Source organism: Schistocerca americana, chromosome 1, assembly GCF_021461395.2.
Source record: "Schistocerca americana isolate TAMUIC-IGC-003095 chromosome 1, iqSchAmer2.1, whole genome shotgun sequence".
Lineage (NCBI taxonomy): Eukaryota > Metazoa > Arthropoda > Insecta > Orthoptera > Acrididae > Schistocerca > Schistocerca americana.
Window position 1 is genome coordinate 349,136,069 of NC_060119.1, and position 72,089 is coordinate 349,208,157.

The following is a 72,089-nucleotide window of genomic DNA, read 5'->3' on the forward strand; positions in this document are numbered from 1 at the left end:
ACATTTCATCTGTTCATAGGAAGTATAGTATTCTCAATAGTAGTTACATATAATAACAACTAGCAATTTGTGCGATACCATACAAAGATATTTTATTATTCTACAAGGTACTAAGCATGTTGCCACATACATCGATCAGAGTGAACAAACTGCAGGTCCAGAGAGGTTAGTTGAGATACCTCAGGGCAGTGATATTGTTCTGGGCGACTCAATAGGGTTACCTCCCCCCCAGAGGTTCCCTCCCCCCCCCCCTCCCACCAGTGCAGAGCACATGGGAGAAAGCTGTGTGCACTGGTGGGATGTCAGTGTGGTGGAGGCATTAACTGCTGAAAAGTTGTAATCAGTGAGGTCTGCCAGCGGGCACAGTGCACAACCAAAGTGCGAAGTGGGAGGAGACACCAGAGGCCGAGTAGGGGGGGATGGCGGTGTGGTGTAGGTGGTCCACAACCGACTAGGCAGCGGGAGGCGTGACTTCATCACTGGCGACGGAGGAGTGGTCAGCGTACCTGGTGTGATGATTAGAGGCTGGCGAACAGCACTCATATATATTTCATCAATTATACATCGATAGTTTCATACACTGCCAGGTTATATCATGAAAAGTTAATGCAACTTCATTGCTTAAATTTTGTAAACTCGATCCAACTGTACACCATTCACTTGCAGGCCTCTGCCTGCACTGATTCATTTAAGTTTCGAATGTGTAGTATGGAGGAATCGCTGCCCTACCCTTATTTTCACTCCACAATTAGACTGAACGCTGCTTGGCATACTGTATAAAAATACTTTATTCTGTATTACTTTACAAAGTGCACTAGGTGATTTTTGGTCATACTTTAAAAGGTGATCCCGAGCTTTGGCCCATGGCAGGTCGAGACATACGTCTGCTCACTGCAGTGTCTCCAGGCTGTCCGAGGCATCCACTCTTAATCGCTGTTCGCCAGTTCGTTCATGAACAAAGGAACTAGAAAGTCCAGTTCCACATAGGCAAAGTTACAATTTTTCCCTACAGGGAGCAGATTACACAGGACAGGCTGACCTGTCCAGTTTGCAAAATGTCATGATGTTGCAAGTGAGTTACAGAACTGAACACTCATGTTATCGAAAATAAATGCCACTAAATTATTTATTAATTTGCCAGTAGATATTACGTGAAATTAATGGCATGGCTTAAGATACGTAATGTTAGAAATATTCAATTTATTTTGACACATTTGTGCATCTCTTTCATTTTTATTATAACTTCAGAGAATTTGTATCTTAAAATTACAACTACTAATTTGGAACTATGTTAAATCTTAAAGAAATGGAAGTTTATAAAGTACTAATCTGAGTCATCAATTGTCCCAAAAGCTTCTACGACAAATCGTTATTGATGTGTCTTGCAGTTTTGGCGCCAGGTGACTTTACTGCATCACTACTTCACTTAGTCACTTGTATTCCGACAGTTGTGATGAACAGTGAATGAAGCTCTTTGCTAGATATCAATGAACAACTATGCATTAAGTCTTGTAAAAATTTCATGAAATTTACTGGATGTAAACAGTGCTTGTGACTTTGTGCTTACTAAAAAACAAGCAGTGGAAATAAACGGCAGATTTGTGAAAAGACAGCAAAATACTTCAGCCTATTCTGTCAAAAATTCCAGTATCTAGAGTTTCCTTTACAAGGTTACGCAGAGATCGAAACACCTGGATGCTGACACCAAGTACAAGTTTCGTAAAAACTTTCACATCGTCATAGTGTTATCTCCTTAATCATTGACTAAACATACTGCATAAACAGTTTTATAACTAACAAGCAATAAATTTTGGAGCTAATATAAACATAAGGAGGAAATTTGTAGCTCGTAATTCACGATTAACTTTTCAGTAAGACGTTTTTTCGATGGAGCAGCACTAACGCCCTTTATTATTATTATCATTATTATTATTAGTGGCAACTATTATTTTCATTATATTTGTAAATTATCATTAATAGTGTCAATTATTATTATTATTATATTCCTTTCTCAGACGCTATGTCTGGTTAAAAATGGAAAGTGATGCGGACCTTGATCAAGCGTGACTTCCTTTTAACTGAGTGGTATATGTTACATTGCATTTAGGAACTTTCGGGTAATTGAACATGTATCAATAATTACAGATTTCTGTAGTTGTATATATATGTTTGGATGTAGCTGTATTGCATTGATGTACTGGTGGATATTGTGTGGTATGACTCCTGTAGTTAATAGTATAATTGGTACAATGTCAACTTTATCCTGACGTCACATGTCCTCGACTTCCTCAGCCAGTTGGATGTATTTTTCAATTTTTTCTCCTGTCTCTTTTGTATATTTGTTGTATTGGGTATGGATATTTCGATTAGTTGTGTTAATTTCTTCTTTTTATTGGTGAGTATGATGTCAGGTTTGTTATGTGGTGTTGTTTTATCTGTTATAATGGTTCTGTTCCAGTATAATTTGTATTCATCATTCTCCAGTACATTTTGTGGTGCATACTTGTATGTGGGAACGTGTTGTTTTATTACTTTATGTTGTATGGCAAGTTGTTGATGTATTATTTTTGCTACATTGTCGTGTCTTCTGGGGTATTCTGTATTTGCTAGTATTGTACATCCGCTTGTGATGTGATCTACTGTTTCTATTTGTTGTTTGCAAAATCTGCATTTATCTGTTGTGGTATTGGGATTATTATTATTATTATTACTAATCCTATGAATGTTTTTATAATATCTTTGATGGTCATATGTATGAGAGAGCCTTAAGGCCCTAATCTGGTCAGGATAAATAAACAATAAATAAAATAAATAAATAAGTCGACAACCAGGAATTCTGCAGTCGTAGAAGAAGTGGTGAAAGAAAGAACGCTCTTAGCTTTATTGAGCGAAACAGTGCAATACAACACAGGCTAATCAGAAGGACTTTGACCATCACTGCATTAATTGAATCTTTGATACCATTCATATGTAATGAAAAGAATTATAAAATGGAAAATTAAGATGAACAGTCAAAAAAGGCCAGATAAACAACTTCCCTTACTGCACAAGTTCACATCACACCAGTAGACTTACGTAGATGACAGTCTGACAGATTTTTGATGGAAAAATCTGAACACAGTGTTGAATTTTTCTTTCAAGAGCCACATCAGAGGTTAAAGTAGAAGCAAAAAATACAAAATTTTTGGATCTTGAGCCCTTGCTACGATTACTTGAGTTTGCTGCTGTCGTGGATAGTTCCAACAAATTTTTGATTGTTATTTCTTCAGAAAGGAGGCACTGCAAGATTTTTAAATTCACGGAATGACCTAGAAAAAAGGAACTTGTGTTAGCAAGGATACTCTAAATTCACTGTTGTCCAAAATTAAAGTAACAAACGGAAATTTTGCAAGGTTGTGTTTCTCTTGCTGCAAAACAGTAGGAAAATGTAAAGAATAGGCAAACTACACAACTGCAATATGTATGACGGTAGAGAAAACTGTTAGTCTTTTTTTCCATCTTAATGGATTTGCACACACATTCCGGCAACTTGTTAATAATAATAATGAGTGTATGGCATTGGTGGCTGGGAGACCCCTCGCGGGGCGGTTCGGCCGCCGCTCCACAATTTCTTTAACGCCACTACGGCGACTTGCGAGTGAACGACGATGAAATGACAATGAAACACACACAACACCCAGTCATCTCGAGGGAGAGAAAATCCCTGACCCCGCCGGGAATCGAACCCGGAACCCCGTGCGCGGCTAGCGTGAACGTTACCTCAAGACCACGAGCCGCGGACGACCACTTTTTAATGTGTTCAGTATGGGGTGTGATCACCTCTGTCAGCAATAAAGTCCTGACAACGATGGGGCATGCTGTGAATGACATAATCAATTTCATGTTGACGCAATAACGTCCATTCTTCGTGAAGAGCTACTCGAAAGTCTTGGAGAGCGGTTGGTGGATGTCGAAGTGATGCAACCCATCTTCACAGTGCACCCTAGACATGCTCTATGGGATTCAAATCGGGAGAGCAGGCACGCCACGCCATACGTGCAATATCTTCCGTTCCAAAGAAAACATCAACCGCTCTTGCTCTGTGAGGTTTATCATTGTCGTCCATTAATACAAAGGCGGCACCACCTCGCAAGAGCCGGACATGAGGTCCTAAGACTCGTCACGATACCTGACAGCAGTTAAACCTTGCCAGTTCACCCATACAATTTCGTGAAGAGGTATTCATGCGGTCAACATAATCCCCGCCCACAACATTAGGGATCCTTCTCGATATAGGCGCCTTTTCATAATGTTTGGCTCCCAAAATCGTGTTCCATGTTCCCTCCAGTTGCGAATGCGTCGAGAATCACTCTCCAGACCGAATTGGGACTCATCTGTGAAAAGAAGATTGCCCCACTGTTCGACTGTACTTCTGTAAAATATCTGGGAGTATGCGTGCGGAACGATTTGAAGTGGAATGATCATATAAAATTAATTGTTGGTAAGGCGGGTACCAGGTTGAGATTCATTGGGAGAGTTCTTAGAAAATGTAGTCCATCAACAAAGGAGGTGGCATACAAAACACTCGTTCGACCTATACTTGAGTATTGTTCATCAGTGTGGGATCCATAGCAGGTGGGTTGACGGAGGAGATAGAGAAGATCCAAAGAAGAACGGCGCGTTTCGTCACAGGGTTATTTGGTAAGCGTGATAGCGTTACGGAGATGTTTAGGAAACTCAAGTGGCAGACTCTGCAAGAGAGGCGCTCTGCATCGTGGTGTAGCTTGCTGTCCAGGTTTCGAGAAGGTGCATTTCTGGATGAGGTATCGAATATATTGCTTCCCCCTACTTATACCTCCCGAGGAGATGACGAATGTAAAATTAGAGAGATTCGATCGCGCACGGAGGCTTTCCGGCAGTCGTTCTTCCCGCGAACCATACGCGACTGGAACAGGAAATGGAGGTAATGACAGTGGCACGTAAAGTGCCGCCTCCGCCACTACCGTTGGGTGGCTTGCGGTGTATGAATGTAGATGTAGACTGTTCCACTTTAGACATTCTCTTCTGTGAAGACGCATCAGATGTACATATACAGCAGGTCTTCAACAATAACGGACACTCTGCCAAAGCTTTGTGTATAACGCTTGTCTCAATATAACCCGTCCAATGGATGCTGCGATGTCAGACGCCAGTTGCCATGCAGTGATAAGGCCATAGCATCGTGCCCTTACATCCAAATAACGTTTCTGCCTTTCTGATATCACACGCTTTCCACTCAGCCCTTGTCTTTGGGTTACTGTTTCGGTCTCTATAAATGGTTGCCACATCCGAGAAACAACAGAACGATTCGGGCCTCATCTGTTTGCGACTGTCCTACTTCCATTCTTCTTATTGCTCTCCACCGCAGAGAGTCTGGTGGGTGTCTCCTTTGTGCCATACTGCACCGTCGGTGACTGTATACACAACGATTGTGGATGTGGGACTACTCAGCAAACACTACCGCGTTTGATAGTTGCCCTGACGTTGTCGTTGACGTGGTCATCCGTTGACTGGAATGGCTTTTTCCGTGTAGAAGATGATCTTACGGACATCTGTTGACAGTTTTTATGATTATACGGTGAATTAGACACAAGACGGGGAAACAACGGTTCGTTGCTTTAATTTTGGACACCAGAGTATATGCGTACAATGATGCCGAATGTGCGTTGATATGAAACTTCCTGGCAGATTAAAACTGTGTGCCGGACCGAGACTCGAACTCGGGATCTTTGCCTTGCGCGGGCAAGTGCTCTACTGCAGAGTGAAAATCTCATTCTGGAAACATCCCCCAGGCTGTGGCTAAGCCATGTCTCCGCAATATCCTTTCATTCAGGAGTGCTAGTTCTGCAAGGTTCGCAGGGGAGCTTCTGTAAAGTTTGGAAGGTAGGAGACGAGGTACTAGCAGAAGTAAAGCTGAGAGGACGGAGCTTGAATCGGGCTTGGATAGCTCAGTTGGTACAGCACTTGCCCGAGGAAGGAAAAGGTCCCGAGTGCGAGTCTCGGTCCCGCACGCAGTTTTAATCTGCCAGGAAGTTTCATATCAGCGCACACTCCGCTGCAGAGTGAAAATCTCGTTCTGGAAATTTTTTGCTGCCTAATCTTGGTTTCGCTGTCAACGAACCACTTTCTAAAGATGCTCAAGTCAATAGCATGCCAACAGCCGACCAGCTTCACTGTTTCCGAGATAGTCGTTCCTAGGCGGCAGGCAATAACAACGTGCTCGTCAAAGTTGCCGGTGTGCTGAGCAAAGGGTGCTGAGCAAAGTAATGAGGGAAGTGAGACATCCGACATGGTCCGACAGCCTCGTTAAGAAGCTGCTCCGAAAGCAAAGAGAGTTTCACTGCAGACTTAAATGCAAATGAAGCCTCACTTATAAAAAAAAATTCAGTGGCAGACGCTGCAAGAGAGGCATTATGCTTAACAGGATGGTTTAATATCGTTCCCAGAAGAGTCAACCACAAAAGGTAAAATTAGAGAGGTTTGAGCTCAACTGGAAGTTTACCAGCAGTAGTTCTCGCGCAGACACTTCGTAACTGGTACAGAAAAGGGGGGAAGTAACAATGATAAACGAAGAACCCTCCGCCAAATTCCGTAATTTGGTTTACAAAATACAGATGTAGACGTAGTTGTAGTCTACGACTCACGACAGACATGGTATGCCCACGTTTGTTTCGGAGCTAGAGTAAGCGATGAACTTCCTCCGTACGTTGGCCCACCAACCTCAATCGGCGCACATCCTGCCACAGTGCTCACTCTGTATCGATTGCTGGTAGGGCTCCAGTTAGGAGACAGTGCGACCTTTCCCCACAGTGATACTGAGTTACTACTCACCAAACTAGACAATACACACTCATGCTCATAAATTAAGGATAATGCTGATAGATGGTGAAACAACGCTCTGGTGGGCGGTTTACGAGTTTAAATCACCTCGGGGTATGACCATGCGGTGCATTTGACCTGCGGTCGTCGCACGGTGGCGCTGGCAGCACTCCACATATGCAGAGGTGCGTTGGTGCATGTCAGCGTATGGTGCAGCGAGTAAGTGTGCAGACGTTTTCAGACGTGCTAATGGTGACCGTGTGTTGAAAATGGCTCAAACTACACATACTCCTGACGTTATGAGGGGTAGAATACTAGGGCGACTGGAGGCTGGTCAAACACAGCAGGTCGTAACACAGGCCCTCCGTGTGCCAAAAACTGTGTTCTCAAGATTATGGCAACGATTCCAGCAGAGAGGAAACGTGTCCAGGCGCTCCAGTACGGGACGTCCACAGTGTACAGCACCACAAGAAGACCGATATCTCACCATCAGTGGCCGCAGACGGCCACGGAGTACGGCAGATAGCCTTGCTCGGGACCTTACCGCAGCCACTGGAACAGTTGTCTCCAGACACACGGTCTACAGACGACTCTACAGACATGGTTTATTTGCCCGGAGACCTGCGAGGTGCATTCCACTTACCTCTGGTCACAGGAGAGCCAGTAAAGTCTGGTGTCAAGAACAGAGTACATGGTCATTGGATCAGTGGTCCCAGGTTATATTCATGGACGAGTCCAGGTATAGTCTGAACAGTGATTCTCCCCGGGTTTTCATCTGGCGTGAACCAGGAACCAGATGCCAACCCCTTAACGCCCTTGAAAGGGACCTGTATGGAGGTCATGGTTTGATGGTGTAGTTTGGGATTATGATTGGTGCATGTACACCTCTGCATGTCTTTGGCCGAGGAACTGTTAACAGGTCAAGTGTATCTGGACGTCATATTGCACCAGTATGTCCGCCTTTTCAGGGGTGCAGTGGGTCCCACCTTCCTGCGGATGGATGATAATGCACGGCCCCACCGAGCTGCCATCGTGGAGGAGTACCTTGAAACCTAAGATATTAGGCGAATGGAGTGGCCTGCCTGTTCTCCAGACCTAAACACTATCTAGCACGTCTGGGATACTCTCGGTCGACGTATCGCTGCACGTCTTCAAACCCCTAGGACACTTCATGAGCTGCGACAGGCACTGGTGCAATAATGGGAGGCTATACCCCAGCAGCTGCTCGACCACCTGATCCAGAATATGCTAACCCATTGTGCGGTCTTTGTACGTGTGCATGGTGATCATATCCCATATTGCTGTCGGGGTACATGCGCAGGAAACAGTGGCGTTTTGTTGCACATGTGTTTCGGGACGATTTTCTCAATTTATCACCAATACCGTGGACTTACAGATCTGTGTCGTGTGTGTTCCGTATGTGTCTATGTTATTAAAAATGGTTCAAATGGCTCTGAGCACTATGGGACTTAACATCTGAGGTCATCAGTCCCCTAGAACTTAGAACTACTTAAACCTAACTAACCTAAGGACATCACACTCATCCATGCCCGAGGCAGGTTTCGAATATACGACCGTAGCAGTCGCGCGGTTCCGGACTAAAGCGCCTAGAACTGCTCGGCCACCGCGGGCGGCTCTATGCTGTTAGCGCCAGTTTTGTATAATGCCATGTTGTGTGGCACGACATTCTGCAATTATCCTTACTTTATGAGCATGGGTCTATATGGTGCTTGTTTTAACTTGGAACAACTAAATATCTCGACAAACACACATCGCATGGAAGAAATGTTTGAGGTGAAAAGTTAATGTTTTCGAAGGGGATATTTGTCTGTGCTAAAACTGTCCATCTCATGCGGTGCTCAACTTTTTATTTTCAAATGCAAACACCCTTTTAATCGCAGATTCGGATCCTACGTCAAAAAAGATCAAGCGTTTATCATTTACTGGCGAGAGCTTTACAATCATTCTGTCTTCTTCCCGGTACTGCCTAGCAGGCTGTTTGCTGAGTGCAGGCTTTTTGAAACCACGAGGTTGGATGAAAGTGCCTAGCAAGGAACTTGCTGAGCGCAGGTTATAGCATTGCCTGTGGTTGGTGCCGTTCCCCCTAGGAGGGTGCGGCGGCCATGTATCTTAAAAGCCTAGCATGGCTGTGGACGTCTGTGGGAACCTCAGCACTTTCAGTTAATTGAGCTGCACCTGGACTTGATCCCAGAATACTGCAGACACCCATAGTCAGTTGTCGAGACGGCATTAAGGCGGAAGACTTGTAAGGTGTCAGGCAAATCCAACACCTTCCATGAAAACCCTCACATGATAGCAAATCCGGCAGTATGTCACACAGCTCCGAATAAATCCTGACATTAAATTAACCAAAGTAAAACGATCAACGAGTGAGCAAATGGAATACCACAGACTAACACAAGAACGCCTAAATGCATGTCGTACCTTCCCACCATGAAACAGACGCAGTTCCGAAGGGGGAAACGAGAACAGAAGCCGAGAGCAGAGCTGTGTAGGCTAGAAGGCTCTACGATAAAGGACGGACACCCACATCGCCGGCCGATCACCAAGAGCAGCCCCCAGCCCATGTTAAAAGATAGAGCCCTCCAGAAGAACAGTATAGATCTTACGATAACACCAGCTGCAAGTTTTAGCTTGAGACTATACGCGTCTATGTTACGAAGCAAACATTAAAAACATTGCTCCACCACGAAAAGTATAACGTTTCTCACTGGATAGACAGAATTTTTGTAGGCGGAGCTTAGGGTTAACATTGAGACCCTGATTGGTCAGTTGAAAACACACCCAGATAGCTTTTTTTAAACCAACTTCGGTAAATTGTAGTAAGGAGAAGCGAGGAGAGAGTTGCTTCCGAGATGGCGAGCTGTGTGGAGCTGTGCCGACCGCCGCCCCCTGACGCTGCCTAAACACCGTCAAGGTAATGAACGCATGCGATGCCGCATAAGAGCGCATAAGGCTTCACTCAGAACTGCAAAAGTGTCATCTGTTACATCCCCTTTTTACGTAATACTAGTGTCGATCGTCAATTAAACTTCGTGGTATTCACATTTGCTACTTGAAGTTAAAATCTGAAACGCGATGATTTTTCTGTTATATAATTATTGAGAAGTCACATCAGCCACTGTAATTTATGAGAAGTTAAATAAGTAATTAAAGATAATTGAGGTTCACTGTAGACCAGTTTGATAGTTTTCTCTTTTATGAAACTTAACTTAAACCTAGATTATAGATGTGATATGGCATATGTCATCCTTCGATCCATTATTCAACTTGGAAACCCATTCAGGGAATGCGAGTTCACATTTTTGTTGAACGCAGATGGTTTTTATCATCATGTATTAAAATATTTCCTTTCATCAATAGCGCAATTTATAAACAATGTTTTGTGAGTAGAATAAAAATTCCAATGGTAAACTTAACTGCTTTTTCGACGTTATTTTACCAGCTAACTAAAAATAGGAAAGCCTTGTACCCCTTCCACTAATTTTAGTTAGTATTAAGATTCCTTTACAGGGAGTGCAGTGGAGCTGACGCTGAAATCATTAAGTATTTGGTTATATCATCGCTAGTCTCACTGAACTCTTCTGAACTCTACATGTCATGTGTGGTCTGGCGTCTCCTTACCAGCAACAGGTCCCAGGTCCAAACTAGTCAATTCCCTAAAAAACACGCTCAGAGCGTCGTTGCGCGAAAGTGGTAGGGAGACACGACTTAGAACAAACAGACACCACGCAGAATGTTAGAGACTCGACAGCAACATGAAGGACAGCTCGAGTGGTGGTCCCAGCATACAGCCAGTAAGGTGATACTTGTACTGCCCCAGTAATGGTGACACAGGTGCCCAGCCTCTAACACTGAACAGCCTGCAGATGGGCAGATCGGTTCTTCATCCACAGAAGATCGGCGCGGCCCCCATTCTCAGCCAGTCACATTGCGCCTGGCAGGACTACAGCTTGCAGATCAAAAATCCCTTCCACAGCCGGATGTCTATGAACTTGTACCCAAGTTGGCGGCAGCTTGTAAACACTCGTTGAATTCACCAGAGCATCCTGCAACTTAATAGAGCTGCTGCAGGTGGAATAGCCTCACCCTGAGAAAGATCTTGAGGAGGGCAGAGGTCTTATAGCTGATAATGAAGTGATCAATCCCACACTGGTGACCAAATGTCCTTTCGTTTCTTGAGCCTCTCAGCACTCTCGGCTGCTCTAGCGTTTAACTTCAGGATTTCAGAGTGTTCCTTAATACGAATTTTGCGTTCTGAAAACCATTCTTATAATATCTATTGGTGAAGTTACTACATTTACCTCATAACAGTGAAGCATTCTGTCTGCTGCGCACTGTTGTCAAAGTGCTAAATCACTTGTTCTAGGCTTTCCTCTTGCATAGTCTGATGAAACGAGCTCCTAACTTGTTTGTACTTTGGGTCTGCTATGTTGACATTTGGTTAGAATCTCATTGGGTTGCAGTCAGACACGGCCCATTTAGTGGCATCTGCACTTACTTACTGCTCTAATGTGCAACATTTTATTCAGTGTAAAAAAGATCGTGTTAGGAAAATGCATCCAGTGTCTGTCAGGAAGTTAATACACTTGGGTCATCCCGAAACTAAAGACACCATTATTAATATTACATCTGCTTAGTAAAAACAGAATCAAAATGGAAGTAAAGGACGCACGCAAGCAAACATTTAATAGAGATTTATGTGTAAAGCACAATTTAACGGCATTCATACCTAGTCACATGGAGCTTAAGTAAGGTGTTATTATTGGAGTAACATTTAGAATGTGACGATCAGGAAATACTTTGTGAATCCGAATCAGCTGTTAAAGTGATTGGCGTGAAGAGTTTCCCCAATAAAATTGTTCGTGAATGGAAGCCGACTATCGTTCAATACCAACCATGTTGTCTAACTTTCGATTCGTAGATTCTTCCCAAGTACATTCATGTGCATGGGATTAGATGTGATGCGCATCGATATTTTCTCCCTTTCCGTCACCGTTATAAATATCTCACGTTGGGACATACAAGCTGTCAGCAGCGTAGTATCGGGCAGTGTAGGATACCTGTCAACTGATTCCATATATTCTAATTTACAGTGCTTACATTATGGAGAGGGTCACTTCGCTACGGACAGGAACGGTCTCATTTTCCTCGGGTAGCATAAAGTGGCCGAGTTTTCTGAACGCATTAACATATCGTTCAAAGACAGCGAAGTCAGAAGGAGTGAAAATATCTATGAAACACCTTCATAGATATTTTCACTCCTTCTGACTTCGCTGTCTTGAGCGATATGTTAATGAGTTCAGGAAACTCGGTCACTTTATGCTACCCGAGGAAAATGAGACCGTTCTTTCTGATTGCCAATAACTGTAGTCATTTTTTGTGCTCAGTCTCAGGTCGATATTTTTGATATACAGGATTACATCTAATTCCCTTCTCTTCATCATCTTCTTTTCAGCAAGGAGTTTTCTTTTCTCCAATTGGTATCTCAAGACCTTCCCCACAGGTTCACGCACAGCAAATGTTCGCCAGCCCAGTCAACTTCCGAAACCGACTAACATGGGTAATACCGCATGTACTTCAGTTTATAGAGACAACAATCTCCAACATTTTATTCGTAACCTAGTAAATCGGCAGCTTAGCAGACTTTATAGATTCCAGTCTGATGAAGTGCGAGTATTGTCCTTCGACCTGGAAGGATGAACGGGATGTTCTATGAAGCTGAAACCCTATCGTACTTAAGGGTTAACCTCAGACATTGTAACAAATGGCAGCAGCAGTTAACAAAAGCTGCAGTCTAATTTTATGGTTGTGGGACGATTCACTACAACAGCAGAGTTAGGTATCACAAATTTAAGGAACAGGTAATATAATTACGAATCATGGTTTTCAGGATCCTAGAAGGGAAGAAGGAAACAAATTGAAACTTCATGGTATGTCATGTTATTTCGGTGATTACGAAGTTGAGACAAGTTTACAAAGAACTTGACAGCATCAGCCCACTTATTAGTGTGGCATTGCGCCCTCTCTGACCTGGATGCACGTACTAATTTGGTTGGGAAGGTTGTTGCAAGGCCGTTGTATCCTCTCCTGAGGTAAGTAGGCCCACAATTGCTGTAACAACTTCATGATATCCTGGATAATGGCACTGGGATGGAGTTGATGTCCAAGCTGGTCTCACACATGTTCTGTTGGGGACACATCAGGGAATCTTTCTGGCCACAGGAGTACCTTAACATCAAGCTGACAGTTCATGTAGACACGTGCCATGTGTCTACGAGCATTGTCCTCTTGAGATATGCCACCAAGGGTGCTGGATGTCTATGACGCACTGTTGTGCCATGTTCCCTCAATCATTACCATCCGTGACCTTAGGTCGTATCTCATTGCTCCCCACGCCAGGCATTAGGAGTAATACCTCTCTGCCTCTCCAAAACATTAGAATAATGGGACCTCTCACCAGGTTGCTGCCACACTCGCCTACGATGGTCATCCACCTACTCTGGTAGTGCAGAATTGTGACTCATTGCTGAACTCGATGTGACACCATTCATCAGCAGCCCATGATACCAGTCATGGCACCACTCCAAATGCCACAGTTTTAGTTATAGTGGTAATGGGAGCCTACACATGGGGTGATAATTTCTGGTCTGGCTGCTACTGGTCTTCGACCGACGGGATGACGCAGATGTTGCAGGGAGTCCATTATTTGTTTTTGGGAGGCAGCCGCAGATGTGCAGGGGTACAATGTGCTTGGTACACAATAAGACGATTTTGCCTTGTAGTGGCCGGACATAATCGACTAGGATCCTGACGACGAGTAAGCCTGCCCTCACGTTCTCACAGAGTTCAACAATGGGCTACTGTCACATCTGAATGGTCCAAAAATCTGGATACTGCGCGATTCGACCAGCCTGCCAAATAGAAACCCATAATGAGGCCCTGTCAAGTGTTTATAACACTGTCCAACACGAGTATGCAGCATCTCCATGTTCTTTACTGTGGTAACCCAACGTCTGACGCTATTCATGCACCTTACATATCTTACCAGACCCGGTAACAACACTAAACAAGAAAAACACTGTTGCAGTCTGTTGGCTGGTCTTCCTGTTACAGAGAATCGCAACTACAATAATTTACATATGCACCGATAGAGTGTATGTGTATGAAGTTACATTGACGTCCGACCATGTCTTCTGGGAACTTCCCTTTTTCTATCAGGAAATACGAGGGTAATCCCAAAAGTAAGGTCTCCTATTCTTTTATAAGTACAGAACTCTGTTTGTGTGGCTGTTGGTCACACTGTTATGAAGAGTGCTTCAGGCGCTGTGTGTAAACATGCGCACGCCACGCTGAGGCGCTCAGTCGTGGCTTGGCAGCTGTTGAGAATGGAGCTCCCGTTGGATGTTACCGCCAAGTACGAATTGCGCGCAGTTATTCGGATTTTGAACGCAAAGGGCACTGCGCCGATTGAAATCCATCACCGATTGACGGAAGTGTATGGTGAGTCGTGCATGGATGTCAAAAATGTTCGTAAGTGGTGTAGAGAGTTTGCAGCTGGTCGGACCGAAATTCACGACGAACAAAGGAGCGGGAGACCGTCAGTTTCTGAGGACCACAATTAACGCTGACAGGTACTGTGAGACTCTGAAAAAAATTCAAACGGGCAATTCAGAACCGGAGAAGAGGAATGTTGAGCAAGGGCGTACACATTCTCCATGACAACGCTCGCCCACACATCGCTCGGCAAACCATTGCTCTCCTGCAACAGTTTCAGTGGAACAGAATCACCCACCCACCCTATAGTCCTGACTTGGCTCCCAGTGACCATCACCTGTTCCCTAGGTTAAAAGAACATTTGGCCGGAAAGTGATTCAGCTCCGACGACGAGGTGAAGGAAGAGGTTCATAACTTTCTGAACAGCATGGCGGCGAGCTGGTATGACATGGGCATACAAAAATTGCCACAGCGTCTACAAAAGTGCATCGACAGAAATGGTGATTATGTCGAAAAATAGCTAAATGTTCAAGCTGTAAACTGATGTAAACCATTGTAGAAATAAACAGGTCATTGTACTTATAAAAAAAGTAGGAGACCTTACTTTTGAGATTACCCTCGTACATATATCCATAACGTTCCCCACATCTTCCATAATATTCCTTCCAAATTTGATGTCATTTTGAGCAATTGTTCTTTTTTTTTTTTACAGCATTTTGAAACTGAAACTTCAATCATAATCACCCTATACGGATTCACACACACACACACACACACACACACACACACACACACACACACACACACACACACACACACACACACACGCACGCACGCACACACACTTAAAGTTTCAGTTTCAAAATGCTGTAAAAAAAGAACCACAGTTCAAAATGACATCAAATTTATAGGAAATATTATCGAAGATCTGAGGAACGCTATGGAAAAAAATAACTAAAATTTTACCACTAGATGGCGCTGCAAGTGGCAGAATATGTAAAATAAATGACGTGAAGTACACTACTGTTCCTCAGTTTGTGTCTGAGATGAGGATTGACTGTCTTAGCGCTGGATCGAACGCTGCCGGCAAGACTCTTTTACGAGAATGATGACCGTGTGTCAGTAACTCTGCAGAAGTCCCGGATACTCAAGGCTATGAGAAAAGGCGTTGAATCGATGTCTGCCAAGGGTCTGGAGAAACTGATTACGAAATTCTAAAACACAGGTTCTTTTGTAGTGCAATGTGGTAGAGAGCAAAACAATTGATCCGACGTCAGTAAAAGACGTGGCCACAGCATTGCATGAGGTGGTTCAGCGGTAGTGTGCAAACATGCAGTGCGCGTGGAATTGTCTGAACGTTCGACATACCTGTGAGCATGGTGTATAAAATTCTACGAAACATCCTGAATTTACTATCCATACAGAATTACCCATGTTCAGGAACTTCCTCATGATGATCTACCAGTAAGACAAACGTTTGCTCTAGAATTTCTTGTTCGCGTGGAAGTGGACAATGCTTGGCGATGGAACATTGTGCGGACAGACGAAGTCCATTTGCATCTCCAAGGAAACTTCAATGTGCAGAAACGCAGATACAGGCAATATGGGCGCCGAAAAATAAGTTCGCACATCACCCAGTACCACTTCAATTTCCAAAGATAACTGTGTGATGCGGGTTGACGGCATCATTGTGGTAGGGCCATATTTTTGTCGAGCAGATGGCTTCTGTTGGTCCTGTTAACCTTTACCGTCACTGACAAATGCTATAAGAGTCTTTTGCACACCAACGTCATTCCATCCCACCAACAGCGTGGATGTGTGTGTACGATCATTTTATGCAAGACTGCGCTCCTCCGTACATTGTACAGCCAGTGAAGCAGCTGCTGCAGAGGCATTTTGCAAATGCTAGAATTATCATCCGTCGTTTCCCTATAGCCTGGCTGTTCAGATCACCTATCTGTAATATGTAATACGTGTGACTTCTGGCTGTGGGGTTATCTGAAAGATGTTGCGTTCAGTTCTCTGATTACAAACTCAGCTGAACTGAAGGCAAGCATTGTGCAACGCATTCTGAACGTAACTCCTGAGAGACTCCGATCTGTCGTGAAACATACTGATTCTCGATTCCAAAGTGTGCCTTGCGTCAGTCTCACAACAGTCAAAACCGCGTTCCATTGTTGCTTTTTATGCGATTTTTAGCCATAGGTGAATTAAAAACCGAGTTTTCCCAACCGATGTGATACGACCTTGCTGTCGTCGATGGGCTTATCAAACTAATGTTGCCACAATATCTGAATGCAGACTACTACGATATAAGAGAAAATCTAAAATGACCACAGAAGTAGAACAGTAGCTGATGGTTTCATCACCGGCACAAAATATAGGTTTACCTTGCTACCTCAGTTAAGAGACGAAGAGGCTCAAGTAGACATAAATGTGATTAATATCCAACAGACTTTCATAAAGAAACCAACCGTTTCAGAAAAACTAGAAAGTGGGGGCAGGGGAGGGGGGGGGGGAGGGGAGAATGTCCTGTTGCTAGGAAACAGCCATGGAAAAGGCGTGTGCCAGATTTTGCTGGAAAAATAGGTAACAGGTACTAGATCACAAACTCTTGCAAACGTAGTGCGCGTCTTTCCCAAATGGTACAGGATGTTGGATCCTTGTGCAAGGGCTTTGCAAAGCAGGGTCATGTTTTGGTAGTGAGGGAGCAGGAAACAGGATTGATAGGGACCAGGGCTATAACATTGAGTGTGACCTGCTAAAAGTACCTTCTGTAACGACCTTAGTTGAACAGTTCTGTAAGGAGGGTCAATACGGATTTGTATCGGCTGCTTCAGGTGGCTACTGAGTCAAGATATGGGTTTGGTTCCGGTTAATGTTATTTGTAGGAGGGATTTCACTAGGCATGACATGCATCTCAGTAGGATATGGAAGGGTAAATTTGCTGGGCTGATAGCAAAATCCTTAAGGGGGAAGGAGCACTGCAACTCATGAAAGCACCTATTTTTCAGGCTAAGATCCATGTTTAGTGATTCAATATTGAAAAGAATTAAGCTTAATGAGACGTTCAGACAGGCAGGTACTACATATTTTAAAAAGTACAGTGAAAAATAGTGTTAGTATACTGCATCAGAATATCAGGGATTAAAATGCAAACTAGATGAGCTTCTTGTTTATTTGGAAGATTTATAAACTGAGGATGTAACAGATGTACTATACCTGTCTGAACATTATGTAGTCACAGATATGGAAAAGGCAGATGTAAGTCGATATAAGGTTTCAGTACATGTAACTAGATACAATATCGAAAAAGGAGAAGTTGCGATATACGAGTATCTTAAAAGTTATTCTGCAGTACAATACTGTGGAACAGTCTTCCAAATTGGTGCATTAAATTAACGATTTAACTATTGCAAATTTTAGGGACGTTTGCAGCAGTTATATTGGGATGAGATGTACCTGGAACCTGATGTTAATTTGAAATATAACTTATTTCATGATACGTTTGTGAGCATATTTGAAGACAGTTTCCCTAAGAAAGCAGTGAAATGTAATTGTAAGAAATCATGTAAGAAACCATGGCCTACTAAGGTGATTAATATATCTTGTAACTGGAAAAGGTAAATGTATCTAATAACGACCCAGAAACAGGCAAATATTATAAAAACTACTGTGCTGTATTAAGGAAAGCTATTGAAAAGTCCAAAACTACGTGTATTATGTCTGAGATTAACACCATCTGAAAATGAAATGAAAACAGTTTGGAGTATTGTTGAAAGGGAAACGGAGACACTAAGAGCACAGGAAGACTGTCGGCTACTACCATCAAACTGAATGAAAATTCTGTTAATAAAAAAAATCAGAAGTGGGCAATATTTTAATAATCATTTTTATATGTTGTGGAGAAAATAGGATCCATATGTTCATTAGAAAAAACAAGGCTATATATGGAAGAGGCAATATCTATCAGTTTGATGAAACTGAAATTATAGCCCACCTCTCTCTCTGAAATTAGGAAAAATGATAAACTCACTCAAAAATAAAAGTCTCATGGAACTGACAACATTTCTAAGAGAATACTAGAATCAGGTTCCCAACAGATAACTAGGATGCTCAGCAACGTATGGAACTAGAATGAAAAATGCTCCTATCATAGCACAAAAAACGTATGTCCTGGGCAGAGTTAGGAATGTAAAAGAAGGGAACTAGTTTTCCAACTATCTTGCAGCTTCAAAGACATTTAAATCAAAGCATCTTGACATATTCGCGCATTTTTACGTGTTCGTATTAATATACATGTAGTATAACAAGATACGTCGTGTCAAGTGAAGTAACGTTGTACATGTTGCCGTCCCCCCTGGAACAAATCCACTTCTAGGAATTTTACCCCAATAAAAACTTTTTTCAGATATTACATGCACGTTCTTCAGCCATATGACATTATGTATTGTTTACTATGGCTGAGGAATCTTCTGGATTTTGGGCACAGTGTTAGAGACTTCAGCCTATAAATTTGCCAACACCTTGCAGCTAAGAGAGCTGGCGGAGTAGGGTTAACTCGTAAAAAAGCACGGATATACCAAGATGTTTTGATTTAAATGTCTTTGAAGCTGCAAGGTAAGTCCAAAAGTTATTTCCCTTCTTTTATATCTCTGGCTCTGTCCAGGAGATTTTAGTCTTTTTTTTGTTGTGTGATAGGAGCATTTTTCACTCTGGTTCTCTACTTCTATTCTAGCATAATTTTGAAATTAGATCGCCACAGCTTAGCAACCATTGCAGATTTTTGTTGAGTCGGGCGACGACCGATGTGGTATAGGTTTTTCATTGTATTTAGAACCATGTTGCTTATATCGTGGCAAAGCATAAAGCTTTCAAAAAAACAACAGGACGAACATTAATTACATGTTTTTGTCTATCTTCTTGTAAATATTGAACCGATTCGCACAAGTCTGAAACATAGCAGTGGTGTGCGTAAAAAACTCACAACAAAACGTGTTTTTTTACACGTAAAATCAGAATGAAGTTAGATTTTTGAAAGAAAGTTTTCAATTTTACCGTCAGAATGCGTTTTTTTATTTATTTGAATCACTTTAAACCGTTTCCGCACTTTCAGTTCACGTAAGAATGACTTTTACGTGCTACTTTTACCTCCATTTTAAACCATCGTGCCCGGACAATGGATAAAGATTAATGGATAAAAAATTTCGTTTCAGATTTATCTATTTATCCACCTTAGCTCAAAGTTTGAACCGATTCTACAAGTTTAAATTACAGAAATGGCATGCTTAAAAAACCTCCCAGAAAAACATGTTTTTCGTACGTACTTGAACCTGAAATACAAACGGTGCACATACAAAAGTTGCCATTAGCTGAGCATTAATTTCAGCTCAATTAAAATATTTTTCAAAATGAATTAATCAATTCGCACAGTTTGCCTGGGCGCCGTCTCAGGTTCGTCGTTCAAACCTTGCTTAATATATTGAAACATAGTTTAAGTAAGACAGACGTATGATGGCATACTGATGGCCGCTGCTTCGGGCTAAACCAGACTTTGTACCCCATATTCCTAGCTCAAGTAGGAACCGAGCACCAAGTCCACCAAACAGCAACTCTGCTCGCGGTCTTCTTAAATATACACTCCTGGAAATGGAAAAAAGAACACATTGACACCGGTGTGTCAGACCCACCATACTTGCTCCGGAGACTGCGAGAGGGCTGTACAAACAATGATCACACGCACGGCACAGCGGACACACCAGGAACCGTGGTGTTGGCCGTCGAATGGCGCTAGCTGCGCAGAATTTGTGCACCGCCGCCGTCAGTGTCAGCCAGTTTGCCGTGGCATACGGAGCTCCATCGCAGTCTTTAACACTGGTAGCATGCCGCGACAGCGTGGACGTGAACCGTATGTGCAGTTGACGGACTTTGAGCGAGGGCGTATAGTGGGCATGCGGGAGGCCGGGTGGACGTACCGCCGAATTGCTCAACACGTGGGGCGTGAGGTCTCCACAGTACATCGATGTTGTCGCCAGTGGTCGGCGGAAGGTGTACGTGCCCGTCGACCTGGGACCGGACCGCAGCGACGCACGGATGCACGTCAAGACCGTAGGATCCTACGCAGTGCCGTAGGGGACCGCACCGCCACTTCCCAGCAAATTAGGGACACTGTTGCACCTGGGGTATCGGCGAGGACCATTCGCAACCGTCTCCATGAAGCTGGGCTACGGTCCCGCACACCGTTAGGCCGTCTTCCGCTCACGCCCCAACATCGTGCAGCCCGCCTCCAGTGGTGTCGCGACAGGCGTGAATGGAGGGACGAATGGAGACGTGTCGTCTTCAGCGATGAGAGTCGCTTCTGCCTTGGTGCCAATAATGGTCGTATGCGTGTTTGGCGCCGTGCAGGTGAGCGCCACAATCAGGACTGCATACGACCGAGGCACACAGGGCCAACACCGGGCATCATGGTGTGGGGAGCGATCTCCTACGCTGGCCGTACACCACTGGTGATCGTCGAGGGGACACTGAATAGTGCACGGTACATCCAAACCGTCATCGAACCCATCGTTCTACCATTCCTAGACCGGCAAGGGAACTTGCTGTTCCAACAGGACAATGCACGTCCGCATGTATCCCGTGCCACCCAACGTGCTCTAGAAGGTGTAAGTCAACTACCCTGGCCAGTAAGATCTCCAGATCTGTCCCCCATTGAGCATGTTTGGGACTGGATGAAGCGTCGTCTCACGCGGTCTGCACGTCCAGCACGAACGCTGGTCCAACTGAGGCGCCAGGTGGAAATGGCATGGCAAGCCGTTCCACAGGACTACATCCAGCATCTCTACGATCGTCTCCATGGGAGAATAGCAGCCTGCATTGCTGCGAAAGGTGGATATACACTGTACTAGTGCCGACATTGTGCATGCTCTGTTGCCTGTGTCTATGTGCCTGTGGTTCTGTCAGTGTGATCATGTGATGTATCTGACCCCAGGAATGTGTCAATAAAGTTTCCCCTTCCTGGGACAATGAATTCACGGTGTTCTTATTTCAATTTCCAGGAGTGTATTTGTTACAGCGGTCTTGCACTGCTGTAACGATAGTACTTACAAGCAGACACGCTGTTGGTGAGAGGTAAGAGGACACACCTCAAACAAACATTTTCTGCGATTAAGGGACACGTCTGGTTTCCTTTTTTCGATCCAATGAATTTTTCGCGAGATGATACCGTTTTGGAACTCAACTGTGTTATTGGTCAACTATAGCGCTATCTATCACGCAGCGACAAAAGATTTACATACAAAAATCCATATTCTTATAAAAATAGGATGTTCACGTTTACGAGTAACATTACTGACAAACTGCCTACTTGCTTGTGTCACCGGTTTTACAGACGACGTTGTTTGACTATTTTTCTGAGTTTTCTACATCACGAGTGGTTGGCTTGTCAAAGCTTCACCCTCCATTGCTGGTGGTGGACAGCAATGACGGACAACAACCGTCAAACAAAAGTCGGCCGAAGAACCCGAGACAGAAGCCGACAGGCAATCTGTCTTCAAGTTGCCACGAAAACTTTAACAACTTTATAGTATTACTGTTGTCGAATCACACAATTACCTTGACACTAATTTCAGCGTTCTGTCTGGCCGCCATGTTCGGATAATAAAGCTGTATGGTAGATCAGCAGGCTCTACAAAAAAAATTATTAGTTAACGGGCGAGAAAAGTTTACATAGTGACGTTACACTTAACTTGGATTTATTCTCCTTTGTTTCAAAAAATTGCCAGCCACACAGCCAATATCCGTTTTTAACATATCTACAGAACGTCTTATTTCCGATTAAGACTGTAATAATATTCCCAAATAAAGCGCGGTTCCAAAAATTATCCGTGAATCTATAGAAACTTCGCCATACCTGATCGCCTGTGTGACACGTAACGTACGTTAGAACACACGGTGTTAATTGTCCGTCAGCTCTATTTGACTATTTCATCAAATCATGGCCACTGCCGTTTCCTCATCACCTGCCACGATAACATCGGAGGGATCACAGCAGTCGCAAGCTCTGACTCACACGGCGTTTAATCCGATCCTCTGGCTGGCCGTGAACTGCCCAAGCAAGTGACCACTGCTTTTGATCGAGCTGAGTTCCCGGGCTCGCCGCTTCCTATGGCAATACCGGGCCATCTCTGCTGCATGTAACAGACAGAGCATTCCCACTGGGAGGCTACAGGACAAGGGAAAGGAGCAGAAGGTGGGATCTCACCTGATCTCGTCGCAATTACCATCGGCGTCCCTCTGCTCCCCTGGTGGACAGGGGAAGAGCTCCTCGGGCCAATCCTCTTCTCTCAGCTTTTTTATGGAGGGCGCCATGGACGTCAGGGGCGACTCCTCTGGTACCTGCGTCGTTGCCTGGGGCGATTCCTCTGCAATCTGCACCACTGTCTGGGGCGACTGCTCTGCCACCTGTATCGCTATCTGGGGCGACTCTTCTGCCACCTGCATCGCTGGCTGGGGCGACTCTTCTGCCATCTTCATCACTTCCTCCAGCAACTCACCCGACTTCATCTCTGCCTCTTGTGACTCATCTGTATCCAATGCACCCGCCAGTTCTGGCGAATCTGGCATGACTTCTGTAAAATACCCCCTGGTCAACACTGGTTGCTCCTCTTTAAGTTTCTTGAGCCGTTTCTGCTTCTGTCGCTGTGCCAGTGATTTTTCAAACAGCTCCATAACTTTCTTTCCCTCTGCATTATCCTGCGGCTCTATCTCAAGTGTCTCTGTTTCAGGTGACTCTGGCTCAATTAATGCCACCTGGTCATGTTTATGTTGCTCTCGCTGTGATTGCTCTTTGGGTATCTGGTCATTTTTCTGTTGCTGTGATAGTCGCATCTGCAGGGAACAAAAATGATACACTGTATATTTCAGATTTTGCAAACTGGTCTGAGAACTATTTACAGTAGCATCATGACTATTGTATGGTCAGAAATGCGCAAGCCCCTTCATCTCTACATGACTACTGCAACCTATACCATTCATCAGGCATCACATCTACCCGTCTAATTTTCAGGATTCTCCTGTAACTCTACATTCCAAAAGATTCTGTTATCTTCTGGTGTGAAATGTTTATCAACTACGTTTGACATTCCTACAAGCTACACTCCAGACAAATACCTTGATAAAAGACATCCTAACATATTAATTTATTTTCGTTGTTAATGTGTTTCTCTTTTCCAGGATTGTTTTTGTTGCTACTGCCAGTATGCATTTCGTATCCCTGTACTTCGCACATGGTCAGTTACCTTGCTTCCCAAACAGCAAAACACACCTACTACTTTTGGTGTCTCATTTCTTACTGTTATTCCTTCAGCATCTCCAGATTTAACTAAACTACATTACATTATCATTATTTTACTTTTATTTATGTTCATCTTATAACTTTTTTGAAGACAGTGTCAGTTCCGTTGGTGTCTCTAATATAACTACTCTGAGGTGACAAAATCATTGGATAATGTTATGGCGGTAGTATCGAGCACACAACGTATACAAGGGCAGCGCATCGGAAGAGCTATCATTTGTACTCAGGTGATTCACGTGAAAAGGTTTCCGACGTGATAACGGTCGCATGACGGGAATTAAAAGACTTTGAACGTGGAGCTAGATGCATGGAATATTTCATTTCGGAAATCGTTAGGGAATTCAATGTTACCAGATCTACAGTGTCAAGAGTGTGCCGAGAATACCAAATTTCAGGCGTTACCTCTGGCCACAGACAAAGTAGTGGAAGATGGTCTTCACTTAACGACCGAGAGCAGCGACGTTTCCTTAGAGTTATCAGTGTTAACAGACAAGTAACACTGCGTGAAATAATGGCAGAAATCAATGTGGACTTACTACAAAGTATCCATTAGTACACTGTTTTGGCATTAATGGGCTATGGCAGCAGAAGACTGACTTGGGTGCCCTTCGTAACAGCACAACATCGCATGCCGCACCTCTCCTGGGCTTTTGCCTATATCGGTTGGACCATAGACGACTGGAAAACCGTGGCCTGGTCGGCTGAGTCCCGATTTCAGTTGGTAACACCTGATGGTAGTGTTCGAGTGTGACACAGATCCCAAGAAATCATGTACCGAGGTTGTCAATAAAGCACTGTGCAAGCTGATGGTGGCTGATGGTGGGCTATGTTTACATGGAACGGACTGGGTCCTTTGGTCCAGTCGAACCGATCATTGGCTGGAAATGGTTAGTTGGGCTACTTGTAGACCAAGTGCAGCCATTCATGGATTTTGTGTTCCCAAACAACAATGTCTTTTTTTTTTGTATGGATGAGAATGCGCCGTTTCACCATGCCACAATTTTTCGCGTTTGGTTTGAAGAACATTCTGGACAATTCGAGCGAATGTTTTGGCCAACTAGATCGCTCGACATGAATTCCGTAGAACATTTATTGGACATAATCGTGAGGTCATTTTCTGCACAAAATCCCGCAATTGTAACAGTTTTGCAATTATGAGTGGCTATAGAGGTAGCATGGGTCAATATTTCTACAGGGGACTTCCAACGACTTGTTTAGTCCATGACACGTCGGGTTTCTGCGCTACGCCGGGCAAAAATAGGTCCGAACCATGTTAGAAGATATCCAACAACTTTTGTCACCTCAGTGTTACAATGTCATTAGCAAACATCAAAGTGTTTATTTCTTCATCCTCAACTTAAATTCCCCTCCCAAATTTCTCCTTGGTTTCTTTTAAAGACTTCTCAACGTACCGCCTGAATAATAGTGGGGATAGCGTGAACTCCTCTCTCACTCCCTTCTCCACTACTGCATTTATTTCATGTCCTTCCGCTCTTACTAGTATAACTGCAGCTTGATTTCGGTACAAGTTATAGGTAACCTACAGCTACTTGTATCTTACCCCTGCTGCCTTCAGCATTTCAAGTGACGTATTAAACTCAACACTGTCAATAGCTGTCTCGAAACCTACGAATCGTGTAATCATAGTCTGTCATTCGTTAATATATCTTCTAAGACGAAACGTAGAGTTAATATTGCCTTACATTTCTATGCAATGGAAACCGATCTTCCTCGAGGACTGCTTCTATCAGTTTTTCCGTTTTGTGATCATTCATGTCAATATTTTGCAATCATGACATAATAAAGGGATGAGTCGATAATTTTCACATCCACCAGAACCTGCATTATTTGGGACTGTCATTATTACATTCCTCTTCAGGTCTGAAGAATATTACACTTGTCTCATACGTCTTGCTCAGCGGTGGAACAGTTTTGTCTTGTCTGGAGCTCCTAGGCAGCTCAATAATTTTGGAAGATTTAAAATAAGACTGTCTTGGTTGCAAATTGTTTTACCTATTTATTGACAATGACGCGTTTGCCCTTGTGGAGCATTTCCAGTTAATCTATTAACATTATGAGGCAAAGATACATTAAAAATATGTGGATGGGGGCAGTATGAAGCTAAGTATCAGACTATGTAGCGGTCCCTACAACTGACAAGAACTATGAACTTACGTGAGAAGTAATATGGTGAGCCAACATCCGTCCTTTAATGCTAGTGTATTGCATGAAGGCAAAAAGTATTAGGAAAAATAGGCAAATTAAAGCGTAAGGGATGTAAAAGTGGGAATAAAATTCCAAAGTACAATTACAGTATCTACCAGAAACATGAGATATGATGAAACAAGAAAAAAATTGAAATTACCTGAAGTTTATTGTCCTCTTCGTTGTCCGCTTCAAGTTTCTTGACCTCTTTATGTTTTTGTCGCTGAGCCATTGATTGTTCAAACATTTCCATAAGTTTCTGTCCCTCTTCAAGATCCTTTGGATCTATCTCAGGTAGCTCTGTCTCCAGTGCCTGTATGTCAAATTGCTGCGTCTGCTTTATAGGTTGCTGGTCAAATTTCTGTCGCTGTGGTTGCGACTTCTGAGGTTTCTGTTGTTGTGATTGTCGCATCTGCAGGGAACAAAAAGGGCACACTGTATATTTTGCAAACTACTGCGTTCAAGGTCTGAGAACTAACTATTTACGGCAGTATCGTGATTATTGTACAGTCAGAAATGTGCAAGTCTACTTATCTCTTGTAATGCATGGTAAATGGTAAAATCCTTTGACACAGGTGCGGTGAATTATTAATGCCTACAGCAGTATAAACGGTCTACGAGAATTGGACGTTCCGTGTTACGGATACATCTCTCTGGAATAAGTAACCAAAGGTGTATATTTGAGGACTCTTGTGTGAAGCGATTACAGAGATCGGACGTGTTTTATATTGGAGAGATTTTGCCATTGCTGTGCGACGCTATTAAGCTCCAGTGTGAATGTTTAGTTAGTCGATGGGACAAAAAATAATTTCAAGAAAATAATACGCATTCAAAGAGTGTATTGATCAATTTATAAAAGAAATGACAAACATTCTTCAGATATCGTAAATCGATCGGAGGTGCAGTGTGGAATGATAGTGCGAGCCTGCATCTTTTCGCAGTCAATATTCTTCGAGAGAATATCTCAGAAGCAATAAACTTGTCTTTGATAAAAAAAAATTTAGACACATCAATCGATACGCATCATACAACATAGCACCTAGATGTGCCGAATGATGTTCCTAACGAAATAAACATTTTAGAGGTTTCAGGCGGAACAGTTCCGACGAGGAGTATCAGCGAGATCGATGTTGTCGGATACATATATAGCTCTCCTGTGGTATTTAAAACCAAAGACTTATATTCTGTATCTTTTAAAAGACTGAAGCTAAAACCTAAATAAGACCACTGGAAATCATAACTAAAAATACCAAAAATAAATAAGAAACAGAGATTTTTCTTAAACAAAATTTCTTGAATAAATAAATAAATTAGTAAAAATACAATAGACTCTACATGATTACTGCAACCTATACCGTTTTTAACTGCCTTGCTGTAGTCAAGCCTTGGTTTGCTATGCAGTGTTTACCCCCCACTCTTCCTGCCATTGCGAATTTGACGAATCCTTGATACCCCAGGACGTCACCTATCAAACCGATGCCTTCCTTTAGTCAAACTGTACCACAGATTTCACAAACTGAATACAGTACTTCATCAGGCATCATGTCTACCCGTCAGATCTTCAGGATTCTCCTATAACCCTACATTTCAAAAGACTGTGTCATCTTCTTGTCTGAAATGTTTATCGAATACGTTTGAGATCCATAGAAGACTACACTGCAGACAAATACCTTGATAAAAACTGCCAAATATTTTAATTAATTTTCGTTGTTAATGTGTTTCTTTTTTCCATAAATACTTCTGTTGCTATTGCCAGTACGCAATTCATATCTCTGTAATTCGGCCATGGTCAATTATTGTGGTTCCCAAATAGCATAACACACCTATTATTTTTAGTGTCTCACTCCGTATTATTTTTTCTTCAGCATATCCCGATTTAACAACACTACGTTACATTATCATTACTTTACCTTTATTCATGTTCATCTTATGACATCTTTTGAAGACAGTGTCAGTTTCGCTGGTGTCTCTAATATAATTACACTGAGGTGACAAAAATCATGGGATAGTGTCATGCACATATGCAGATGGCAGTAGTATTGTGCACACAACGTATAAAAGGGCAGCGCATTGGTGGAGCTGTCGTTTGTACTCAGATGATTCACGTGAAAAGGTTTCCGATGTGATTATGGTCGCATGGAGGGAATTAAAAGACTTTGAACGTGGAACTAGACGTATGGAATATTCCATTTCGAAAATAGTTAGGGAATTCAATGTTACGAGATCCACAGTGTCAAGAGTGTGTCGAGAATACCAAATTTCAGGCGTTACCTCTCGCCACAGACAACGTAGTGGCGGATGGACTTAACGACCGAGAGCAGCGACGTATGCGTAGAGTTGTCAGTGTTAATAGACAAGCAACACTGCGTGAAATAATTTCAGAAATCAATGTGGACTTACGACAAACGTATCCATTAGGACACTGCATTTGGCATTAATGGGTTATGGCAGCAGAAGACTGACTTGGATGCTCTTTTTAACAGCACGACTACGCCTGCAGCGCCTCTCCTGGGCTTTCGACCATATCTGTTGGACCCTAGACGACTGGAAAACGGTGGCGTGGTCGGCTGGGTCCCGATTTCGGTTGGTAACACCTGATGGTAGTGTTCGAGTGTGACGCAGATCCCACGAAACCATCGACCGAAGTTGTCAACAGGGCACTGTGCAAGCTGGTAGTGGCTGATGGTGGGCTGTGGTTGCATGGAACGGACTGGGTTCTCTGGTCCAGTCGAACCGATCATTGACTAGGAATGGTTATGTTGGGCTACTTGTAGACCAAGTGCAGATATTCATGGATTTCGTGTTCCCATACAAATATGGATTTTTTTTTTTTTTTGTATGGATGAAAATGCGCCTTTTCACCGTGGCACAGCCGTTCGCGAATGGTTTACAGAACATTCAGGACAATTCGAGTGAATGTTTTGGCCAGTTAGATCGCACGACATGAACCTCTTAGAACATTTATTGGACATAATCGAGAGGCCATTTCCTGCATAAAATCACGCACTTGCAACACTTTTGAAATTATGGACGGCTATAGAGGCAGGATGTGTCAATATTTCTACAGGTGACTTCTAACGACATATTGAGTCCATGCCACGTCGGGTTTCTGCTTACGCCAGGCAAAAAGAGGTCCAACTCCGTGTTAGGAGATATCCCAAGACTTTTGTCACCTCAGTGTTATAAAGTTGTTAGCAAACATCAAAGTTTTTATTTCTTCTCCCTCAAGTTCCCTTCCGATATTTCTCTTTGGTTTCTTTTACAGATTTCTCAAAGTACCGCCTGAATAATACTGGGGATAGCGTGAACTCCTCTTTCGTTCTCTTCTCAACTACTGCATGTATTTCATGTCCTTCCGCTCTTATAACTGCAGCCTGATTTCGGTACAAGTTATAGGTAACCTATAGCTACTTTTCTTACCCGTGCTGCCTTCAGCATTTCAAGTGACGTATTAAACTCAGGACTGTAAATAGGTGTCTCTAAACCTACGAATCGTGTAATCGTAGTCTGTCATTCCTTAATATATCTTCTAAGACGAAACGTAGAGTTAGTATTGCCTCTCGCGTTGTTACATTTCTACGTAATGGAAACCGATCTCCTCCGAGATCTGCTTCTATCAGCTTTTCTGTTTTGTGATCATTCATGTCAGTATTTTGCAGTCATGACTTATTAAACCGGCGAGTCGATAATATTCACATCTTCCAGAACCTGCATTCTTTGGGACTGTCATTATTTCATTCTTCTCCAGGTCTGAAGAATATTGCGCTTGTCTCACACATCTTGCTCAGCGGTGGTATAGTTTTGTCTTGTCTGGAGCTCCTAAGCAGCTCAATAATTCTGGAAGATTTAAAATAAGACTGTCTTGGTCGTAAATTGTTTTAGCTGTTTATTGACAATTACGGGTTGGCCCTTGTGGGGCATTTCCAGTTAACATAATAACATGATGAGGCAGAGATATATTAAAAATATGTGGATGGGGATAGTATGAAGCAAAGTATCAGACTGTGGCGGTCCCTACAACTGACAAGAACTATGAACTTACGTGAGAAGTAATGTGGAGAGCCAACATCCGCCCTTTAATGCTAGTGTATTGCATTAAGGCAAAAAGTATAAGGAAAATTAGGCAAATTAAAGCATAAGGGATGTAAAAGTGGGAATAAAATTCCGAAGTACAATTACAGTATCTACCAGAAACATGAGATATGATGAAACAAGAAAAAAATTGAAATTACCTGAAGTTTCTTGTCCTCTTCGTTGTCCGCTTCAAGTTTCTTGACCTCTTTATGTTTTTGTCGCTGAGCCATTGATTGTTCAAACATTTCCACAAGTTTCTGTCCCTCTTCAAGATCCTTTGGATCTATCTCAGGTAGCTCTGTCTCCAGTGCCTGTATGTCAAATTGCTGCGTCTGCTTTATAGGTTGCTGGTCAAATTTCTGTCGCTGTGGTTGCGACTTCTGAGGTTTCTGTTGCTGTGATTGTCGCATCTGCAGGGAACAAAAAGGGCACACTGTATATTTTGCAAACTACTGCGTTCAAGGTCTGAGAACTAACTATTTACGGCAGTATCGTGATTATTGTACAGTCAGAAATGTGCAAGTCTATTCATCTCTACATGATTACTGCAACCTATACGGTTTGTAACTGCCTTGCTGTAGTCAAGACTTGGTTTGCTATGCAGTGTTTACCCACCACACTTCCTGCCATTGTGAATTGACGAATCCTTGATGCCCCAGGACGTCACCTATCAAACCGATGCTTTCCTTTAGTCAAACTGTACCACAGATTTCCCAAACTGAGTACAGTACTTCGTCAGGCATCATGTCTATCCGTCAAATCTTCAGGATTCTCCTATAACACTACACTTCAAAACATTGTGTCATCTTCTTGTCTGAACTGTCTATCGACTATGTTTGACATCCGTACAAAACTACACTCCAGACAAATACCTTATAAAAGACATCTTAATATTTTAATTTATTTTCTTTGTTAATGTGTTTCTCCTTTCCAGAAGTAATTTTATTGCTACTGCCAGTACGCATTACATATCTCCGGACTTTGACCATGGTCAGTTACTTTGGATCCCAAATAGCAAAACACACCTACTACTTTTAGTGTCTTATTCCTTATTGTTTTTCCTTCAGCACCTTCCGATTTAACTAAACTACGTTACATTATTATTGCTTTACTTTTATTGATGTTCATCTTATAACATCTTTTGAAGACAGTGTCAGGTCCGCTGGCGTCTCTAATATATTAGTGGGATAGTGTTATGCACATGTACAGATGGCGGCAGTATTGTGCACACAACGCTCATAAGCGCAGCGCATTGGTGGAGCTGTTATTTGTACTCAGGTGATTCACGTGAAAAGGTTTCCGATGTGATAACGGTCGCATGACGGGAATTAGCAGACTTTGAACGTGGGATGGTAGGTGGAGCTAGACGCATCTAATATCCCATTTTGGAAATCGTTAGGGAATTCAATATTACGAGATCCACAGTGTCAAGAGTGTGCCGGGAATATAAAATTTGAGGTGTTACCTCTGGCCTCAGACAACGTAGTGACCGATGGCCTTCACTTAACGGCCGAGAGCAGCGACGTTTGCGTAGAGTTGTCAGTGTTAGCAGGCAAGCAAAACTGCGTGATATAATGGCAGAAATCACTGTGGACTCACGACAAACCTATATATTAGCACACTGTACTTGGCATTTATGGGTTATGGCAGCAGAAGACTGACTTGGGTGCCCTTTTTAACAGCACGACATCGCATGTAGCGCCTCTCCTGGGCTCGTGACCACATAGGTTGGACCCTAGAAGACTGGAAAACCGTGGCCTGGTCGGCTGAGTCCCGATTTCAGTTGGTAACAGCTGATGGTAGTGTTCGAGTGTGACGCAGATCCTAGGAAACCATGGGCCGAAGTTGTCAACAAGGTACTGTGCAAGCTGGTGATGGCTGACGGTGAGCTATGTTTGCATGGAACGGACTGGGTCCTCTGGTCCAGTTGTAGCGATCATTGGCTGGAAATGGTTATGTTGGGCTACTAACAATGTATAATTTTTGGATGCGAATGCTCCGTTTCACCATGCTGCAATTGTTCACGTTTGGTTTAAAGAACATTCTGGACAATTCGAGCGAATATTTTAGCCAAGTAGATCGCACGACTGAATCCCGTAGAATGTTTATAGGACGTAATCGAGAGGTCATTTCCGACATAAACTCCCGCACTTGTAACACGTTTGGAATTATGGACGGCTATAGATGCAGCATGGGTCAATATTTGTACAGGGGACTTACAACGACTTGGTGAGTCCATGCCACGTCGGGTTCTGCGCTACGCCGGGAAAAAGAGGTCCGAACCATGTTAGGAGATATCCCACGACTTTTATCACCTCAGTGTTACAATGTCGTTAGCGAACATCAATGTTTTTATTTCTTCTCTCTCAACTCAATTGTCTTAATACAGTACGTAGCCAACCGCCTTCCGACGTACACAGCACGGAGCGTTGCGTACAGTGGGCAAAATTAAATATAATGCGGTCGAGTGCATGAGATACGTCAGATCTCGCAGTTGGCGGTAGAAATGTAGAGGAGTGAAGACAAGAGTATACAGTCATAGTAAGAAACATTAAGGGTATATAGCTGTGGTTAACCAACGTGGTGAAGAAAAGTGGTTGCTCAGCTAAATTGTATATGCAGAAATCAATTAACTAGGTAAATACTAGAACTGTTAAAATTGGATTAGAGCAGGTACAGCGATAAAATAGTGCGCAGACACAAGTTGTGTAGAAGGTAAATTACGTTTATAAAGTATGAAATTGTTGAAACCTGCCTAACAATAATACTTAAAATGAAAGTAAAATATAACAAGTCAGAGCATAATAAACCAGTTAGAAGATACATACCGTTGCGTAACATTCACGACAAAGAACGATTGATGGATTAGTAATGTGGGTGGCATGATATAATAAAACGGTTTCTGCTAATCAACTGATCATTCAATAATCTACCTTTCTCTGCACCGGGATGCATAAGAATTTCATTTCTTCTAAAAGATTTAGCTTTTTCGCTTTGCGGGCGGTATGGAGTACATGGAAATTCTTCAACGTCGGGGGCCGGTGGCCACCAGATTTTTTGTGCTCAGTAATAATCTTACCTTTCTTGTTAAATAATATTTAATAAACCTCGTTAGAAATTTCCTACCAGTCTGGCCTACATATGAAGCTTCACAGTCGACGCACTCAATCCTATAAACACTGGAGTCAACGTATTTGTCTTTGGTAGATAGTTCATTACGGAGGTACGAATACTGGACTCCGAAAGAGTGTCGTATACTCCAGCACCCTCGACTTAGTTCTTTCTGTGCACGATCAAATTCTTGTTGGAGTATACTATCTCCCTTTTCTTGTTCATCTAATTTCTTCTTTCTTTCTGTAGTACACACTAAACAAAACAAGAAGCGCAGGTACATTTGAAATGTCGAGAGCCATCCGCTTTACACTCTTTGCTCATAAACAATTACAATTTTGCACAAAGTAACTTTCCTTCCTGGGATATACTATCTCAGAATTAAATTAAAACAGTTCCTGTTGCCTCTGTCACGACCAGAGTTTCCAGGAGATTTCTCTAGGTCGTAAGCGAAATGTTGAAACTGGGAGCCCCCTCTCAAATATTCCAAACTAGAACTGGCTCTGACCCACTACCAGCTCTCCTGGTATTTGATCGAAAATTCCCTGACCTTCCAAATATGACTCTATGACTCTCGAACAGCCTGGTCTATTCTTACGGTTAGAGAACGGAAAGTGTAAATAAAAAGTCTGTAATACTGGTTTCAAGTTCGTTCCCTTGTGTAGTCCTATATATTCCTTTCCTTTTCTAGCATCCCATTCTTTGCTTAGTACTGGCTTTTCATATGAGATCTTCACATTAGTTAAGGTGCTTCTTTTCCTCCAATGGTCTCTTTACTATTGTTATAAGCTGCATCTACCTTTCCCACAAATGAGACACAAATGAAAAGTGATTACTACGGCAGAGATAGAACGGTAATGTGCCCTGATGCCATTCCAGAGTATTTCCACAGTTATATATAAATGCACCAACAATTTTTAAATGAGGATAGTATTAATTTTGTTTCTCCTTCCTGTAGCCCTTTACCTTAGCACTTAGCTTCAAATGGCTCTTACTGTCAAATGTATTCTGTCCAATATTCATTCTTCTCATCAAACATTCATCTCACTGCTTCAAATGTGAATAGTCCCTCAACTGATATAGGTATTGATGCATGATATACGAATATATGGGGTGTTCCAGAAATGTTTCATCATACATCGGGGGGTTCTAGAGGGCCCAACGAAGCTAAAGAGCGTTAGATGTGAGCGCATTCTACGAGATTAGCCCTTCGGCAGCAAACGTGACTGTCTGTTGATGGAGCATAGGTGGAACGCTTCGCAATGTTGTTTGTTTTTCAGCGATTGCGATTGATTGCCACGATCGGCAGTGGAAAAGATGGAGCAAGCTGCTGCGTAGAAAGGTCTTGTGTCCTACGAATGCGATGTTCTGTTGCTTCGGTGGATGACCGTTCCTGACACAGGTTTTCACCCACAGTTTATTATTCTCCTGGAATCCTCTAAAATCCCCTATGTTTTTCGGTGCACAGGAGAAAAGTAAACTGCAAATGGAAATCCGTGTCTCTCCTGTGGGTCGTTAGGTACATTTTCACTAGTGTTTCGTTGGAAATTTGCAATTTAGTTTTTACAACAGGGAGCTGGAGTCAGCCCAAACAAATCCTGCACATGATGTCTTTAATATGACAACAGCGTCGACGGAAAGCTTCAGTTTGTTTCCCATTACAAAGAAAATAATTTTCTAAAAGTTTAATTTTACGTGCCCATTCGATAGAGCGATACCAAATTAGTCTACTGCAATATTCGGTTTTCACGATGTTTATTAACAGGGACAGAATAACCAGAACTCCAGTAGTGACTGAGCAGCGCTTCTGCATAGCTGTAGCAGTCAGTGTGGGCCAGTGAGGTCCTATCGTGCTGCAGTGCTGGTTTTCTTCCTGTTTTACAGTTCCTGTTAATACACGCCAGACTAATTTGGTTCCGCTCTATCGAATGGGCACATAAAATTCCACTTTTAGAAAATCATTTTGCTTGTAATAGGAAACAAATCGATGCTTGCCATCGACACTGGGCGACACATGGAAGATGTGATGAGCTGGACTTACCTGGGTTGACTCCAGCTACACGTAGCAAAATAGAAACTGCAAATATGTGCATACCGTTACTTAATAATAATTATTATTAATATCATTACGATTATTATTTCTGTTACTATGCTGAGACATAACATCGTAATCAATCAAAACATGGAACAACTCCAAGAAACGTTAAAAATACATTCTGTTGTATAAATAGAAACAGTAGGTCTAAAAAAAGCCATAAATAGAGCTTGTACAGCTTAGCATTACTCTTCAAGCCCTTTCTGATTTGCCCTTTTCAGTTTCTGTCCATCTATTTTTTTAGATGTCTATAGTCTTTATTGCTAGCATCATTTACTGAACTTTTATAATTTCCCCTTTCCTCAGTTAAATTCAGTATCTTGTGTGTGATCTACAGATAGCTCCCGGGCTCCGTCTTTTTACAATATATGTTCCTCTCTCAGAGGCCACCCATTTGTCTTCTGTTATATTCCTTTCTCCAGTTACAGTCAATTGTTGCTTAATGATCACTTTGAAACCTCCTCAATCAGAGGTTCTCTTAAATTACGTGGATCACATATTCTTAACTTTCTGTCTCACAGCAATTTCTTCGGTTCATTCTAGCATCCATAACCGGTAAACAACGGAGTCACTGGAGATGTTTGCAGTTTAAAATTTAGTTTCTAAATCTCTGTCTACTATTATATAATCTATGTGACACCTTCCTGTGTCTCCAGCTCTCTTCCACCTATGCACCTATGACATCAAGTGTCAGCAATGATTAAATTGTTGTCTATGCTAAATTCAGCTAGGTGTCTTTCACGTTCATTTCTTTCTCTTGGATATGTTATACTTTTTGCCTTCTCTTTCTTTTCTGTTACCGAATTCCAGTCCGTCGTCACAATTATATTTTCATTTCCCTTAACGATCTTACTAATTTCTTTTTCTCGCCATGCATTCTTTCAATCTCTTCATCTGTGGCGCTAATAGGCATAGAAACGGCTTACTACTGTTGTTGTTGATGACTTTGCGTCTAAGTAGATCGATTACCATACGAAATTTGTGGCTGGATTAAAGATTTACTGGTACAGGGGACACAGCATGTAGTAATGACTTAGATGACCATCTAGGAAGTGAAATGATTCCGTATCGAGGTCGGCATGCTTGTTATTTCTGGTCACAAACAACAGTGGAGAAACGACATTTTCACTACTAAAGTTAGTCAGAATGAGCTTTCGAACCTCTATATTAGTTGACAGTTTCACCGTTTTGACTTCGCTTAGTGCTGAAAGTGATATTTTAAAACAGCTAACGGTAACTGCCGTAGTTCTATTTGTAGGCATAAACCGAGTAGCCAATAAAATTCTTTGAAACTATTGTTTTTTTCGTTGTGTTCGACCTAAACATCAGTAAAATTAGTTTGTTTGTTATATTTTTCTCGGAATTTTTATTTAGAAAATAAATAGTGTTGAAACTTCTAATTATTTCAGTTAATTGCATTTGTAACATCAGTTCATTAAATTATAAATCTTTTTGTAAAATTTTACACAGTTGACTAATACTCTTAAATACCACTTTACGAATTTTTAATTAAAAGTGGTGTTTTTGAGTGCTAGAGGCTACAAAATTTCTCCATAGCTTCACCCTAGTTGTCTAACGATACTAAATATGGCCATGGCTAGAACTCTCTCGACACTCCACCTAGCGTGTTCACTGTGATAACAGACTGAATGTAGCCACACTATAAGCATAGCTTCTTTCACAGAAAACTGAGAGCCGAACGGAGTGGCCGCGTGGTTTGAGGTGCCATGTCACGGATTCTGCGGCCCCTCCCGTCAGAGGTTCCAGTCCTCCCTCGGGCATGGGTGTGTGTGTTGTTCTTAGCATAAGTTACTTTAAGTAGTGTGTAAGTCTAGAGACCGATGACCTCAGCAGTTTGGTCCCTTAGGAATTCACACACACATACACACACACACACACACACACACACACACACACACAGGACGGAGAGAGTTCAGACCAGCCTCGAATTAAGGGTCTCACAAGGTGCTACCTCGGCCCCTTTCTCTGTTCGCTTTGTCGAGAATCTCTAGAGGATGAATGGTCACGAGTGGCAGAAGAAGAGCACAGGTCACTCCTGTTTACAAAAGGAATTAGAAAACAGGTGCACGTATATCTCTAACGTACGTCTGTTGTGGGATCACAGAGCATATCATAAAGTCGAACGTTTCGTTGTTCCGGAACGAAAAAAAAAAACTTGTAAGATTCGGCACAGGTTTACAGAAAACAGCTCGCGTGATACACATTCGTTCTTTTTACACATGATATTCTGCATTTAGTAGAGAAAATCTTACGGATTTTCTTCGTAAATTTTTGATGGACTTAAAACATTTTTGACTAACACAACCCTGTGTATTATACTGCCTAGCGAACGAAGGTAACCGTAGATGTACCCTATGCACGTGTAATAGGGTAGCTAACGTTGTTAACATATCCAAAGTACTTGGAAAATGTCGCTGATGGATGATCCTAAGGAAATGCTAAACTACTAAAAAATCAATGATGGAGGATGAACCAATTAATTAAAATTAGCTGCGCTAGCCACTGCGCCACACTGGCATTGCAGCTGCATAGCATATCCTAGTGTATATCTCCTTCACTGATTCATACTCCAATTCACGCCTCAGCCTACTGATATCCCCTTCTAAACTCGCATCAGTATTTTAGAGGCTTTCCGATATAGAAATAGCATCTTGGAAATGCACAGAATGGGGTTAATCCTGCCTGTATCTCAGGCATAAGTGATACATTGATCGTATACAGTTGATATTCCTGAGACATATTGAGTCTCACCTTTATTTACAATAACGCTGTAGAAAGAAGCAATGAATTAAAATTTGTAGCATCATCAATCCCAGGTCTCTGACTTTGTAAACAGATACGCCAGACACTGCAGCAAACTGGCGCTATAGCTACCAGAACTGCTCAGCATACCCACGTATGTCTTCCTGATTAACATATCAACTACACCTGAGGCACAGGTAGGATTTGCCCATTTTCGCTCATTGCTAAGGGGCTATTCCAATATCAGAGAGCCTCTACAATACTCATGCGAGTTGAGAAGGGTAATAGCAATGGTTGAGGCATGAACTGGAATTTGTATCGGTGAGGAAGACGTACTACGGTATTCGACGCAGGTGTTGACGCTGTAGTTCTAGTGTGGCGCAGTGGATAGTGCAGCTGCCTAATAGAGAGTAGATGTGGGTTCGAATTCTGGCAATGGTGCATATTTTATTCTTTGTTCTGTCCTACATCATTATCGTAAATCAACTGAGATTCAATCTGTCTCAGGAATATTAACTGTGTACGATTGCCAAAACAGTAGTTTCACAGGATTTTACTAAATGGCAGCTAGCTTTATATGTTGATAAACGCACCAAAATGGCCATAACAAACTAAAATAATCCGATAGCATCCGTTTATAAGAGCACTGGTAGATTGCATTCACAGTTTAAAAAATTCGAGTGTAATACTATGAACTAAATACATCGACAATATAGTGCAATAGGATAAGGTAGGCTTGGGAAAAGCCTAGAGACACAGGAAGATACCAGCTGAATAATATAATTTTGAGACAGAAATTGCGAAATCAGCTACTGGATTGTAAGGCGAACCAGAAACAAAATGGTTCAAATGGCTCTGAGCACTATGGGACTTAACTGCTGAGGTCATCAGTCCCCTAGAACTCAGAACTACTTAAACCTAACTAACCTAAGGACATCACACACATCCATGCCCGAGGCAGGATTCGAACGTGCGACCGCAGCGGTCGCGCGGTTCCAGACTGTAGATTCAAATCATAACGTAATAATCATGAAAAGTAAGGTCAAGCTAAACAGGAAGACTTACTGTACAAGGGCGTAAAAGGTACGATAAAACGTTCGAGCTTCTCTGAGCTGTGGACACTGCAATATTGAATACTAATATTAGTAGATCAGTTGGAGAATAGACATCCATAAAAAAAGATAATCACAGAAATTTACAGAGAGATTAAGGTATAATAAAGGTAATTGCAAAGATGTTGTGGGCAACAGAAGAAATATTTATTGTTCGACAAAAGAAGGAATTACAAAAATGTCCAGGAGAAGAAAGCGTAAACATATGTCACGTGGCTGTCCGATGCCGTATCGACACTTTGCTTCCCTGGTAGCACTAATTGGTTATCGTTTAAGGCAGGAAGAAGCCTTTGTTCACTCCTCACTTTCATGTTACCCCGTTACAAGGGACGTCGAGATACCAACACTGGTCCATAGAGAAATTGAGTGGGCAATGCCACAGCTGTTATTAAGCCCCATGGGGCTTTTTCGCGCTATGAAAATGAAAATGACTGAATATTTGGCCAATATGCTTATTTTCATTGGCGATAGTGCTCTGGATAAACCACTTAAGTGTTTATGAGTGCACTGGTAGATTGCTAGAGCCTTTCACAGTTTAATATACGGCAAATCATCGAGTAAAATTGAAGTGATATCAGGTGTTCCCCAGGGAAGCGTCCTGGGACCTCTGCTGTTCCTGATCTGTATAAATGACCTGGGTGACAATCTGAGCAGTTCTCTTAGGTTGTTCGCAGATGATGCCGTAATTTACCGTCTAGTAAGGTCATCCGAAGACCAGTATCAGTTGCAAAGCGATTTAGAAAAAATTGCTGTATGGTGTGGCAGGTGGCAGTTGACGCTAAATAACGAAAAGTGTGAGGTGATCCACATGAGTTCCAAAAGAAATCCGTTGGAATTCGATTACTCGATAAATAGTACAATTCTCAAGGCTGTCAATTCAACTTAGTACCTGGGTGTTAAAATTACGAACAACTTCAGTTGGAGAGACCACATAGATAATATTGTGGGGAAGGCGAGCCAAAGGTTGCGTTTCATTGGCAGGACACTTAGATGATGCAACAAGTCCACTAAATAGACAGCTTACACTACATTCGTTCGTCCTATGTTAGAATAATGCCGCTCGGTGTGGGATCCTTACCAGGTGGGATTGACGGAGGACATCGAAAGGGTGCAAAAAAGAGCAGCTCGTTTTGTATTATCACGTAATAGGGGAGAGAGTGTGGCAGATATGATACGCGAGTTGAGATGGAAGTCGTCGCGGCGGGATCTATTTACGAAATTTCAAAATGGTTCAAATGGCTCTGAGCACTATGGGACTTAACTGCTGTGGTCATCAGTCCCCTAGAACTTAGAACTACTTAAACCTAACTAACCTAAGGACATCACACACAGCCATGCCCGAGGCAGGATTCGAACCTGCGACCGTAGCGGTCACACGGTTCCAGACTGAAGCGCCTAGAACCGCACGGCCACACCGGCCGGCACGAAATTTCAGTCACCAACTTTCTCTTCCGAATGCGAAAATATTTTGTTGAGCCCGACCTACATGGGTAGGAATGACCGTCAAAATAAAATAAGAGAAATCAGAGCTCGAACAGAAAGGTTTAGGTGTTCGTTTTTACCGCGCGCTGTTCGTGAGTGGAATGGTAAAGAGATAGTATGATTGTGGTTCGATGAACCCTCTGCCAAGCACTTAAATGTGAATTGCAGAGTAATCATGTAGATGTAGATGTAGATATGGAATTGAGGAGGTAATCAGCTTACCAGGTGCATGGTATCTCTCGCTTTCTTCAGCAGCTCGGCGACGTCAATCTTTCCTTCCATTGGGTTGGTGGGAAGCAGCACGACCACAAAATCAACGTCGCTTTTGCTTGCCTCGGACCTGCCTCTCCGGTTATCGTTTTTGGGCGCTGGAGCTGGCATCGCTGCAGCGACGGACACTAGGAGCAGTAACAGGTGAGACTTCGCCTCCATAGTGGTCGTACTAAAATCTGTCTGGTACTAACGCTGGCCCCTTCAAAACGTGGAACGCACGTGCCTCGCTGTCCACTCACATCCCCACACCATTCACTTACTGTTTGCAAGACACACAATAGCACTTGTGGCAGTAAATTCTAAGGTGCATATAATCAAATGACAATCTCAGTATTATGCTTATGGGAGGTCATTTTAAGGTAATGAGATTTCCCTTATTACTTTTTTATTGCCTCAGCCCTGATAGCTATAATTACTGTACATGCACCTTCATAATCTGCCTCTGAGGCTCAGTGGTTAGCATGTATGATTTCCAGACAGAGGACTTGGATTCAATTCGTGGTACTTCCGACGATTTTCCACGGTGAGACGACTGGAATAGGATGCACTTGGCCTTATGAGATTGACGAAGAATTACTTCATTCAGAATTAGCGGCTCCAAGGTCTGGAAAGCTGACAGCGGCTATGAAAGCGGTGTGCTGAATCCAGGTATCTCAGTGTTGCAATTAGATTGAGGACGACACAGCCAAAGAGTTTTGCCTCTCCTGTGGTCCTGATCGGTTGCTTTTTTTTGGCGCACGTTTACATGTTGCAGAGCTGTTTGCAACGCTGAAACTCTCATTCCGGCGTCAGTCATCTCGAAACTACGGCTGTAAGACCCTCAGTGTTCTGCAGAAATCATTCAGGGCGAATTGTATACTGTACGTGCTACTGAAGAGCATGCTTCGATTACAGTCTGATTCACACTCCTTGAAGTGAGCTCGCAAGACAGGGATGTAAGCCAGAACCACGTCGATTCCGCTTGGCAGATAACTGACTGCTGGTCTTGTACACTGGGTGGCTTAGGGGAAGCATATTAGGACGTGGCGGCAAATCCATGGAGACTACCAGGAGCCTATACAGTCACAGATTTGTTAATGAGACAAGTATCAAGACCAAGTTCAACAGAAATGAAACAACTGAAGGAACCGAAATCTTCAGAAAGAATTGGTTGGTTCTCGATAAATAGTTCACTACTTAACTTAGGAAAACACTGTTCATTTACTTCCGCACATGGAAAGATATATTGCCGTTTCAGTTGATTAACTGCATTCTTAGTGAAACTCTGAATATTGCATAAACTGAACGAATGTGGAGGAGATCGGGAGTGGGAGAGTGTGCCCCCCCCCCCCCCCCCCCCCCCCCAGTGGCAAATTTTATCAACTGGCCATCTTCCGCAGCTGCTGTTAACATCTGTTACTGTAGGTTATCCGTCTTGAGCTAACTGCAATCTAATTAAAAAGGATTACACCAGACGCGTTTCGCTTTTATTTGCAAAGCATCTTCTGTGGTTATTCTGTAAATTGGATCTATAAGTTTGAACATTTTTTGATTGTTTTAGGTTAAAAACATATTTTTTTTTAAGTTGGTCTGCAAGCTACTTACAGTGTTTCTTTACATAATCTGCTCCTTCCTTCCTTGTTAGCAGTGGTTGGTGTCGACAGGCTTCATTTCACATCTGCACTTGGAAGTTTTTGGCATTCTGCAGTATTTTCTGCACTGCACTATTTACAATTGACTTTCTTAACTGTTTCTCATTCAGCACCGCCACAGTGTTTATGCCTATTCTTTTATTTTCGTTCACGTAGTGAGTGTTGCCAACCTATCAAATGATTAGACTACATTCCATTATCCTCGTTTTGCTTTTGTTGATGTTCATCTTATATCCTCCTTTCAAGACACTGTCCATTCTGTTCAACTGCTCTTCCAGGTCCTTCGCTTTCTCTGACAGAAATGCAATGTCGTTGGCAATTGTCAAAGATTTTATTTATTCTCCATGGATTTTAATGCCTACTCCAATTTTTCTTTTGTTCCCTTACTGCTTGCTCAATTTACAGAGCTGGCCGAAGTGGCCGAGCAGTTCTAGGCGCTACAGTCTGGAAGCGCGCGACCGCTACGGTCGCAGGTTCGAAGCCTGCCTCGGGCATGGATGTGTGTGATCTCCTTAGGTCAGTTAGGTTTAAGTAGTTCTAAGTTCTAGGGGACTGATGACCTCAGAAGTTAAGACCCATAGTGCTCAGAGCCATTTGAGCCATTTTTTCATTATACAGGTTGAATAACATTAGAGATAGGTTGCAACCCTGTCTCACTCCCTTCTCAACGACTGCTTCCCTTTGTGACCACCTTTTCTTAAAACTGCAATCTGGTTTCTGTGCAACTTGTGAATAGCCTTCCGCTCCCTGTATTTGACCCCTACCACCTTCAGAATTCGAAATAGAGGGGTCAACATTGTCAAAAGCTGTCTCTAAGTTTACAAATGCTAGAAACATAGATTTGTCTTTCCTTAATCTATCTTCTAACGTAAGTTGTAGGGTCAGTACTGCCTCGCAATGTTCAACATTTCTACAGAATCCAAACTGATCTTCGCCGAGGTCGGCTTCTACCAGTTTTTCATTCGTCTGAAAAGAATTCATGTTAATAATTTGCAGCCTTGACTTATTAAAATGATAGTTCGGTAATTATCACACCTGTCAACACTTGCTTTCTTTGGGATTGGAATTATTATGTTCTTCTTGAAGTCTGAGCTTTATCTTGCTCAGCAGATGGTAGAGTTTTATCATGGCTGGCTCTACAATGCTATCAGTAGTTCTAATGGAGTGTTGTCTACTCCCAGGGTCTTGTTTCAACTTAGTCATTCAGTGCTCTGTCAAACCTTTCACTTAGTATCATATCTCCTACTTCATATTCATCTATGTCCTCTCCCATTTCCATAATATTGCCCTCAACTACATCACCCTTGTATAGACCTTCTACACACTCATTCGACCTTTCTGCCTTCCCTTCTTTGCTTGGAACTGGTTTTCCATCTGAGTTCTTGAAATTCATACAAGTGGATCTCTTCTCTCCAAAGGTGTCTTTAATTTTCGTGTTGGCAGGATCTATCGTACCCCTAGTGATATATGCCTCTACATCCTTACATTTGTCCTGTAGCCATCCCTGCTTAGCCATTTTGCACTTCCTGTCGATTTCATTTTTGAGACGTTTTTATTCTTTTTTAACTGCTTAATTATCCTCTGCTGCCTTTACTATTTCATCTCTCAAAGCTACCCATTCTTCTTCTATTGTATTTCATCACCCCATTCTTGTCAATCATTCCCTAATGCTCTCTCTGAAACTCTGTACAACCTCTGGTTCTTTCAGTTTATCCAGATCCCATCTCCTTAAATTCCCTCCTGTTTGGAGTTTCTTCTTAACCTACAGTTCATAACCAATAGATTGAAGTCAGGGTCTACATCTGTTCCTGTATATATGTTAAAATTTAGAACTTGTTTCCAAATCTCTGACTTACCATTATGTAATCTTCTGAAACATTCCAGTGTCTCCAAGCCTCTTCCACGTATACAACCTTCTTTCATGATTCTTAAGCCAAGTGTTAGCTGTGATTAAGTTATGCTCTGTGCAAAATTCTACCAGCCGGCTTCCTCTTTTATTCTTTACCACCATTCCATATTCACCTACTACGTTTCCTTCTCTTCCTTTTCCTAGTATCGAATTCCAGTCCCCCATGGCTATTAAATTCTCGTCTCCCTTCACTATCTGAATAATTTCTTTTATCTCATCATACATTTCTTTAATCTCTTCGTGATCTGCGGAGCTAGTTGACATCTAAACTTGTACTACCGTGGTAGGCGTGGGCTTCATGTCTATCTTTGCTACAATAATGCGTTCACTATGCTGTTCATATTAGCTAAGCCGTGCGCCTATTTTTTTACTCCTGCATTCCCCCTATTTGGTTTTGTATTTATAACACTGTATTCACTTGACCACCTTGTTCTTCCTGTCACCGAACTTCACTAATTCCCGCTGTATCTAACTGTAACTGATCCATTTCCCTTTTTAAATTTTCTAACCTACCACTTGTATGAATATCAAGAGCTCAGATGGAAACCCAGTTCTAAGCAAAGAAGGGAAAGCAGAAAGGTGAAAGGAGTATATAGAGGGTCTATACAAGGGCGATGTACTTGAGGACAATATTATGGAAATGGAAGAGGATGTAGATGAAGATGAAATGGGAGATATGATACTGCAAGAAGAGTTCGACAGAGCACTGAAAGACCTGAGTCGAAACAAGGCCCCGGGAGTAGACAACATTCCATTAGAACTACTGACGGCCTTGGGAGAGCCAGTCCTGACAAAACTCTACCATCTGGTGAGCAAGATGTATGAAACGGGCGAAATACCCTCAGACTTCAAGAAGAATATAATAATTCCAATCCCAAAGAAAGCAGTTGTTGACAGATGTGAAAATTACCGAACTATCAGTTTAATAAGTCACAGCTGCAAAATACTAACGCGAATTCTTTACAGACGAATGGAAAAGCTAGTAGAAGCCAACCTTGGGGAAGATCAGTTTGAATTCCGTAGAAATATTGGAACACGTGAGACAATACTGACCCTACGGTTTATCTTAGAAGCTAGACTAAGGAAAGACAAACCTACGTTTCTAGCATTTGTAGACTTAGAGAAAGCTTTTGACAATGTTGACTGGAATACTCTCTTTCAAATTCTGAAGGTGGCAGGGGTAAAATATAGGGAGCGAAAGGCTATTTACAATTTGTATAGAAACCAAATGGCAGTTATAAGAGTCGAGGGGCATGAAAGGGAAGCAGTAGTTGGGAAGGGAGTGAGACAGGGTTGTAGCCTCTCCCCGATGTTATTCAATCTGTATATTGAGCAAGCAATAAAGGAAACAAAAGAAAAGTTCGGAGTAGGTATTAAAATCCATAGAGAAGAAATAAAAACTTTGAGGTTCACCGATGACATTGTAATTCTGTCAGAGACAGCAAAGGACTTGGAAGAGCAGTTGCACGAAATGGACAGTGTCTTGAAAGGAGGATATAAGATGAACATCAACAAAAGCAAAACGAGGATAATGGAATGTAGTCGAATTAAATCGGGTGATGCTGAGGGAATTATATTAGGAAATGAGACACTTAAAGTAGTAAAGGAGTTTTGCTATTTGGGGAGCAAAATAACTGATGATGGTCGAAGTAGAGAGGATATAAAATGTAGACTGGCAATGGCAAGGAAAGCGTTTCTGAAGAAGAAAAATTTGTTAACATCGAGTATAGATTTAAATGTCAGGAAGTCATTTCTGAAAGTATTTGTATGGAGTGTAGCAATGTATGGAAGTGAAATGCGGACGATAAATAGCTTAGACAAGAAGAGAATAGAAGCTTTCGAAATGTGGTGCTACAGAAGAATGCTGAAGATTGGATGGGTTGATCACGTAACTAATGAGGAAGTATTGAATAGAATTGGGGAGAAGAGGAGCTTGTGGCACAACTTGACTAGAAGAAGGGATCGGTTGGTAGGACATGTTCTGAGACATCGAGGGATCACCAATTTAGTATTAGAGGGCAGCGTGGAGGGTAAAAATTATAGAGGGAGACCAAGAGATGAATACACTAAGCAGATTCAGAAGTATGTAGGATGCAGTAGGTACTGGGAGATGAAGAAGCTTGCACAGGATAGAGTAGCATGGAGAGCTGCATCAAACCAGTCTCAGGACTGAAGACCACAACAACAACCTATCTGCCCGATTAAGAGATCTGACATTCTACGCTCCTATCCGTAGAATGCTAGTTTTATTTCTCCTGATAATGACGTCCTCCTGAGTAGTCTGCTCCCAGAGGAAGCACTATTTTACTTCCAGAATATTTTACCCAAGAGAACGCCATCATCATTTAACCATACTGTAAAGCTGTATGCCATTGGGAGAAATTATGGCTGTAGTTTCCCCTTGCTTTCAATCACTTCAGTACCAGCATAGCAAGGCCGTTTTGGTTAATGTTACAAGGCCAGATCAGTCAATCATCCAGATTGTTGCCCCTGCAGTTACTGAAAAGGCTAATGCCCCTCTTCAGGAACCACATGTTGGTCTGACCTCTCAGCAGATACCCCTCCGTTGTGATTGTACCTATGGTGCAACTATATGTATCGCTGAGGCATGTAAGATTCCCCACCAATTGCGAGGTCCATGGTTGATGGGAGGAGGTATTGATAGCATCTGAACTGCTACCACTTCTCGTGGGGTGGGGGCCCTGCACGGCCGTCGGGTCTGACTCTGGCTGACAAGGGCTTCTGCGGCTGCAGCCATGGTCCACGTTTACGCCATTAGTTTTATCTGGTCTCTCAGCATTGGAGCTGTATTGCTTCATGGTGCATATGAGCGTCCGTGAGATGTAAGAGTGTTTTCAACCGTCTCAGTCATCTAACTGTGACTGGATCGTGTTTCTTAATACATCACAGTGGATTTCTTGTTGTGACTTTCCTATCACGCAGTATACCCTCTCCTCCCTTCTTCTTTGTCCTGGTGTAGGTGAGAGAACCACTCAACTTAGGAATTCTGTAGTACTTTTAAAACAGAAAATACACTTAGCAGACCTGTAGTGATCGGAAACTCCGTAACCATGACGCTATATATTCACATCGAAATATGAAATTCGAATTATCATTTCATACACCACCACTTCCAGTCGTGACGTCAAATGAAAACAGGTTTTGATTATTTAATGAAATTTCTCATAAAAAATAACACTACTGTTTATGCATGCAAACTTCTGTTCAGTGACGGTCTTTTTTATTTCGAGTAGGTTTAAACCGTGTGTGTTTGAAGCAAAATGTTTAATTGCATATATTAGTATTTCCTATGTCACATCTTCTGAAACAACATTTGTGACATCTTCAAGATGTGATATCCGCACCTGATCTAACAGCTCCTGAAGCAGTTTGTGAAATGCACCGCAAAAAAAGTGCGCCAGGAAGGCTGGGGCAATTAAAAGTCCATGCTAGTTCGTAGCACTTTCTCTCTTTGTATGCAACGATTTTTTTTAAGTGTATTTAGAGCAGCCTGCTACTAGTTTTGTGACATCGTCAGTTTTTGTGTGTGAAGTACTACTGCGTCCATCTTATATCCCCTAGATGAGGATCATGTGACTGGAAATTAGTTATTTACTATCTTAAACAGTGTTTCTGGATCGATTCCCTCTCAGGTACTTGCTTTGGAAGGAAGGTGTCTTGCATGCGCTGATATCCGACAGATTGGTTCATGCATACTTGACATCGCAGTGGACGCCGACAGGAAGTGTGTTTTTGTTCAGCGAGTGGTCAGCTCTCTGCTGGCTGTAGTGGCTGGCAAGTCACAGACACCACTGGTTCCATGCCCCTGAGGCATAAGCCAGAGGGCGCTGCTGCACAGGCCTCCACAGTGAGGCAGCCAACAGCTGTCCTGGGTTCTGGGGTGTGCGGCTGGAGCAGCCTGTGAGAGTGGCGACATGCGAGAATGTTTTTCAGGTAAGTTTAAAAGATCTGTGATGGCGTAGTTACTTGTTTCCTTATGTGATAGGAATGAAAAAAGCCCCGCAACTGTTTAAATATTCCACACAGTGCAATCGATTTCCTAACAAATTCTCTTTAAATTATATTCCATGGACCACCTTGTAGCCCATAAATTGTTTAAATAAACAATATACCACACACTGTCTAAATTGTTTAAACAATATCCCACACACTGCGATCGAGCAATCAATATTTCCAGAAGGGAGGGGCAAAGAAAACTGTAAGATATCGATTTAATTAATTAATTAGTCCATCAATTTGCTACAGTGGTAGCTAGGTATTCGAATAACCTGAAACAGCTCGTGAATACCGAAAGTGGCACAATTGTGCTATTTTCCGCCAATTTATCAATCAGTTTAATTAATTAGTCAATTAAATGGTTCAAATGGCTCTGAGCACTATGGGACTTAACTGCTGAGGTCATCAGTGCCCTAGAACTTAGAACTACTTAAACCTAACTAAGGACATCACACACATCCATGCCCGAAGCTGGATTCGAACCTGCGACCGTAGCGGTCGCTCGGTTCCAGACTGTAGCGCCTAGAAACGCACGGCTAATTAGTCAATTAATTTGATATCAGAAGTGGTGCTGGGTTTCCAAAAGGATGGGGAAGGAGTGGGAATGACATGGAAAAACTCTTGACCAAACAATACATTAAGAATGGATTACCCCTAGAGGGCATAATCCTCTTAGTAGAAGAAGGGGTTAAAGACATGTCAATCAAAAGACAACAATAGGTTTTCCCCTAAATGTATACTTTCCCCTGAATGTAAGCTACTCTCACTAACAAATTGCATTGATTCCTACTTTGTCCCCCTACTATTGTAGGCTGGGCAGACTGGTAAAACATGACACGTGGCGAGCTGTGCCAGAACTAACATTTCACTTTAATACTCGGCAGAGTACAAGTGTGTCTGAACACACAGTGCATTGAACACTCCTAACGATGGACCTCCACAGCCAACGACCTATGCATGTGCCAATGCTGACACCACTACATTGGCAACTACATCCAAAATGGGCTGTGACCATTGGCACTAGGTTGCATGATCTGGTCAATCCCGACGCTTTCTTCACCATGCCGATGGGAGTGTGAACCCATCATCTTCCACAGGAACAGCTCCTTGCCACCTTTACTGTACGTTGGAGACAAGCTGGTGGCGGCTACATTATCCTCTGGGGAACATTCACATTGGCATCCACGGATCCAGTGTAGCTCCTGCAAGGCACAATGACAGTCAAGGAGTGTTGTACACTCGTTGAAGACCAGTACAGCCCTCCATGACGATCGTGTTTCCCGATGGCAATGGCCTTTTTCAACAAGATAATGCGCCATGTCACAAGCCCAGGAGTGTGGTCGAGTGGTTCGAGGAACACAGTGAGGAGCTACAGTTGATGTGCATGCACCATAACTCTCCAGATCTGAACCCAATCGAACACATCTGGGATGTGATTAAACGTGGTGTCAGATTCGGAACGCCACTCCCCGGAATTTACGAGAATTAGGTGACTTGTGTGTGCAGATGTGATGCCAAATACCTCCAGGCACCGTCCAAGGCCTCGTTGCTTCCATGCTACGACTTGTTGCCATAGTTATCCTAACTAAATATTGACATACCGGCTGTTAGGTAGGTGGTCATAATGTTCTGGATCATCAGTGTACGCGTAATGCCTAATGCCTTACGCCTGACGCCTAACGCCAGACACTTGACGCCTGATCCAAGACATTCTTTGTAAGCACACCATTGTATGAACATTTAACGTTGCTATAAATGTTAAACAACTGGCACGAAACGCATTAAAGAGTTATATATCATAAGGACATCATGATTTCTTTCTGCGTAAACACACCCACCTCGCTGTAACTATTTCTGATTTACATTGTCCAAATAGCACCATGCCCCATTTTAAGATATGTAAGTAAACACTAGAGTGTAGAGTTTAAATGAGTAACAAGTAGCACAGTGTAATATTTATACATAAATACATCGACAACACACAATAAAACAAGCAGCGCAGCAGGATAATTTAGTTAAACATTAAAACAATAAAATGCAGATGCTTGCTGGCTGATGGATAATATACATTGAAGCACCAAAGAAACTGGTATAGGCATGCGCATTCAAATACGGAGATACACTCCTGGAAATTGAAATAAGAACACCGTGAATTCATTGTCCCAGGAAGGGGAAACTTTATTGACACATTCCTGGGGTCAGATACATCACATGATCACACTGACAGAACCACAGGCACATAGACACAGGCAACAGAGCATGCACAATGTCGGCACTAGTACAGTGTATATCCACCTTTCGCAGCAATGCAGGCTGCTATTCTCCCATGGAGACGATCGTAGAGATGCTGGATGTAGTCCTGTGGAACGGCTTGCCATGCCATTTCCACCTGGCGCCTCAGTTGGACCAGCGTTCGTGCTGGACGTGCAGACCGCGTGAGACGACGCTTCATACAGTCCCAAACATGCTCAATGGGGGACAGATCCGGAGATCTTGCTGGCCAGGGTAGTTGACTTACACCTTCTAGAGCACGTTGGGTGGCACAGAATACATGCGGACGTGCATTGTCCTGTTGGAACAGCAAGTTCCCTTGCCGGTCTAGGAATGGTAGAACGATGGGTTCGATGACGGTTTGGATGTACCGTGCACTATTCAGTGTCCCCTCGACGATCACCAGTGGTGTACGGGCAGTGTAGGAGATCGCTCCCCACACCATGATGCCGGGTGTTGGCCCTGTGTGCCTCGGTCGTATGCAGTCCTGATTGTAGCGCTCACCTGCACGGCGCCAAACACGCATACGACCATCATTGGCACCAAGGCAGAAGCGACTCTCATCGCTGAAGACGACACGTCTCCATTCGTCCCTCCATTCACGCCTGTCGCGACACCACTGGAGGCGGGCTGCACGATGTTGGGGCGTGAGCGGAAGACGGCCTAACGGTGTGCGGGACCATAGCCCAGCTTCATGGAGACGGTTGCGAATGGTCCTCGCCGATACCCCAGGAGCAACAGTGTCCCTAATTTGCTGGGAAGTGGCGGTGCGGTCCCCTACGGCACTGCGTAGGATCCTACGGTCTTGGTGTGCATCCGTGCGTCGCTGCGGTCCGGTCCCAGGTCGACGGGTACGTGCACCTTCCGCCGACCACTGGCGACAACATCGATGTACTGTGGAGACCTCACGCCCCACGTGTTGAGCAATTCGGCGGTACGTCCACCCGGCCTCCCGCATGCCCACTATACGCCCTCGCTCAAAGTCCGTCAACTGCACATACGGTTCACGTCCACGCTGTCGCGGCATGCTACCAGTGTTAAAGACTGCGATGGAGCTCCGTATGCCACGGCAAACTGGCTGACACTGGAGGCGGCAGTGCACAAATGCTGCGCAGCTAGCGCCATTCGACGGCCAACACCGCGGTTCCTGGTGTGTCCGCTGTGCCGTGCGTGTGATCATTGCTTGTACAGCCCTCTCGCAGTGTCCGGAGCAAGTATGGTGGGTCTGACACACCGGTGTCAATGTGTTCTTTTTTCCATTTCCAGGAGTGTATGTAACCAGGCAGAATACAGCACTGCGGACGGCAACACCTATATATGACATCAAGTGTCTGGCGCAGTTGTTAGATCGGTTACTGCTGCTACAATGGTAGATTATCAAGATTTAAGTGAGTTTGAATGTGTTGTCGTCAGTGCATGAGCGGCGGGACACAGCATCTCCGAGGTATCGATGAAATGGGGATTTTCCGCTGCAACCATTTCACAAGTGCACTGTATCAGAAATCTAGTAAAGCATCAAATCTCCGACATCGCTACAGTCGGAAAAAGATCCTGCAAGAACAGGACCAACAACGACTGACGACAATCGTTCAACGTCACAGAAGTGCAACCCTTCCGCAAATTGCTGCAGATTTCAATGCTGGGCCATTAACAAGTGTCAAAGTGCGAACCATTCGTCGAAACATCATCGATATGGGCTTTCGGAGCCGAAGGCCCAGTCGTGTATCCTTGATATAAAGCTTTACACCTCACCTGGGCCCGTCTACACCAGCATTGGGGCCAGCCGGGGTGGCCGAGGGGTTCTAAGCGCTACAGTTTGGAGCCGCGCGACCGCTACGGTCGCAGGTTCGAATCCTGCCTCGGGCATGGATGTGTGTGATGGCCTTAGGTTAGTTAGGTTTAAGCAGTTCTAAGTTCTAGGGGACTGATGACTTCAGAAGCTAAGTCCCATAGTGCTCAGAGCCATTTTTGAACTAGCATTGGGCTGTTGATGACTGGAAACATGTTGCCTGGTCGGACGAGTCTCATGTCAGATTGTATCGCGCGGATGAACGTGTACGGGTACGAAGACAATCTCATGAATCCGTGGACTCTGCGTATCAGCGGGGGCTGTTAAAGCTGGTGGAGGCTCTGTAATGGTGTGAGGCGTGAGTGGTATAGGATCCCTGATACGTCTAGATACAACTCTGACAGGTGACACGTACATAAGCATGCTGTCAGATCAATCGATTCATGTCTGTTGTGCATTCTGACGCACCTGGGCAATTCCAGAAGGACCATGCGTCGCCCCACACGTTCAGAATTGCTACAGAGTGGCTCCAGGAACACTCTTCTGAGTTTAAACACGTCCGCTTGCCACCAAACTCCCCAGACTTATCTGGGATGCCCTGAAACGTGCCGTTCAGAAGAAATCTGCACCACTCGTACTCTTATAGATTTGTGGACTGCCCTTCGGGATTCAATTCCCTGCAGCACTACTTCAGACATCAGTCGAGCCCGTGACATGTCGTTGTTGCAACACTTCTGCTTGCTCGTGGTGGCCCTACACGACATACGGCCGGTGTACCAGTTTCTTTGGCTCTTCAGTTTATTTAACAGTCGACACTTGCGTAGAATAGGGGTCATTTCATGTCAACTCAAGTAGGCCTCCATGCTCGACTGTCACTGATTCGTTCAAACTGTACAGGAGCATTCACACATGTCCCTAATGAACACTGGTAAAGTTTAAAGTTATTCGATGTAATACTGGACGAGCTGTTATATCTCCGGCAATATTTTGTTGTAATAGATAAAATTTGGTCCTCTTGTACAACATTATGCGTCCTCTAAGAATAACAATGAGCAGGATTTTACGAGTCATATTCAGCCAGAAAAGTTTAGACAAAATTGGCCGAAAAAGTCGGTGCTAGAAAATATTTCGAAGTTTAGGTTCTTATATAGGCTCGACGAACGTGAATCTTGCCGTATAGTAACCTATCAACACAAGAGTCTCAAATGTAAAGTTTCATTTCTGTGCCACTTTCCAATACTGAATAAATTAAGCTCAAAATTAAAGATTTTGTAAAAAGGTAAAAATGAGGTATTTTGGACATGATTTTTCAAAAAACTGTATTCCGTAAAACTTTCCCAACTGGGCTCATTAGAAAGACTATAGTTTTTACCGCTAAGAAAGTGCAATTGATTGTCCAGCGCGAGCTAACAGTGCTAGATAATCTGAATCAAAGTTGGGCGCGAAAATCGCGACACGAAAAGAAATGTTAACTACGGATTCTTGTATCTCGTAGAGTAAGCTAATGGTGAACATTAAACTTAATACGCAGTAGGTCGGTAGCACAAGGATGTGAAATACAAAATTTCATTCACCTACCATTTTCTAATAATCTACAAAGTTATAGAAAAGATGATTTTTGTGAAAAGGTGAAAATAGGGTATATTCTATACATCTTTTACAAATATAGTTTTCTACTAAGCCTTCAAAATCAATCTCATTCGAAACAACGTGTCTAAATACCCCCTCCACCGCTCCCCCAGAAAAGCGGGTTTAATTTCTAATCAGGGCTGATAATGCTACTTAAATTGAAGCTACGTATACGGCAAAATAGCACTGCAAATAAAGTTTTAACTTTGGCTTCCTACATCCCGTTGATTAAAGGCATGATAAACATGAAACTTTGGACACAACAACTTAGTAAACTAAGGTTTTCCAGCACAAAATATTGTTCACGTACCATTATCTAAAGTTCTACAAAATCAGTTCAAAACTGATTTTGCTAAAAATTGCATAAGTAGATCACATTCGGTTTGCTTTTAGAAAATCTGTTTCCCATAATTGATTCCAAAGAGTTGGATATGCGCAATATGTTACATTTATTTACAATCAGGATCAACTGCCAAGCCATTCTCCAAATTGATACAGTCTGCTCGTGTTGTTACTTTCTTACAGACAACCGTATCATCTGCAAACAGTCTTGAACAGTTTCTGACGCTTTCTGATTCATCATTTATATACATTGTAAACATACTTCCTTAGGGTGATCCGGAAGCTACCTTTATATATGTCGTTTTTCTTCCGTTATGACCGACTTGTTGAGTTCTCTCTATAAGCAAGTCTTGAATCCAGTCGAAAATCTGGTCCAACACTTGGTAGGCTGACATTCTTTTTGCTAAACGGCAGTGCGGCTGGGACGATGTCAAATGCCTTCTAGAAGTTAAGAAACACGGCATCGACCCGAGCGCCATTGTCTACAGCGCTATGGATCTCATGGAGGAACAGAGCGAGCTAACAAGGGGAGGCCGCCAATTGTGAAATTCAGATTCAATTCATACTGCCCATAATAAAAGCTCATGGCAAGAGGTGTAATGTGGCAAAGCACCAAGATGCACTTCTCAGCCGTTGTCGAGAAAATCGACAGTTAAAAGAAACCGTTGCGGTGAACTACTCTCTACGATTAATAGCCTTCTACAGCGTCGTAGCGCAGCGGTAAGCGCTCGGGTTCGTAACCCGAAGGTCGCCGGATCGAATCTCGCGCCATGCAACCTTGTTTTTTTTTTTAGTATTTGTTTTTGTAATTCAAATATATATATATATATATATATATATATATATATAATTCCCGGCAATCAGTCGCAACAATTATGCATATAATAAGTTGTTGAAATTCGTTTGTCGTGGAAAAACTGGCGACTTCGAACATCATTATGTTTTCCGTAAACAAAGTTGTATTTCACAAATGTTATTAATTGTCTTCACAATTTTAACCACGTATAGTCAACGGAAGGCGTAGAAACGATATTCCGAAACGAATACGTATAGCGTAAGTCAAACGTTCGAATTAGAACAGAGACCCCACGAACACAAATTTGCTGTGGCAGGTATGAAATATAAACTCCGTTACTCTCTCGTTACACTTGAAGGACAGATGTTGAATTGGCCGAAACGAGCCGCCGCATAACAGTGTAGTTGCCTGCTAACTTCCAAACAAGGTAGATACGGTCCCTAGCGCAATTTATAACATAGTCGAAAAACAGTGCGGACGTGAGAGCTTTGGTACACCCTGTTAAACAAACGGAAAAATGGAGGCGGTACGATTGGAGAGCGATCAGCCTTCACCAACATGCATAAGCAATTCATTAATGTTTGAATTACAAAAAACTAATTATAAAAAAAATTGCATGGCGCGAGATTCGATCCGGCGACCTTCGGATTACGAACCCGAGCGCTTACCGCTGCGCCACGACGCTGGGGAAAAAAATTATTGATCGTAGAGAGTACTTCACCGCAACGCTTTCTTTTAACTGTCTATTTTCTCGACAACGGCTGAGAAGTGCATGTTGGTGCTTTGCCACACTACACCTCTGGCCAGGAGCTTTTATTATGCGCAGTATGAATCGAATCTGAATTTCACAATTGGCGGCCTCCCCTTGTAAGTCTAACAAGATCTCTGTTTGCGGAATCCACGTTGATTTTTACAGAGGAGCTTTCGTTCTCCAAAAACTTCATATTTCTTGAGCACAAAATACGTTCCATAATTCTGCAACAGACTGACGTTAACGTTATAGTCTTATAATTATGCGCATCTGTCGTACGACCCTTCATGTAAACGAGACTGACCTACGCTTTTTTCCAGTCGTTAGCTACCGTTCGTTGCTCCACCGATCTACGATAAACTGCTGCTGGAAAGGGAGAAAGTTCTTTCGCATAATCTTTGTTGAAGTGAGTGTCTCATCTACCCCAGGTGCCTTTCCAGTATTAAGCGATTGTAGTTGCTTTTCTGTTCCGCAACCAGTTATCTCTGTATCTGGCATTTCGACGTTCGCACAGTGACTGAAAGGAGCGACCGTGTTACGATCTACTGGGGTGAAACAATAATTACGAAAGGCCGAATCAGCATTTCGGCTTTCTCTTTGGTATCTACAGTTTCGGTTTCGGTATGGTAACTGAGTGAATGAATAGAGGATTTCAAACCGCTTATTCATTTTAGGTAAGACCGAAACCTGTTACGCTTTTTACTCAGATCGGATGACAAAATTTTACTTTCAAAATCACTGAACGCTTATCTAATTGCTCTTCTTACACTCATTTTACCTTCGTTCAGCTTTTGTTTATCAGCTACATCTACATCTACATACATACTCCGAAATCCACCATACGGTGCGTTGCGGATGCTACCTCGTACCACAACTAGCATCTTCTCTCCCTGTTCCACTCCCAAACAGAACGAGGGAAAAATGACTGCCTATATGCCTCTGTACGAGCCCCAATCTCTCTTATCTTATCTTATCTTTGTGGTCTTTCCACGAAATGCAAGTTGGCGGCAGTAAAATTGTACTGCAGTCAGCCTCAAATGCTGGTTCTCTAAATTTCCTCAGTAGCAATTCACGAAAAGAACGCCTCCTTTCCTCTAGAGACTTCCACCCGAGTTCCTGAAGCATTTCCGTAACGCTTGCGTGATGATCAAACCTACCAGTAACAAATCTAGCAGCCCGCCTCTGAATTGCTTCTATGTCCTCCCTCAATCCGACCTGAAAGGGATCCCAAACGCTCGAGCAGTACTCAAGATTAGGTTGTATTAGTGTTTTATAAGCGGTCTCCTTTACAGATGCACCACATCTTCCCAAAATACTACCAATGAACCGAAGACGACCATCCGCCTTCCCCACAACTGCCATTACATGCTTGTCCCACTTCATATCGCTCTGCAATGTTACGCCCAAATATTTAATCGACGTGACTGTGTCAAGCGCTACACTACTAATGGAGTATTCAAACATTACAGGATTATTTTTCCTATTCATCTGCATTAATTTACATTTATCTATATTTAGAGTTAGCTGCCATTCTTTACACCAATCACAAATCCTGTCCAAGTCATCTTGTATCCTCCTACTGTCACTCAACGACGACACCTTCCCGTACACCACAGCATCATCAGCAAACAGCCGCACATTGCTATCCACCCTATCCAAAAGATCATTTATGTAGATAGAAAACAACAGCGTACCTACCACACTTCCCTGGGGCACTCCAGATGATACCTTCACCTCCGATGTACACTCACCATCAAGGACAGCGTACGGGGTTCTATTGCTTAAGAAGTCTTTGAGTCACTCACATACTTTGTAACCAATCCCATATGCTCGTACCTTAGTTAGGAGTCTGCAGTAGGGCGCCGAGTCAAACGCCCTCCGGAAGTCAAGGAATATGGCATCCGTCTGATACCCCTCATGCATGGTTCGCAAGATATCATGTGAAAAAAGGGCGAGTTGCTTTTCGCAGGAGCGATGCTTTCCAAAGCCGTGCTGATGCATGGACAGCAACTTCTCTGTCTCAGCTAGGTTTTGAGTTCTCTCTAATCTTTGATGACGTTACGGCGTAAAGTCAAGCGCCGGCACGCCAGTCGGGAACGATAGAGCAGAGAAGGCTGTGAGAAGAAGTCAGCCAGTCGCACGCTGACCGACTTTCCTTCCAGGACGAGAACGCGACAGCAGCAGCCCCTATGTGAAGGGGACATATGCGCCGCGACCGACAGGTGACGACCCTGTCCTTAAACTCCACCGAAAAACGAAGTGCTATGCTGTTGCCGGGCTACTGGGACACACTGCCTACGCCATTTTTGAGTTACAACTCAGTGACGCTGTGCATTACATGGTCTACCTCTGAGAATCTCATCAACGATTGCGCCGTTCACCGTAGTACCGCGAACATTTTGCCAACACTTCATCAGTTGCCTTATTGTACGGATATCAGAGGACGCTTCACTTACAGTGAATACTTTCGCTAGAAGTGTCCCTTTTGTTTCTCTTTCTCATTAGAGTTTTCCATTTTCTCTTAGTTTCTTACCTGATACACTTATTTCAATTTTGTTTACATTTCACAACTAATACAGATTTGTTTTTAGAATTGTTACTAAAAGATCTCTGTGAATAACTTGTTCGATAGCGGCGTCTACTCCACTTGGATAGCAGTGTCAACGATAGCGCCTTCGATAGCAGTTCAGGACAGACTTTTGTCAGTTAGAGATCAGCAGTCACTGCAAAGACAGATTATTTCGTATGCCGCGCTTTGCTTGCGACACATTTGTGTAATTGTCAAAGTTAAGTATTCTATTTCATTAATTGTGATAAAACTCATTAACACGACTTGTTCGATTGTATAGCGAACCGATAATGCAGGCTTCCTAGACACAAAAAGATTGACGACGAGGCTGGACGAAACAGATGAAGCTCTCTTTGTTTACTTAGAAGTTTTCTAACATGTATATTAAACTATGGCGGATGTTTTCCATCTCTTAAGAACTAGCTCTGAACATCCTTGTCTAAGGCGTATTGAACCATACTTTAGAATTTATTCCATTTGTGCCCCACGTCTTTGTCCTCAATGCCGAATATATGATGCTGACTACTCAGATACTCTACAGTTTGGTTCAAATGGCTCTGAGCACTATGGGACTTAACTTCTGAGGTCATCAGTCCCCTAGAACTTAGAACGACTTAAGTCTAACTAACCTAAGGACATCCCACGCATCCATGCCCGAGGCAGGGTTCGAACCTGCGACTGTAGCGGTCACGTAGTTCCAGACTGAAGCGCCTAGAACGGCTCGGCCACAGCGGCCGGCGCTCTACAGTTAGTATCCTGTCATGCTCGCTTAGCAAAAATATTTTCTTGTCTTTCTTAACTTCCTTGTCAAACTCGAAGACACAGTTGCTATCACAGCCTAAAGATCACCGATACATTCATCTACGTTAACTGATTCTGCACTACTGGCTATTAAAGTTGCTACACCATCAAGATGACGTGCTACAGACGCGAAATTTTACCGACAGGAAGAAGATGCTGTGATATGCAAATGATAAACTTTTCAGAGCATTCACACAAGGTTGGCGCCGGTGGCAACACCTACAACGTGCTGACATGAGGAAAGTTTCCAACCGATTTCTCATACACAAACAGCAGTTGACCCGCGTTGCCTGGTGAAACGTTGTTGTGATGCCTCGTGTAAGGAGAAGAAATGCGTACCATCACGTTTCCGACTTTGATAAAGAGCGGACTGTATCCCATCGCGATTGCGGTTTATCGTATCGCGACATTGCTGCTCGCGTTGGTTGAGATCCAATGACTGTTAGCAGAATATGGAATCGGTGGGTTCAGGAGGGTAATACGGAACGCCGTGCTGGATCCCAACTGCCTCGTATCACTAGCAGTCGAGATGACAGGCTTCTTATCCGCATGGCTGTAACGGATCGTGCAGCCACGTCTCGATCCCTGAGTCAACAGATGGGGACGTTTGCAAGACGACAACCATAAGCACGAACAGTTCGACGACGTTTGCAGCAGCATGGACTGTCAGCTCGGAGACCATGGCTGTGGTTACCCTTGACGCTGCATCACAGACAGACGCGCCTGCGATGGTTTACTCAACGACGAACCTGGGTGCACGAATGGCAAAACGTCATTTTTTCGAATGAATCCAGGTTCTGTTTACAGCATCATGTGGGCGCATCCGTGTTTGGTGACATCGCAGTGAACGCACATTGGAAGCATGTATTCGTCATCGCCATACTGGCGCATCACCCGGCGTGGTGGTATGGGGTGCCATTGGTTACACGTCTCGGTCACCTCTTGTTCGCATTGACGGCACTTTGAACAGTGGACGTTACATTTCAGATGTGTTACGACCCGTGGCTCTACCCTTCATTCGATCCCTGCGAAACCCTGCATTTCAGCAGGATAAAGCACGGCCGCGTGTTGCAGGTCCTGTACGGGCCTTTCTGGATACAGAAAATGTTCGACTGCTGCCCTGTCCAGCACATTCTCCAGATCTCTCACCAATTGAAAACGTCTGGTCAATGGTGGCCGAGCAATTGGCTCGTCACAATACGCCAGTCACTACTCTTGATGAACAGTGGTATCGTGTTGAAGCTGCATGGGCAGCTTTACCTGTACACGCCATCCAAGCTCTGCTTGACTCAATGCCCAGGCGCATCAAGGCGTTATTACGGCCAGAGGTACTGATTTCTCAGGATCTATGCACCCAAATTGCGTGAAAATGTTATGACGTCAGTTCTAGTATAATATATATGTCTAATGAATCCCCGTTTATCATCTGCATTTATTCTTGGTGTAGCAATTCTAATGGCCAGTAGTGTATAAGTTCACATGTGTTTGGTGATAGGATGTCTGAGACATTACCTCCACAATTTTGTTCTCTAATTATATGCTAGAAATATTTTTCCGACAAGACATTCAGAATAATGTCACACAAATCTCTGTCTTTAGCACCAGTTTTGATGGCATGACTCTCATTATCTATCCTTGGTAAGTTGAAATCACTCCTGTTACAACTGCATGATCAGGAAAATTGATAATAATTTTCTGCAAGTTCTCTCTGAAGCGCTCTATCACTGCAGTTATGACCCAGCGGGCCTGTAAAATCATCCGATTACAATTTTTGACCGACCTTTGATGCTTAGATTCACCCAGATTAATTCACGTTCGGAATCTGTCATAATCTCGCTAGATATTATCGAATTCCTTACTGCCATAAATACGCCGCTACCATTGGCGAGTAACCTATGCCTATGATACGTATTCCAGCCTGAACTTAAGGGATTTCTTTGCTATTCACTTCCAGTTTCAACCAAATTTCTCTTTCTAATACTATCTGGGCATTATAACCTTTAATAAACGATACGTATTCTGGAATCTTTCCGCGGATGCTCGTGCAGTTTACTAATATCATATTAACTTTCTCTGTATCCAACCTACGAGGATGAGCAGTCTCTGAGAACAATACGGATGAAGTAACTGATTTTGCCAGGAAATTTGTTTTTGTTCCCAAGGCGGGGAGGTGGTGTTTAACATAAAAAACCCCATATGCATGCCACACGTACTTCGCTACCCTAGGACCTGCTTCTGGCGTGTAGTTCACGCCCGACCTGTTTACAGGGACTCTAAAATTCTCCACCCAATAGCGGACATTGAGAAATTCGTTTCCGATACCGTCACAAAGTCGTCTGAGCCACTGGTTCAGATTTTCGACTCTGCTCCAAACCAGAAAACCGCGATCGACCCTAGCTGCGATGTTTTAAAGCCAACTTAGCCTGCATGCTGTGTGCGATGCTAGTTCCGTTCATCATATTAACCATCCGCTGAAAGGGACCAAGGATGACGTCAAAACCCAGGCGGCAGGTGTTACTGGTGCCGGCATGTGCCACTATTTGCAGTCGGTTGCGCCCATTGCGCTCGTTATCCGCCTCCTGAGCCTCCAATCACTAGCACAATCACCCTCTACATTTGTCCGGACTTGGTAGGAAAATTTAAACGTTGAGTACGGCCGATACTAAAAACAATTGTGTTTTAGAAGTGGTCAATCGCAAGTACAAGCTGACGCCGCAAATATATAGAGCGCCAAAAGACGCTTCTCTCAAGCAAGCCGAAGTTACTGTTTAACAAATATCTAACAATATTTTACCATCATTGTGTATTTTGTGATCACGGAATTGGGCTTTCTTTTCGCGCGTCTTTGATAACTAATTAATGCAAGCGCGAGAATTCTGTCGTATTTATTGATGATCAAACTGTAATAATAATAATAATAATAATGAGTGTATGGCATTTTTTGTAACGTATATAAGCTTTTATTTACAATTTTTTAACAATTGCAGATCTTTACATGAAATGGTATGCTTGATCATTGAGCGGTGATGTTCGTTTTCTCGTTTTCTGTTCTGATCGTTCATTTAGTAGTCTTTTGGTTGAGTTACAACACTTTTATTCTCTGAGTGTCCTTCAGATAAATGTTTCCTGTCAATTGTTTATGTCTTTTTTTTTAATTACAAACTAGCGTTACTTTGATTTTTTTTTAAATTTTGAATTTAAAAAAAATTTCCTGTATGGTATTAGAAATGCACCTATTTTGGCATGTTCGCTATATGTTTGCCAAAGGCGAAAGGGGAATATAGACCAGAACATCTACGTGAATAAATTAATGAATGCAGGAGGTTATTAATGTACTGCGTGAGGGTGGACGCAACAGTTTCACGGAAATTTGGGGCAAAGAATGTCTAATGTTAAAATTATTGTAAATCGCAAAGGGGCATGCAACGTTTAGGCACATGATGCGCCGAAATTTATACATATATATATATATATATAAATTTCGGCGCATCATATATATATATATATATATATATATATATATATATATATATATATATATATGTATATATATGTATATGTATATATATAAATTTCGGCGCATCATATATATATATAAATTTCGGCGCATCATGTGCCTAATCGTTGCATGTCCCTTTGCGATTTACAATAATTTTAACATTAGACATTCTTTGCCCCAAATTTCCGTGAAACTGTTGCGTCCACCCTCACGCAGTACATTAATAACCTCCTGCACATATATATATATTCCCCTTTCGCCTTTGGCAAACATATAGCGAACATGCCAAAATAGGTGCATTTCTAATAGAATACAGGAAATTTTTTTTTAAATTCAAAATTTAAAAAAAATCAAAGTAACGTTAGTTTGCAATTAAAAAAAGACATAAACAATTGACAGGAAACATTTATCTGATATCACAGGAATAAACTCAGCAAACAAAGACCAAAAAAACAAAAAATGATTAACGAAAAGAGAGAAAAAAACGTACCTTGAATGGAGAGAGCGAGAGAGAGAGGATGTGAGTGAGAGAACACATTAATTACATGAAATACACTGTTTGACATTCGTTGTTATCTTGGAACACGTCTTTGTATCCTTTGCACTAAATTAATGACTGATCATTCCCTTTTTGCCTGCTTTATTTGGCTATTGGGCACTGGACACTGTATGGCTATAATTGGCACACGTCACTCTCACTTTGGCACTGCTACACGTACACACTTTCACTTTGCGCACATTTTCGCAAACACTTTCCGCACTGCACCACACTTGACGTCGGGGCTTTGGAGGGATCGGTGGGCGACGTCCTCAGCGACTGGGGTGTGGGTGTTGTGGGAGGGCGTCGGTCATGTCGTGTTGAAGGCATCTCGGAAGGCGGCGCCCAGCGGGACCTGCAGGAAGTTCTGGAAGGTCTCGCGGTACTTGGAGCGTTGTTTGGCCCTCCTGTGTTCCTCCCACAGGTCCGTGAGGAACTGCGCCTTGTCGGTCTGCCGTTTGCTGACGATGGCGTGTGCCGTCATGGCGATGATCCACATTGTGGCCAGGCGTTCTGCTTTGGGGAAAGGCTTCGCGTCCGGGACAGTGACAACTGTGACATGTAAAGCCCTCTCGTCGGCTCTGTCGATGTGGGCGATCCTTCTTCTCGCTGCCGCCCATATTTCCCCGCTCTCTCTGCAACCAAAACGATGCTCGATGGTGTCGGTCTGGTTGCAGAGTTCGCAGTTTTTTGGTGGCCGGGAGAACCCTCGCGGGGAGGTTCGGCCGCCGCTCCACGAGTTCTTTAACGCCACTACGGCGACTTAATGAGGATGAAAGACACACAACACCCAGTCATGTGGAGGCAGAGAAAATCCCTGACCCCGCCGGGAATCGAACCTGGGACCCCGTGCACGGGAAGCGAGAACGCTACCGCAAGACCACGAGCCGCGGACATGAAACTGTTATTTATACTTATTAGAATTGGTCTGAGTGCGACAGAAAGTTAATAACATTCAATTTATTAAATATTTTAATAATGCGTAAGTTTGAAAGAGAAGGTGATCAAGCTAAATCAAGTCTTTATAACCTAAGAATGTTTTTGGTGGGTATGGCCTTCAGCCAATGAGAATCAGGCAGTGACAGAACACTACTGGAGCACAGAGCTAAGCGGGGAGTTGGAGAGGGACACTAGTTCCGACAGGTGGGAGAAGGCAGACCTGCCTGAGATAACTTGTGGTATTCAGTCTTGAAGGTGATAGATTTTCGAGCGTGAACGGGCTTTCGATTGCTCTAACTTTCGAGGTGACTTTAGCTTTCGCGAGTTCTAAATGCTTTCCAGTTCTAAACTTTGATTTTTTCTGTCATCATTACGGACGTAAGACGGGCAGAGTATGATTTTCTACTATTTACCTCACGTGTGTAGATATGTAGATTAAATCTGAGCTGGCAAATATTTTGTGTTTTGTTATCACTGGACTGGGCTTACTTCTCGAGCGTCTTTGACGACTTATTAGCTTTTTGGGATTCTGCAACTTCATAGCTATTGAAAGAGATTTTATTTCTATATATATATTATAATTGTTAACTGTATGATCACTTTTTAATATATTTCTGATTATCTGATTGATCAAAGCAACAATTATTCAACAAAATCCTCTAGTATCGTCTTCATACTTTTCAGACGTTAGACTAAAATCCATTTTATTAACTATTTATTTATCTTTAACCCTTCGGTGGGCGCGGCTTTCATTATTCCATGAGTGGGCGCTTTGTGCCTTTTGCGCCGCAATAAGTTTTACTTTTTTAATCTAATATCAGTAATAAATAGGTAAAATGCATCAATTTCTTTTTCCGTAATTTCAGCACTTGCTTTTGGACCTGACAAAGCTTTTAGGATGTTCTTGGCCTTGGTTTTAGGAGAAGAAAGAAGCGGTTTACTTATCCAGATAGTTTCTTTATCTTTTCCTACGTAAAATCGGTAATTCTCTATTTCTTGACTCCCCTCTTCAACCAGGTGGTCATCTGTTTCCCCAGTTGATTGTTCGAAGTCACAGCTGTGGTTTTCTTCTTGATTAACTTCTTCTTCCGACTCAGTTCACATGAATCTGACAATTCTTGTAATTCTTCTTCTCACAATTCTCGCAGTACTTTCTCATAGTCTTCAGGACGAACAGTTAGACGGTGCCTGTCAAATGCCTTCTTTTTCTCCATTTCCACGCTTTTGTGAGACCTAATGAAACACATGTTTTTTGTAAAAGTAATATATTGCAGCAAATCAATATCCAAGACTGAAAAAAGTAATGAAAATTGTATACGGGAACTTTGATTCGATTCGAATATTCATTATATACTAATACAAAAGAAAGATTGCCTTGAGGCGAAAGAAAAACACAAGTATAGAAAATGCATACATCACAAAGCGCGTACCGGCAGGCACACCGCAAACGCAACACTCTCGTTTCAAGCAGCAACAGCGACCAAACTGCTGAAAGCATGAACAGCACAAATGTAGTAAGTGGTGACATCCGTTGAGAACAACATATACGCAGATAGCGATACTAACAGAAAACTAAATCTTGCGGCTATCTGCCGCAGGCGCGCTCACCGAAGGGTTAATATATTTGATTATTTATTAATTCTCAATTCTAGCCAGTGCATAGACTATTTGACTGCAGCGAGTTAAGCTGCTGCGTAAGAAAGCAGACATGTATCGCTCGACCTAAGACTGCAGTTCTCAGCCCTTTACTGGTCTATTCTGCTTACCTAATTTAGCCAGGTTAAAGCAGTAATAGAAGATTAATAACATCGCACCACTAATACCGTAATTTCTGTGTTTAATGTAATGTGACACAAGTATGCCTTAAAAACAGTCATGGAACTTTGCCATCCCAAATATAAGTTGAGGAATTGTCTGCTATCACTTCGCAAAGTAGTCCTGCATACACAGGATCCCTAGCATCCTAGGTGCGATGCTACTAGATAGCAATTTCATAAGAAACCCATATACGAGAACAAACTGTTTCACTGTTATAAGAATAGATCTGCAGTACAGTTAACACGAAAAAAGAAAACAAGAATATTAGTCTGGGGTTGTATAACCTGAGAAGATTCCATTGTGACTAGGACAATGAAATGTACTTTAGTAGCGGAAACTCTGGAGATTTGAGGTAGTGAAATGAGCATATTTAGTGCTGATGGATGGGGTGGGATAGTTACGAGCTCATTACACACGACAGGAAATGACAACGATAAACCGCCAGATGGGCGAACTTTCGCTAACGTCGTAGCAGTATTTCTCCTGCCAAGTACTTCTCTCAAGAAAGATTTGAAGAAAAAGAAGCAACAGCATGCTAGAGGAGGACGTAGGCGAAAAGAGGGTCCGACTTTCACACAACATGGACTTAGTAAGGAAGATGCGAATTCATTTCTCTATTTTAGCGTTAATAAATTTCCATAGCCAGATAAAGATAGGCAACAGTCATTAGGTTGGTGTGAACACTGTCCGTAGCTCAGTCCTATTGGGGTTAGTGCGCCTTTGTAAGCTGGAGTCTGTGAAAAATCAGTCTATAGTGAGCTACTTCGTTCCTTGAAATATATTGCTCTGAAGTTATTTGTTATAAGGAGCCAATCTGTTATTTATAGTAACCATGCCTGAGATATCGTTTGGCAGCAGCGTATTTGCACTAGTTTTCGTACAAGAATAGATTATTAAAAAAAATCGAAACCGCTTCGTAGAGTTCATGTAACGTCACTAGCTCCAAATGCCAATATAGTGCGAATAGTGCTGTGTTGATCTGTTACTGTTGATGTGTAGGACCACTATAGTAAGTCATTGTCATTCCTACTGTAAAACAGCTCTGGTTACGGTAAGGATCTGTGAAGGAAGAACTGTTGGCAGTAAAACGCCTCTCGAAAGCATCTCAGATGCGTTCTTTGGAATTCAGGGCTAGAGAACTACTTGATTATTCCATGTATTGAACTGTTTCCTTTTTAAGATATCCGCCATGAGACAGCCGCTATATTGTGGATCACTGAAGTAGTGTAGGATCGGATTAAGAAAAAAAGAATGAAGCAAAGGATCTCTAGTCGAGGATGGAAACTGAGGTCTGTGGATTCGTTTAAAGACCTAGTATCCCGCAGAAAAACAATGATCTGTTCGAAGGCGTCCATTTTACAGATGTAGAAAAATGGTTCAAACGGCTCTGAGCACTATGCGACTTAACTTCTGAGGTCATCAGTTGCCTAGAACTTAGAACTAATTAAACCTAACTAACCTAAGGACATCACACACATCCATGCCCGAGGCAGGATTCGAACCTGCGACCGTAGCAGTCGCTCGGATCCAGACTGTAGTGCCTACAACAGCACGGCCACTGCGGCCGGCAGATGTAGAAATAATGACGCTGAATTCAAAAAATCTCCCAAATCATGACTCGTATGCTGTCAGTTTGCAAACTAAAGTTTGAAGATAATGGTCTTCCATTCATCAGAAATCCAGAGTACACGTTAGCATACTCAGAGCATACGATCACTGCTGGGACGTGCTGTAGGTGATGCCTTCCAGACTGGTCGCCTCGCACAAATATCAGATTCCTGTGTACACTACTCACCTTCCCAGCACAAGCACAAGACAAATATCAACTGTCTATTCATGTTGTAGACACAGCTGGATGAACCTACTTGATGGTAAGAAAGTTTTGGTAAGTCCAGTTGAGCCAACAATATGTCGTCTCGGGCGCTAGTCACATGTGGTATTTATCATCTTCTATAGCGTTGACTATGGCCTCTTTTAGAGCCAACTTTAAATGACGAATCTTAGAGAATATCCCAACCCCCTACATAAAGATCGCATAGAGGCCGCTAAGACAACATTAGACTAATTACATCACACACAGAGATATTTATGCAGTCAGTCCTCCCGCGATCCATATGTGAATGGAACGGGATAAGGCCGTAATAAATGGTACAATGGGACGTACCGTCTGCCCTGAACTTGACAGTGGCTTGCAAAGCATTGTTGTAGAGGTAGATAAACATTGCTTAAAACTCAGTTTGTGTCTTGAAGTGTTCGAAATGCGCCGGCCGTTGTGGCCGAACGGTTCTAGGCGCTTCAGTCTGGAACCGCGCGACCGCTACGGTCGCAGGTTCGAATCCTGCCTCGGACATGGATGTGTGTGATGTCCTTAGGTTAGTTAGGTTTAAGTAGTTCTAAGTTCTAGAGGACTGATGACCTCAGATGTTAAGTCCCATAGCGCTCAGAGCCATTTTTGTTCGAAATGCCCACCGACTACAGCAATATACGTTCGCAGTCGCTGCTGCAAGGACTTCTAGACAGACTGATGAGTTTCCTCAGACATCACTGCACATGGTGCAACGATGTACTTTTTAAAATCATCTTCGTTCGTCGAAACTTAGGCATAGATTTCATCTTTGATTTACTGTAGAGAAATAATTGAGTGGCGTCGGATCAGGCAAAGATGTAAGCCAACTATCCAGAAAGCAAAGAAGAACTGGGTAAACACTTTCCTAACCACAAGCAGTAGTAAGGCGGGCACTCATCATGCTGATACTACATACGCTGAGGTGACAAAAGTCATGGGATACCTCCTAATATCGTGACGGGCTTCGTTTTACCAACGCAGTGCAGGAACTCGGCGTGACGTCGACTCAACAGGTTGTTGGAAGTCCCCTGCAGAAATATTGAGCCAGGTTGCCTCTACAGGGTGGTCCATTGATGGTGACCGGACCAAATATCTCACGAAATAAGCATCAAACGAAAAAACGGCAAAGAACGAAACCCGTCTAGCTTGACGGGGGAAGGCAGATGGCGCTATGGTTGGCCCGCTAGAAGGCACTGCCATAGGTCATATGGATATCAACTGCGTTTTTAAAAATAGGAACCCCCATTTTTATTACATATTCGTGTAGTACGTAAAGAAATATGAATGTTGTAGTTGCACCACTCTTTTCGTTTTGTGATAGATGGCGCTGTAATAGTCACAAACGTATAGGTACGTGGTATCACGTAACATTCCGCTAGTGCGGACGGTATTTGCTTCGTGATACATTACCCGTGTTAAAATGGACGGTTTACCAATTGCGGAAAAGGTCGATATCGTGTTGATGTATGGCTATTGGGATCAAAATGCCCAACGGGGTGTGCTATCTATGCTGTTTGGTATCCTGGATGACATCATCCAAGTGTCCGGACCGTTCGCCGGATAGTTACGTTATTTAAGGAAACAGGAAATGTTCAGCCACATGTGAAACGTCAACAACGACCTGCTACAAATGATGATGCCCAAGTACGTGTTTCAGCTGTTGTCGCGGCTAATCCGCAAATCAGTAGCAGACAAATTGCGCGAGAATCGGGAATCTTAAAAACTAGGGTGTTGAGAATGCTACATCAACATCGATTGCACCCGTGCCATATTGCTATGCACCAGGAATTGCGTTGCGACTACTTTGAACGTCGAATATAGTTCTGTCACTGGGAACAAGAGAAATCACGGGACAATGACCGATTTTTTGCACGCGTTCTATTTAGCGACGAAGCGTCATTCGCCAACGGCGGTAACGTAAACCGGCATAATATGCACTATTGGGCAACGGAAAATCCACGATGGCTGCGACAAGTGGAACATCAGCGACCTCGTCGGGTTAATGTATGATGCGGCATTATGGGAGGAAGGATAACTGGCCCCCATTTTATCGATGGCAATCTAAATGGTGCAATGTATGCTGATTTCCTACGTAGTGTTCTATCGATGTTACTAAAAGATGTTTCACTGCATGTCAGAATGGCGATGTACTTCCAACATTATGGATGTCCGGCACATAGCTCGAGTGCGGTTGAAGCGGTATTGAATAGCATATTTCATGACAGGTGGATTGATCGTCGAAGCACCATACCATGGCCCGCACGTTCACCGGATCTGACGTCCCCGGATTTCTTTCTGTGGGAGAAGTTGAAGGATATTTGACATCGTGATCCACCGACAACGCCTGACAACATGCGTCAGCGCATCGTCAATGTATGAGCGAACATTACGGAAGGTGAACTACTCGCTGTTGAGAGGAATGTCGTTACACGTATTGCCAACCGCATTGAGTTTGACGGACATCATTTTGAGCATTTATTGCATTAATGTTGTATTTACAGGTAACCACGCTGTAACAGCAATCGTTCTCAGAAATGATAAGTTCACGAAGGTACATGTATCACATTGGAACAACCGAAATAAAATGTTCAAACGTACCTACGTTCTGTATTTTAATTTAAAAAACCTACCTCGTACCAATTGTTCGTCTAAAATTGTGAGCCATATGTTTTTGACTATTATAGAGCCATCTGTCACAAAGCGAGAAAAGTGGTCCAACTAAAACATTCATTTTTCTTTTCGTACTACACGAATATGTAATAAAAAAATGGGGGTTCCTATTTAAAAAAACGCAGTTGATATCCGTTTGACCTATGGCAGCGCCATCTAGCGGGCGAACCATAGCGCCATCTGGTTTGCCCCTTCAAGCTAGACAAGTTTCTTTCTTTGCAGTTTTTTCGTTTGACGCTTATTTCTTGAGATATTTCGCCCGGTCACGATCAATGGACCACCCTGTATAGGTATCCATAATTTCGAAAGTGAGGCCAGTGCAGGATTTTGTGTTCGAAAAGACCTGTTGTTTATGTCCCATAAATCTTCGAGGGGATTCATATCTTGCAATCTGTGTCGCCAAACCATTTGTCCGAACTGTTCAGAATGTTCTTCAAACCAATGGCGAGAAACTGTGGCGCGGTGACATGGCGCATCGTTCTTTGGGAACATGAAGTCCATGAATGGCTGCAAACGGTCAACAAGTAGACGAGCATAACCATTTCCAGTCAATGATCGGTTCAATTGCACCAGAAGACGCAGTACATTCCTTATAAACACAGCACACACAATTATGAAGCTGGCACCAGCTTGCACAGTGCCTTGTTGACGAGTTGGGTCTATGGCTTCGTGGTTTGTGCCACACTCGAACTCTACCATCAGCTCTTACCAACTGAAATCGGGACTCGTCTGGTCAGACCACGGTTTCCCAGTCGTTTAGGGTCCAATCGATACAGTCAGGAACCCGTCAGAACTGTTGCAGGCGATGTCATGCTGCTAGCAAAAGCGCTCGCGTCGGTCGTCTACAGCCATACCATAACCCATTAACGCTAAATGTCGCTGCATTGTCCAAACTGATTAGTTCGTAACACGTCCCACAATGATTTCTGCGGTTATTTCACGCAGTGTAGCTTGTCTGTTTCCGCGGACAAGTGTACGCAAACTCTGCTGTTCTCGGCCATTAAGGGAAGGCCGTCGACCACTGAGTTGCCCGTGGTGAGAGATAATTCCGGGAATTTTGTGTTCTCGGCTCATTGTTAACACCTTGGACCTCATAAAATTGAATTCCGTAACGATTTATGAAATGGAATGTCCCATGTGTCTAGCTCCAACCATCATTGTGCGTTCAAAGTCTGTTAATTCCCGTCGTGCGGCCATAATCACGTAGGACACGTCTTCATACGAAACATCTGAGTACACAAGACAGCTCCCCCAATACGCTACCTTATGTACACGACACTACCGCCATCTGTATGCGGGCATCCCACTTCAGTGAACATCAACATATTCAAGTGGTACTTCCTCTAGGAGAGCTGGGAGCATTTCGGTGATCACTGTGTGTATCGTTTATTCATTAAGTTTTCTTCAGTGAAGTAAGGGCCAATTCCGTAGTTTCTAATAGTCCCGCACAAA

The 72,089-nt window shown here is 43.0% G+C and overlaps 1 protein-coding gene across 2 annotated transcripts; it reads right to left on the minus strand.

Annotated features, from left to right (window-relative positions):
- Positions 1-3,122: 3,122 nt before the first annotated feature.
- On the minus strand, positions 3,123-41,059 carry LOC124623842 (mRNA export factor GLE1-like). Of its 2 annotated transcripts, XM_047149067.1 has the most exons (5): positions 40,772-41,059; positions 30,145-30,396; positions 26,073-26,324; positions 22,616-23,241; positions 3,123-3,308 (listed from the first exon to the last, which is right to left on the minus strand). In XM_047149067.1, exons 1-5 carry the CDS (start codon positions 40,979-40,981, stop codon positions 3,266-3,268), a joined length of 1,383 nt encoding a protein of 460 aa, XP_047005023.1. In that variant the 5' UTR covers positions 40,982-41,059; the 3' UTR covers positions 3,123-3,265. The 2 variants fall into 2 exon arrangements, with proteins under 2 accessions (XP_047005023.1, XP_047005024.1); XM_047149068.1 differs by lacking the exon at positions 30,145-30,396.
- Positions 41,060-72,089: the final 31,030 nt, after the last annotated feature.

Bases quoted from the DNA above. Each gene is read 5' to 3' on its own strand.
- LOC124623842 (XM_047149067.1), bottom strand. From the start codon at position 40,981: ATGGAGGCGAAGTCTCACCTGTTACTGCTCCTAGTGTCCGTCGCTGCA. The intron at 23,242-26,072 runs GTAATTTCAATT...TGTTCCCTGCAG, and splicing joins AAGAGGACAATAAACTTCAG to ATGCGACTATCACAGCAACA. The intron at 3,309-22,615 runs GTGAGATCCCAC...CCTTTTTTCTAG, and splicing joins GGTAATTGCGACGAGATCAG to GTCATTCCGTGAATTTAAAA.